The following is a 72,089-nucleotide window of genomic DNA, read 5'->3' as shown; positions in this document are numbered from 1 at the left end:
CTACTACTACTACTACTACTACTACTACTACTACTACTACTACTACTACTACTACTACTACTACTTCTTCGCTCGTTACATCGAAAATGGAAAATCAGATTTTTGTTAGGGCGAAGGTAGACTGGGAGTGAATGAGGAATTTGCAAAATATGACAAATTCGTTAGCGCGTTTTGGTTTCATTCTTTTCTTTAATATCTTTGTTTTCGATTACACCGATTGGCATTAATCAAGATATATTTACGTCATATGTACATGTTTGTTTTCGTCTGTATTTCAGATTAGTAATGATTCATGGTGTCGATATTATATTGGAATTATGAACGAGAATGATTTAATATCACTCGAAAACGTTATAAGAAGTTTGTATATGAGGTGTGGGTTATAAATATACAAGTTTGTCTTAAGTTTGATAGCTTTTTTTCCTGACCTTTTTGCTGTATGCACTAGGTAAGGCACGCGATCATTTCCATGACTTCCTTGGTCAATTGCTAGCTTGACTTCCTGCGTTCATAAAACATAAACGCAAGAAAAAAGCGATCAATATTTATCTTTACATTTTAACTAAATACTAAATACTTTTTATTTTATTAACGGAATAGAAAAAGGTACATATAATACATCTTTAAGTTAATGATAAATATTGTTTGGATTCTGTGCTTTTAATACTTAAATTATATTGTTATTGATGACTGCAATAAAGCCTTTTTGAAGAGTTAAAAAAATCAGCTTGGTTGATTTTAAATGACTTTAAAGTTTGCAAACGACCGTAACTTATGACCACTCAGGAATCTAGACAAAATACTGTATGAGTTTGAGGTGGGTTTTCTTGTGATTTTCCTTGCTAAACATTCATATTTGTTTAAACAAAACTTGCATTTCTTGCTGCCGTCTGTACAAACGAATCGTCTGTATTTCAAAATAAATTTAAATGTATAAGTTTCCGTAAGGTCTAAAGGGCTTTTAAATAAACGCTACTCTAAAGTGGAAATTGCCGGACATCATTCGACATCATTTAAGGAATTAAAGAGTAGCATTATATTATATGAAACACGCATAAAACATTCATTCTACCATGTGGTGATATATTTTGTTAAGAGAGTAAATAATCAAGTCACAAAAAAAACCTGCTTTTTGCAGACCTGCATTGTTTGTTTAGTTTAATATATTGCTGAACGGAAATAATTGCGCAACCTGACATTGATGAGCATTATGTCTGGCTGGCTCAGGAAGCAAAGGTAATAAAACCAGACAGATATAAGATAAAGAAGACATACATGGGGTAAGAGAAGGAACTTGTGATAATTAAAGCATTCATAAAGAACATAAAATCAATACATACACATGTATAACAAATATTAATTTTGACTGATCAATCTTTAACTACTTAAAAATATTAATTACTGATAACAAGATTGTAACCGTTTATTAAATAGCAGAAAGCACAGACATATTAAATAAGTGATGAATGCTAAAAGATTTGCTGTGGTCTACTTAAGTCTCATAACGTAGAAATACCGTGTTTTATTCTGATTTATTATAAATTTAGCTCGGTATCCTTGATATAAGAACCATTGTTAAACTTTACAACATTTTCTCATCCTATTTGGAACGTACGACGAACAACGAGTGGACACAACAGCTTACAACGAACGGTCACTACAGCTCATAGCTGCCGTCACAATAGCTAACAACAACCGGTGATCATAGCTTATATCACATTTTGTTGGAAAACGTGGTCTGAATAATGATTTACTGGGAAGAATAACAAACATAAGATTCACCTTTTCTGCAAAATTCATTGCATGCATTATTTACGAGCGTTAGTCATTTTGAAACGTTAAGTCAATTTGTTTTAACAAATTATGTTGTGTTTTAATACATAAAATGACGTTATTGTGATATATTTCCATCTATGCATTTTTGCAACTTCAAGGGATTTGTATTATAGCGCTACACACATTGTGTTGATACGATGATCTTATGTTGTGAATATTTAATATTTTAACACCGGAAGTGGAACTTCAAGTGATTAAATCCGGCAGAGAATCATAAAACATCGGTTCATTACATACTGTTTACAACTAAATCATACACATACTGTCAGTATAGGATAAAAACGCTCTTTAAAACATAAATAACAGTTAATTGCTTTTTACCATCATTTCCTTGTCTTTCTTATCATTTTATTTATCTGAGATTTTGATTGCAAGAACAAATAAAATAAAATATTTGTTGCGCGAAATGCCGCACAATCTTTGGGATTTAGAGCTAGATATACTTTTGCAGGAATATTGAACGTTAGCGCGACGGATGCTTTGTTATCACATATTGTTCATTTAAATTTTGTAAGGATTTGTAACAAACAAAAGTAATTTAGGTCAGCAGTAATGCGAATGACACATTTACAAAGTCTACAAAGTTAACAATGATTGTAAGAACGAGGATGGACATAGCTGTACTAAATCCATTTAAATCAATCTATTTCAAACATTGAATATCCAAATATCTATTTTTTCTATTTAAAGGAGTATTCAAATTAGTTAATTGTGAAATTTACCTGTCGCATTATTGAATGTTTCTTGTATCGTAAACTCATAGAAACATCTACAAATATGTGGTAAGTAAAGCATGTATCTTTGAAGTCGACGTAACATTTTGAAAGATTGCTTTTCCTTTGACCTGAATAATTCACGATCTGGGGGACGTTTCATCAAGACTCCTAGAAAAAGCAAGGATTTACAACACTGGAATACACAGTAGAAGGCCTCTCTTTTTCTAGATTTCTTAAAACGCTTCCATGGAGTCGTGAATACAGATGTTTCTAAACGAGTTTTATAATTTATTGATTACAGTCGTCAATTGTTTTCATAATATAATGAAGAATCAAATAAGTGCGCTCTCATAAACATGATGCATTTAGACGAAGATGTGGTCATTTACTTTCTTCCTCGAATTTAGGTATAATGCCATTAAGTCCTATCCTTTATCAAAATACAAAACCAATTGTGTGACATAGCTTACATTGTTGTTGTTTGTTATTGTTTTATTTAAAACAAAATCAATCAATCCTTTAGACCGAAGTGTTATATCAGGAGTAAACCGCACATGGTTTTTAAAAGTATATTCTAAATGAATTGTTAACAGTATCATTACGAGCATATGTCTGTTCTACTGTTGCCTGGATGATGTATGGTATTACAGAAGACAATATCATAAGAGGTAGTAAGTACTGGTTACGATAGACTCAATCGCAGCAATGTTTTGCACTAGTTAACTAATGATCTATTTACAACTATTATAGGCTAGAATTGCATATCCTTGCTCTTTGCATATTTTCTCTGGTGTTTTTAATAAAAAACAATACACTTTTGAAATGCAAACAAACCGTTGCTTTTGGATGATTCATGAACAATATCGACTTACTCTTGGAAAAAAAAAAACATTGCCTAAGGTTTTACGACAAGTTCCACCGTGCGTTTGTAAGAACCATTGTCTTACGTTGATTATTGAAACGTTCCACCAAAACGTTGGCGGTGTATTGATGAATAAAAACAGTCTGAAACTTGTGTTTCAGGTTACAATTAGAGAGTCAACGAGCGGATTACAACGCATTAAATACTCATATATGATACCAATTGATACATGCGAGTTTAGGAAACTGTTTTGGATTTGCATTGAAATACAAATGCTAATACGCTTTTGCATCTGTACACATACTATCAACGGGCGAACGACAGAGTAGGATCAATAATTGCAAAAAGATATTTATTGAAATAATACAATGAAAATGCAGGGACATGCCCTGTACTTGAATAAAAATCAACCCTGTTAAAGTGCACAAGGCAAATGCATAAACGGCAGTGAACTATAGACACAAACATATTAACATCACATAGGCAAATACTAACACCAACAACAAATTGCACCACATACACAAATAAAAACCATGAAAGTGAAAGTCACAAAAAAATAAAAATTGAACTTGCAAAAATGAAATATGTTGTCCCTTAACTGACTTATAATGCTTCTAGTGTTAAAATAAATATAATAACATCCACAAACGCATATTATTGACGAATATTTTATTTTTATTTTAGAGGCCCGATTTATAGGTTGTAATTTATTATTTATTTTGTTGTATTGCTCTTCGAATAATGCTGCAAGAATATTACTATCCCATTTCCAAATATAATGGAATTTAAATATTTTAGCTAAACCGGTATAATTGGTTTGATAAATGTTAAAAAGTACAATGCAATAGTTCAGTGGTCTTCATCCATTACACTAGACAGTGATATCTAAATTGGGTTGATCCACTTTATCACCTCGCAGACATTTCCGCTTACAAATGTATTTCGTGCTTAGAAATCTTTTTTAACTAGAAGTGTGATGTTTTCTGCCCTTCATTTCTCGTTTCATATGTGTTTTTTGTCTAATATGCAATTGCAGTTATCTACAAATGGCATGCGAAGTGTTTTTAAAACTTATTGCACTTTCTTTAATCACAGTAAGTTTGTTTTGTTTTTTAAGTGACAAATAGCTACACCGATTATATTACATACAGTCCTTTGTGCCTAATGCATTACGCATATGATTTGATGGACTAGAAAAATCATCACCAGCTGCATTAAATCGAATACATAAAAAATAACAATTAATAGCCAGATTTGCTCTGATTGACCCCCCCCCCCAACACACACACAAAAGTCCTTGTTTCAAAAGAGACGTGTATAAAATACAAATATATTTGATAACCTGATTCAAATTTAAACGTTCTGAACAATTCTTCGGAGGGTCATCAAACTGACTGAGCTTCCTCTCCTAATGTGCATTATAGAACACACGCATTAAAGTTGTTTTGTGGCAAAAGTAATAATTGTTCCAGGTAAAGCGCCTTTACAGACTATCATATATGCAAATATTTTTGTACTGGTCAAGGGAGGTATCTGAGTCTCTTAAACAACTCGTTATAAGGTTGTTAATAACCAGTGCTTCCCAAGTTGATCAGGGGAAGTAACTAACTAGTGCTTTCTAAGTTGATTAATGGACGTAACAGGCTATAGTATCTTGGTAAAGAGACGTAACTAACTATTGTTTGAAACTTGATCAAGGGACGTTGCTGACTTTTATTTGCAACTTGGTCAAGGGATATGACTGAGCATTGTTTGAAACACACAAGAACCCGGAGGAAACCAACTTGTCCTGTTTGGTAAACGCAGACCAAGCTCACACGCACCCAGACCGGGAATCGAACTCGGGTCACCTAGGTGAGAAGCTAGGGTGCTAGCAACTGCTGACAACCGGACAATACATCAGCCGCCTAAGCAAATGAGTTGTCTTCAGTGAAAAGAATAATAAAATGTATATAGGGTTTTAATTGAAAACTTCTTGGAAAAAGATATTGCATGATAGAGCTTTTGTATCTCGATTTGAAACGATTTACGATACTAAATGTTGCATTATATACTATCGCTAGAAATCTTGAGTAATGATTTCAAAGCCTGTGTCTTCAAGAAAACTTTAATTTAGTTTTCAATCAGTTTAAAAATATTGCTAAGCCCAATAAATTTCGCGACTTGACATCGGTTGAACATACGTCTTCGTCAATGAAATAAATGATAATAGCGAAGCATGCTTGAGGGGAAAGCGATAATGTTAGATATATATTAGTCAATACATTATTTACATTTCGATTGGAAACCCGTTATATGCGGCCAATTATTTCAGCAATCACAACATTCCACGAGGAACTACCATAATTCATTGTTTGATTCGACATTCATTTAAACGCGAATAGTTTATGTACATTCTTTCCGAACATTCGCAATGTCAAATGAGTAGGCGCATGCAATCAGGAGCATTCATCTTTCGTATATTTTATTGTTTCTGATAAGTACGTAATCACCAAAATAAATGGTAAAATGCGGCGCACTTCACAGAACCACTTATGTTAGCAAACGCTTACAAATAGCATTTTAACCAGCTAAGTGGAATACATTATTTTGTCTGCTGAACAAACCTCTATTAAAGCCATTCACCTGATTTAGGTCAATAACAGCTGACTGCTGCGAAGAAAATGTACGACTGATTTGCAAATACAAACATCCCATTGCACACAATATCATTTCGTCCAGAGGAAATTCAAAAATAATTGATGTTGAATTAAACATCAATCCAATTACTCACTGTCTGATATGGACATAACAGAAATATGGCTGATGTGAAGAAGACTTCTAAATTTGCAAAAAGGTCTCATAGGGCAAACTTCTTCCAGATTTTTAATTGAATGTCATTTATCAATTATGTAATAAACAATCAGAATAATTGGTTATGTTACGTAATACTTACGGCCCTCTGAGGATATTCGATAACTTTAATAGTGTCTGTGTAGGTGTAACTCCAATTGTTCTATTGCCAGAAAAGACGCTGATATTATTTAAATGTTTCCAGTTAACATAGTGTAAGGTATATTGGGTGCAGTTAAGTGTATCAAGAATGTGAAGGAGGATGAAGTCGGCCAACAACTTTGTCCAGTAATTATGAAACACTGTGAACTATGAATTGCAAATTGTTAGTCTGTAAAAAGTAACAGTAAATATAACACATTTCAATGAATAATGAACATATCTCTAACATTTTGGATTAAGCAGGCGATTGACATTTTACTTATAATAACTGGCTTAAAGAATCGCTACAGTAAAATATCGGGTCTGAAAGGACAAAACAGGAAAATGTGGTTAAAAGTATATACATTAATTTTCGTTTTCAGCAGACTCTGTGTTTCTTGTTTGTGATGTTTCGTTTTGTTTTCTATGTCGTTGACGATTACCATGTGTCATTAAAAGATGTTTCTGTTTCAACGTTTTGCTACTGAGCTTGTTTCTGTAGCTTTTCATATAAATGTTCGACATAATATTGAAGTTCTTTACAATATATATTTAGAAATGTCCGTTTCACAATTTTGTGACCGACCTGCACTAACAAAGTTTATTTTTCTCGCATTTCACGACTTTGTTTCGTTATAAATCAAGAAGTCATTGTCCAAAATTACCTTTGAGTCCACCAAATAATTCGTTTCAAACCCGATACAACTATTGTACAACATAAAAATGTGGCAGCATCCTAATAAACAAAGATAAAAAAAATGAGAAGGGCAATTACTTGGCATTCTGTTCTTTATAAACGTAATTATAAATCCAATATTTCTTTATAGTTCGTTATTTTTAATTATTAGCCATTATCAACTAAGTTACCGGGGACCGTTTGAATAAAATCTTTAGTAGATCTTATTCGGAAATTGATTTTTAACGTATTACGGTTTCGATATCATGATAATGATGATTTTAGGTAGCAAAACGTAATAACTGGCCTTACGCCGCTGTTGTCCATTTAAGGGACTTGTTCACGTTTTAAAGGTTCAAACACAGATTAAATAATTTCTTTTGAATTGTGAACAAAATGCTTGTAGCAAAAGAACATAAACAAAAGTTCAAATTCGCTCTTTTTTAGTTATTATTAGAAATGTGACAAAAAAGCTCTATTTTGCCGAAAAAGCTTTAGTAACGTTTAATAGAACATTGAATCATTTCAGAGTTGGATATATTAAATGTTGAAAAATAAGTTTCTGGCAGTTGCTGTTTGGTTTGTGTTCATAAAAGAAAGTACAACATTCAAATTTCAATAATTTTAAAAAGAAATGTTCAAACATAAAATCTATGAACGAGTCTCTCTAATGTGCCTATGTTATGTTTGTAATTCAATTTCGGTACGGAATCGGAAATTAAGGTGTTGTTTTATTGCATCGGGTGGCCCAGAACAACTTAAGCCAGATGTTTAAGTCGGATATAGTTGTTTGACCGCTTCTTTCTGAGAGACGTCTTTGCCTGGTGATGTCAATATTAGCGTTGCTTTGTAGCGTCTATGACAAATAACATGTTTTGATAACCGAGATCGGTATTTCAATTTTGTAGTGCAAATTTGAGACAGTTATGTGTCTGTAAAGGCATACGTCCGATCTGAAATGAGAAAATGAGCTTATAAATAAGTAACTCTCCTTAGTAACTGATATATTCTGTCAAATGGACGCGTTGGAGACATCTAATATAGCACGGTAAAAACATTGTTTTCCTAGGTTGTTGCCATAGGCGCCTTAAATTAAAATTAAATTAATTAAATAAAACACGTCCGAACGTTAATCTTTCTGTTCTTAAAAATTCCACAAATAATAATTGTGTTATTGGAAGATTAGAAACTGATGAATACCTTTAGTCGAAAACAGTCTTGCAAAGTCTAGCTATTTAGGCAAAGACAGACTAATTTCGCACTTGTTTAAGCAAACATATTCATAAATTTTATCATTCCGAAATTCATTAAAATATGTAATTGAAGGAAACATAATCACAAAGCATGTTATAGGGGCTGTACTCCGTATGATGAAAAAGCGAAAAAAAAGGAAACTGTCGAAAACTGACATAAACTTGGTATCGATGTATACAATGCATTGAAACTTACTAACTGAAGTACCACACAGTTTACAATTATTAATTTTTCGCAGGTTTTTCGTATTTTTCCATTAAAAAAGATTACTAGATATGTCTACCTAGCAGAATTAATTCCTTATGCGTGATTGGCTTGTCGATGTTATTACGTGATATTACCAAGTTAGGTATATAGCTTAAAAATTCCAACCGGTTAGAGTGAGCCTTCGTAGCAAAGTGGATACACCACTGGACGTAAATTTTGGCGACACCGGTTCGAACCTGGTCTCCGACTCAGTTTTTTTTTATTTCGGTATTTTTTTACAATTATGATATCAGAGAATAAAACATTTTAATAAAAAATAATCCTGAGATTCGTTACAGAAATAAACTTTATTTGGTGCCAATCTTGTGTACAGTCCCTTTAAAATGCAAACAATTAAGACGAGGTGGTTAATCAAGCTTTCTCCTTTAGATTGTAGTTTCACATTTAATTATGCAAAATGGAGATCACGCACTTGTCTTCTTTATTAACGTATTTTGCACTACCAGTTATTTCGTGCCATGAATTGCTTCGTAAATTGTAAGCTTAAAGGTTTTGTATTCATATTGTGTTTGTGATTGATTAAACTCTTAATTAGAAGTCTAATTCTTCAATATATCCCACTAAAATGAAGTAATGGCAGAACGAATACAAAAATGTTCAAGGTAATAGTTGTATTAATAATATTTTTCTATAAAAACATCTATGCTCGAATGTTAAAAATTGAATTACATGGAAATTATCCTTTCTAACACAATAATTCATAAAGAATCCAAAGTGGAACAGCAATTTGGCCAAACAGCTTTTATACTGTATTCCACATTAAATGCAAAATTCTTGTCTGGAAAATATAGTCAATTATCATTATATACCATGTTTAGATGAAAACAAATATTTGAGTCATTTATTGCATTAGTAGGATGTTCAAGATTCAAGAGATATACTTTAAAGAGTTGTTCCATCAATAGTTTTTAGTACTCTTTTTATTTGCAGCGTTTTTGGTTATCTTTTAATATTAGTTTTTATTAATTAATTGGTCAGTGAGACTGATTATTACCGCAAATATAATTTTACAGATACTTCTCGCCCTATTCCCTGTCAAAAGATTTCATTATTTTCATTATATATTTTTGTTAGTGTTGAAGGAAGCTTTAAATGGCGTTCCTTCATCTTTACACAATTCATCATATTTGTAATAGTAGATGAGAATGAAATAGGTTCAGACAAGTATAGAACAAAAAAGCTTTCAACAATGCGTTATATAATAAAAGAGGTACGATTACCTTTACAATTATTCAGACGAATGTATGGGTTCATAATTTATTGATAGATATCATGGTCATGATCGGGTGTTTTTTTCTGATATGGTGTCTAGTGTTCTTGTCTGGTATAAACTTGCTCTTTGTGAAATGTCATACGTTTAAGATTTGTAGTTCCACTCCCCTTTATGGAAAAAAACATTTCGGGAAACTGTATGATAAAATATATAGGATATAAGCTATATCATCAAAGCAATAAAAGCTGAATGACTGACGCTATAATAAACTCACAATGAACACCTTTCCTACCTTTCATTTCTAGTTCAGTAACAGCTACATTGTAACAACCATATTGGTACGGAAAAAAGAACATCTTATTTATATGTGTTAATAAAAACAAATTAGATATTATCAAATGTTACATGAACTTTGAAAAAAGCACACACTACTTTATAACAAGACATACATGTCCAGTACCGCAGTTTTGCTGACTGTTCTAAGGCAGTAGTTCCAACATGTATTTTATGATACATGGTCTAGCTAATTAGTGTTGTGACGTTGTAGCTCGTTAATGCTGTTAGTTCTATGAGTTTTGCTGAATCATGTATGTGGTTTTGCAACGTTGTGTTTACGTATTTTGTATTTATTTGACATTTTTCTATGTGCTATTAAACACGCCGAATCTTGGTTACTCTAGACGGGTTGTCTCTAGACTTTCCGTTTTCATTGTATGAGAGCAAACATATACACATTGTTTCGTTTTTGTGTGTGACTAAATATTTAAGAATATGACATATACGTATATGTCCATATGATTTAGAATAAAGACGCACTTTGAAATACTTTAAAATCATACGTTTTTCTGTCGAGTTGTCTAAAAACATTTCCATTGTAATGTCTCTATTGACCTTATAGTGTTTCAATTTTATTTATCTTTACATATGTAAGTTTATAGGCCGGTGGCCTTTAATAAATTAATAAATATAATTGACAAAGAGAACACCATTTATTCGAGTTTTCATCATCATACTTCCCCAATATTTAGATATCCAAGAACAAGAATAAAACATCTACTTTATTTTTAGGCTGTAACCGTATCTGCTACAAAAGCTATGTTTGTTTTATTGTATTGACTAAATGGGCCTCATTTAAATCACAAATAAATCTGCTTTATTTCATGTCAAACATTATCTAAAACAAACAGTATTGCTTTTGATCATTCGAACTAATAATATCTGTAGAAATGTAATTTGTTGTTTCTGTTCGACCTTTTCAACATTCTTATTTCCTGGTATTTCTAAGTTATAGCCGTAATTGTATCATAATTCTAGAAAAAACTTCAAATTGTAGCGTTTGTATTATATTTCCTTAAATAGATTGATTTTTTAATTGGAAGAAATGATACCATTACTAAAGAGTTTAGATTCTAATTAAAGTTTTGTGGAATTAACATAAAAAAGAATGCCAATAATTAAGAAAGAGTAGCAATGGCTAACAATTAGTCAGCAACCTGCTGAATATTCTCCTATTGGAAAGCTTTCTGATCATGCCCCACAAATTGACAACTGATACGGTTTTCCGTCAATGCACATATAACCAAACCGCTAAACAGGCATTTTGTTTGTCTAGTTTGGGATTAAGTGTCCAAGCTGACTCAACACCGTACCTGATTTGTTACAATTTATTTATACCCACGAAGATTTATCAGTATAGATGGGAAAATGAAATGTTTTACTTATGAACATCCGGAAATACATTAAAATATAATCCTGCCTCATTAGAGAAATAAGAGACGATACCTTTAAACGTTTAGATGTTTCTGACTTATCCATCTGTATATGACGCCATATACCAACATGCTACATTGAGAAACCTAACATGATTAAAATCTTAGATTTGATTAATACTAGTAATGAGAAAGATTTTTGTGGTGACTTCCATAAACTGTGGGCGTAAATGGTGTATTAATCTGTTTCCCCGTGATGTTTTGTGGTGTTTTATGTTGTTTCCACATTGTATATTTTTAATGAATTTAAAATTGATAACTGTTCTGCACAGTACATGTATATACATATATTCAAACAATTACAACACTTAAATAATCTTTTTCATTTAAAATTTTAAATTCTTTCTTTTCTTCATCCAAGAAACAAAATGATTTTGTATCAAGTAGCAACGAAACTTTCGCACTCGGATGCAAACGTATGCCCGTTTTCGAAAAAAACAATAATCAAATTTCACGATTTTATCTGCTGAAAATAGAAGCAATTTGGTGATATTCAGTCTATCGATTTAAAATGCAATAACGTATTTGTTACAATGAGTTACTTAACATATCAGTGTATTAGTTTGAATCCTTACTTTCACAAACTGATTCCTACCCATAAAAACCTCAGTCTCAGTTTGTTTGACACTATTACTTATTGATAAGAATGATAAGTGCATATAAACGCATTTTTAACCGTTTCAAGGGCGAATTCCTTATTGAAACTCCTAAATTGTACTCGAACAACAATAATTATATGATATATTTGTGATAGGGATGTAAACATCAGGCCCGATAGAACGCGCGTAATCCGGTATCGAGGCCAAGTCATGGACGTGTCGGAGTGTTTGAGTTGTTTTTTTCCGGACGTGAAACATGATTGCATCGTTTTTTATGCATACCCTATATTACCCATTTTGACAAATTGACAAAGACAAAGCCATTTTGAACATTTTAGCAAGGACTGCGGGCGACGTTGTTAACTGATTGCATTATACGTAAAATGTTCCCCTTAAAATTGCGTTCTTGTGAAATCTATGGCAATATTGGCAGTGAAAGGTTAAGTTGTTTAATTGTTATGTTCAATCAATGATTTGTGTTTTGTTTAAAGGTATACATTTTTATCTGATCCGAGAGTTAGCTTAAGTCCATGCAACAATAATTTCGATATATCTCGCATTAAAATCCCATGCCTGCTCTAGATCCGTAAGACTAATCTAAGCTACTTTCCGGGATGTTCGGCTATTTACAGAGAACCTGTCATTTCAGAATAATAACCTTTGAATCCTTCAAATCCGTTTTTGTAATGCCATTATTTCAGAGAAGAAAGAAACTACATCGTTATTAAAAATGGAAAAATGCGAAATTCTAAGAAGAAAATCTGGACGGAAAGGAATCTTGAATAAGAATTAATATACTTGAATTCAAACAGTAAACTTAGGAAGACACTAAGCATTTAATTTATATTTAGGTATTAAATAATGTAAGAATATAGATATAAGAAAATATGAGGCTAACGCCTCGAGTGACATAACATTTAAAAGCTTTCCAAATTTACGCCATTACCCTCAATGTACGCCTCGAGTGACAAAACATTTGATGCTTTCCAATATACGCCATTACCCTTAATGTACACTTCGAGCGACATTTCATTAAAAAGTTTTCCAACATACGCCATTTCTATCAATGTTCGCCTCGAGTGACATAAATTCCAATATACGCAATTACCCTGAATGTTACCTACTTTTTATTGTAAGCAAAAACATTTATTTTGAGAAAGATGAAGAGTAAAGTCAATGTCAATCATCTGCGAACATATATTTTTGAAATTATTGTCCGACCTTTCTAATTTCGTCTATAAGATGTGTCATGCTTTAATGATTCTATTTTGCACGAAAATATATCGAGTAATTCAAGTTAGTATCATGAAAAGTAATCCTTCAAACAATACTTTGGCAAGTTATTTTAACATCCGCGTTTGAGAGTTGTTCTGCTGTCCTATGTATGGTTCTACTCACGGTATCTAGTAGGTTGTTTTTAAGAATGGTGTTTAAGATTGTAACTCATTTTCGATGAAATATACTATTTTGGAACATAAACTGAATTGATTGAATGGTGCCTTTATTACACACACAACGACATTAGTCTATAAGTTAAAATTTAATTTATTGCCTTAGAAATAAATTTATTTATGATACTTTCAGGGAAAATAACGCATTAGGTAGTAAATTATTAGTACCGAGTTTACAATTTTGATAGTATTATTTAACCATCTCATCTTGCGGATAACACAATGCAATAATTTCACAGATAACTTATGCCAACCTGAATAACGCAGTATTTTCATAAGCTTTTTTATCCCACCCTACCTTACCCAATCTATAGGCCAGTGCGTTTTACTTAATATACCTAATAAGGTCCTTTCCATTTTTCGCTTAAACGCCATGCCTGTTTGTGTTGATATTCTTTTTCTATTATCTTTTTACTTTTTGCTATAATGTTATCTTACATTTGCTATACTGTTATCTAACCATTTGTCTTACATAATGCATTCTGTATTATTTGATATGTTTTATTGGAGGGCGTTTTATTTACCTCCAACTTTGTTTCGGCCATGTATATTGTTCGTTTGTAACGATATACGTCATTTAATGTGAATAAATGACATTTTTCAATTTCCATCCTGGTTTGTCAATTACTCGAAACAAATGAACTCAACTCATACTTTAAGAGAGTACTCATAAATCAAATTATCGGTTTGCTTCAGATATACAAGATAACTTCCATTGATGTCATATTTACCACTGGTCGACGTTTTGCGTCCATTATTACTGATTTACATCTGTAAGCGTATATTTATTCAGTCGTTTGGGAAATTAAGACTACACGAGATGTGACTAAATAAAATAAAATATGATTGTATTACACAATACTGGATATGTAGAGACGTCTTTACATAATATCTTAACGGCAAATTCATTTGCGGTATAAAAACACCTGGTTAAATATTGCAGACTAAGACAAACAAGCAACTTGGATGGTATTATGACTGTTTTAAAACGTTCATTGAAACACTTCTCTTGCATACCGGACGTGTGTTTCCGTTCATGCGACCAGTGCTGAGATCCCTTTTTACACCCCATGTAAGATGAGTCACGCGCAACAACGCGCCACTTCTTATTTCTTTTATTGTTTGATTTATCAAAAGTATGTTATGCAATTTCAATAAAGCGGCATGAAATATATAAGTATGCAATACTTTTAATTAAAATTGAATATAAATAATCGTAAAAACGCGATTTTAGAGCAGCTATTTGATGTCAATAGTGATTTTGAATTACTGCGCTTTATGACGTCAGTATACAACGTCGCATGCGCTTTTTGGTGAGGGTCCGATTTTTCGATCTGTATCGGTGAGATGATATACACTTATAATCTTGAGACAATATTAAAACAGATTTTATAATATAAACACCCATATCGAATGACTATAACAACTTTATCATCCTGATATTAATAACGTAGCATTGGTGAGCATAAATGGGCCTGAATGAAAACTCAATATTCAACGTTTGGCAAATGGTCACTGTAAAGACTTTATTTGTAAGACATGTGTCCAGCCTAACATGGTATATATATGCATTTACATGTTATCCAAAGTGAGCGCAATACTGAAATAAGCAATGACTTCATTATACCTTGCGTGCTAATATAAACGTAAAGTTTTATCTACACATAGGACTAGGCGAATGTAAATATTAAAAAAATGAACAGATAAATCGTATATTATAGAGACCTTATATGCTTCTAAAAAATAGAACGCAGTGTGTGTTGTTACCATAGGCCTAGTGTGATTCACATAAAATTTCTGAAATCTACCCTCCGATCTGTTTTCCTATATGTATTTACTTTTGATTTTAAAAGCGGCTGAAACTAGTTTGACCAATGCTAATATTATTTCAATATTTTACACTTACTTAATGAAATCACGCTATGGATATTTTGCCCGATTCAAGTTCTTTTACTTTGATTTTTTATTAAAATCAAAACAAACGCGGATGGCGATACATAATCCTATTAGACATAAGCTAGTTTTTGGCAATGTACTCGCACCTAAAGCTATCAACTGCAATATGTTTCTTTAAAAATATTAATCACTTGTGCGCGTACTTTTATAGATGCACACATAAACATTGCTTTGTTTTTTTAGTCCTTTAACATTATTCATTCATGCTCCGAATGGTGGTTAAGTATTTCTATGCCATAAATCAGTATTTTGTGTTGTACTTAAATATGCTTGAAAATGAAAATTATATTTCAAACATTGGTACTACTCTTTTTTATCGTTCAGATAAAACATCCACGATTGTCTTTGACTATTATTTGATATATAATACAATTTCAACATTATATTAACTATTATTGTTCAAAAAACTTTGCTACATGTTTTCTTTTTTTTAATTTGGCCTCATCTATGTCAAAAATGACTCGCTGCTTTAATTGATGTTCAATATTATTTTAAACAAACATAAGCCATTTGATTATTTTGAATAATAAGTATCTGTGGAAATGTGTTTGGTTGTATATGTCTTACCTTTTCACCATTTTTGTCCTGGTATTTCTAATGGTAAAAAACGCATTATAATAATACCAGTTAAACTGCAGCGTTAGCAAATTATATTTCTTCTAGGAGATGGATTTATAGCAATGGAATAAATGATACCTTTAGTAATGATTCTACACGTAAATAATAAACTCGTTACCTAAAACGGGACTTACAATGCAAGTTTTCATTAACTAGAGCCTAAATTAATTGCCACTTTTATATCAGGTTTAAGACAGTAACATTCATCATTTTGCAACTCTTCATAAAAAAGTGCACGCCAGGGGCACACTTTTACATATCAAGAAACTGTGCTTCCCTTTTTTATCTATGCATTGCGAGAATTGTTTTTGCCTATAGTCATTAATTATATGGTTTGATAAACTAGTTTTGCCAAGTTATTGCTGACTAGAAGTAAAAGAAAATACAAAAAAGCAATTGCGACAAGTTCCGAATATTAACACTCGTCTGTTGTTGAATTTTCCGTCTTCATCATTGAAGAATGTTTGAATTATCTTTAGCGCAATATTCGAAGAGCAACAAAGGGATCTAAATGTTCAACTACAAACAATAAACTCTTCAGTAAATATTTATAAGGTTACATTTTTGAACAAATACTTAAACTCTTTATTAACTTATTAACGCTTCGGTGTATAGGTCTGATTCGGGTTTCAATTAAAACATTTTAGTGGCAATCGTATATAAAATCAATACATACATATGTACAACAAACATGAATTTTGGGTAATTAACCGCTTACTACTTAATAAATAATGTATGTATGGAACATATTAGTTAGTGATCACAATATTTAACCGTGTATTTGTTAGCTAAAAACCCACACATATTCAATGACGGATGGGTCATAAAAAATACAGTGATAAATATTTCTCTCATTAGACACGGTATGCATCATCAGAAGCACGGGTTTCGATATTTATTCATCCTTTTCGGTGAGATAAACAATTTTATTAATTGTATTTGGGAGTAAGAGTGCATCTTTAAACACAGGAGTATACTATAGGGCTCCATTTCTTTACTAAGTATTTTGATAAAAGCTGTCATGTTAGAACGTAAATCACAAGTACTCCAAAAAAGAATACTTTGTATGATATGGCAGAATAAAGATATGTTATCTTTTTTCTGCTAATAAGATAGGATTATATTTACCAACAGACAATGATTTCGTAATTATCAAGGAAGTTTAATGTGTTCTGTGTGATAATCATACTGTCTGTAATGGATGCTTTAGTCTCAATAATTAAACTCCCAAGGGAAAGGTTATATCTAGAAGAACTTTACTACACTGCAATAGGCATGCGATTCATGTTAAAACGACACCCCAATCGCAGATATATCAGTTCCAAGGACACATTATCTTACTACACAATACAGTGTTACATCGACTTCAAACTCGTACAGATTGTCCCACTAGCAAGTCGTTCAATACATACCATTTGCTGACCGTAAATACAAACTGCCAATAATGCAATAGAGACACACAATCTTCTAAATATAACAGACATGCCTCAAGAAGTATAATTTAAATCAAAATATAGTTATTAAAAGGAAGATAGCTTAAAGTGTGACATAACTGAAGGTAACCTTTAGATAATTGCTTGTATGTTTCTTGTTAGTAATATGATAATATTAAATCACCAAAATAAGTTGTTGTTTGCAGACCTGTACATTTTTTAATAGTTTTATATATATAATTATATATATTAAGAAGTAATATGAAAAAGTTTTAGAGCTAAGAGCTACTGTTTAATTCAGCTTGTTTATCGTGATATTGTTAAACTTCACATCTGCATAAGCATTATTACACATTGGGCTACACAATTCATAATATCCAACCAGTAATTCCTTTATATTATTTGTTATGCAAGTTTGCATTATTGTATATTTGTACAAAAACACTTGAACTAGCCGCTTACTTACGCGACATTGCAAGTTTAATTGGTTAATTTTACATTCTCACTTAATTTTCTGAACATTTAAATTTGGGTTCTTTTTGCCTTAACAAGTCGACCTTTCGTGACCATTGTAGGCGAAGTTTGGCAAGCGAGCAACGGTCTAATAGGACGCTGGTGAATCGACGCACGTAGATAACTACGAACTAGTTTATTTCTAAATATAGCAACGCACACGTACTGTAAAATGCTGGCTTGATGTATGTGTTTTTTTATATATATTTCGAAGGATTTGAATTGAAAACACAATCTTTTTTTATGATATCATTAAACATATTTGACTATGTATTTGATAACAAAGAAACACGCATTGAAAAAAAATAGTAAAAATGCATTAATATTACTACGTTACTACGTTCGTCTGCAACAACTATCAAAACAAACATGGCCGACAAAATCCCGATTATAAGTTAACACGTTTGTTCTTGGCCGAATGGTTGATCCATTATCCGATCCGGCCTATGAATATCTTTCAACGATGTAATTAGGCGATCTCTTTGTCCAGGCAATGCAAACACACTGTTATGATTTACTTCCCATTGAGGCAACAGCAGTGGCCCTGGCAGTGGAAGCAATATCAGCATATTCGAAACCAAAACGGTTAACTGCACTCGCCGATATGAAATCGACAACATCGAGGGAAAATTTCAATAAACCTCCTCGAGACAAACACCATGTTGGATACAATATTTATGCAAAAAGCTACAGAAACAAGCTCAGTAGCAAAACGTTTAAACATTAACCGGGTTTATTGGCACTGGGTTAACGCCAAAGACATGGAACATAAAATCACCATCAAGAAACATAGAACAGCACAAAACTCCACAAACAGCACAATGCATACATATTATATATAAAAAATAGGTATGTTTATCAAGAACTGTTAGGTACCGCCTTGGAACGGTCAGTAAAATGTTAATTTACTGGGAGTTTAAACCAGTTAATGTGCACAAACCTCACTCTTAACCCAACAATCCTTAATAAAGATAAAACGCAAATAGTAAATCTTATCAAAGTATGCATTAACTTGAGGAAACTTATCAATAAAACAAATAATAATAAACGTATAGGTAAACCCCAAGTACGTCTACGATTAGAGATCCCAACTCTATCAGCAGACGGAGGGATATAATTCAGAGTACCTAATGCAAAGATACGATGCAGTCATTGTTTGAAACTATAAACATCCCACACAGTTGCAAACTTGTTTCAGGGTATAAATGTTACTATGAAACCATTATTTAAGATAAAGATAAAGAACATAATTCTTAAAAAAATCATTTAACAACTCTTTTCTTGCACAAAATATATTTAAGGATTGATTCTTATTTTTCTATCGCTAATGCCGTATGAACGCTTGCACTTATGGGTAAAATTGCAAACCCCCACCTGGTTTTTACATAGCATGAAGACCCAAATAATGTTACAAAAATCGTAATAAGGCAATTTAGTAAATCATACTCAAACAATTGCTTTACATAGAAAGCTGCTTTTATAAAAATAAATTACTTACTAGAAAATGGTGTTCAATCCCGAGTCCATAGTTTTTGTCAATACCACGTGTTTCTACGCACCATTATGTAAACCAATATATCTACGCAAAAGAACAAAGGGTAGACAATATTGACCAAATAAACTACTGCATATTAGTATATATACAATATTTGACAGAAAGAAATGGTGTTTCATTATCATTGCTGCTAGTGTAACCGGCATATTCAAAACATATAAACAATACTAGTTAATAATGTGCAACATGGTCAATAATGTTCTTCACAGAAGTCTGAAAAAGAACCGTATTTTTTATCAATTACCGAAATAAATATATACTATAAGCATGATTTGAACAAAATAATTTTAACGTTAACGCAATATAGTAAAGTATAATTAGATTCCCATCCGTATCTAGAGAAAACCGGGCGGTGGTTGCCTTATGTTTATACGCCGTGTCATAATTGATTGGACAGGGCCGGGCTATGGATGGAAAACGGGAAAAAACAACTTCTTCACCAGTAGTAATATGGTGACACAAGGAATTTTACAATGGCGAGTTAAGATTTTACACTGTCACTAATGACAATCTTGCTAAAAATATTTCTACTGCAAATCTTCTCTGAATCACAACAGTCACAAGGAATAAGTTATCCCAGCCCATCAAGCCCGTCAAGCCACTAAATAACATCGTATCACCCTGCCCAATATAAGAAGTGTTATCAATCGCTTTCTTAAGGATATCGACAGGATTATTGATATAATACATGACACAGACTTTACAAAATGTAATCGCAACTTTGACGGAAACCTAAAAAGAAGGACAGAATACGGAATTTTTCGTCCCATCCAGCACAAGAAAATCATCCAAATAAATGTGATGATTTCCAAAAAACATTGGATTACCTGAGATGGAACTAAAACTCTTCAAATATTCTGAAAGAGGCAGTTTGGTAACAAATAGCTATCTATTTTGTGATAAGATGCATGGACGTCCATTACCAGCTTAGGAAAAACAGCATCTAGTTCATTGAGGTTTCTGATGGTGAATTTGTGATTTCTTAACTCGAAACTAAGGAAATAAATCACCAAAGTGGCGCAAACAAGTCCGCTTTTTTAAAAAGATAATATATGCAACAGAAAAGGCTATTTGTCCTGTGAATATCCTGAAGTTGTTTATCAGCAAACACAATACCAATGCTAAAGAGCTCTTTAACTAAATGGGAAATAATGCACTTGCAATTTGACAATTGGTAAACAGTGAAGACCCTGGCGAAAAAGACATCTGATAGGGTTCAAGAACATAAGTCATTGCAGATCGCCATAACCGCACACTGTTCACGAGCAACAGCCAAACAAGCCATACCTAAGGCAGTAAACGAGGTGGTGAGGCACATCATGTTAATGAGAGGCCACATAAATGAAGCATCCATCCGGTCATACAACCGTTGATGTAGCACATTAAGACAAAATCAATCAACAACACCCTGGCGGCACTTACCGAGGGAGCATCTAACATCATGCTTGCCTTACCATTCACTTGCTCACATGTGGTTCAACACACAAATGAACAAAATATCAGTCATGCAGTTTTCTTTTCAGAGCTGCCACTTATAGTAACTGCACCACTAACGTATGTATCTACAATATCTGATCTATGATTAACACTTGTTTTTTTGTTGTTACAAAATAGGTGTTTGCCTTATTAGTTGTAAAATTAAGATGAACGGTTTTCTTGATGATTTGTTATCTTTGAATTTAATACATTAATTAAAACATAATAATAAACTGTAAAAACGTGTTAAAGTAATAACTATTAAAGTGATTATAAAAAAAAAAATATGTACGGTTTACAAATGTTATGCATTATACGACAGTTATATTGTGCAACATTTGCACTTAAATTAATGGAATTTTAAACGATTGGTCATTTATTGTGTTATTTCTTCCTACATGTTAAGACTATTGTTATTGTTAATCGTCGCATAAAAGCATCTAAACTTATCAATCTGAGAATAGGACAAAGCGTCGCCTATTTCGTTGTTAGTGCCTGCTTCATTCCTCCGGCCTTGCCACTGCTATTCACTGAGTCTGAAAATACAAAAACGAAACCACGACCTGTCTCCATTGCGATCAGAGAACAATTGTGCATCCTCATTCGACAACCAAAAACGGTCGTGACACACCGACACAACGTTAAATCTCTCGACATACAAGAGCCACATAGCCAGATCTATTCGAACATAATAAAACGGCTTGTAGAAAGCGCAGATTGCGTAATTGAGACGTTTGCAACAGTGTTGCGTGGTCAGAATCGCCCTGCAAATAAGACACTCGCTGACAAAAATATACCAACAAACGCTTTGGACAAAAAATGCACACAAATACCTCGAGGGACTGTACTATAATAAATTCTTTATAATGACACAGGGTTTAGTCAATATAAAACGATTTATAATCAATCACTGTTTATTTACTTTTACTCAGCTAATGACTGAACAGCTTTATCAGGAAATCATGCACATCTCTTTTTTTTAAAGGGTAACGTTTCGGTCAAAGTTAAATATCAGCCGCCTAGTAACAATTTATTCAAATTTATGTAGCCATTGGTTTGAATGAAGGAATTATTAAATTGAAAGTGATGCAACAAATGACAGGAGTTCGTAAGTAACAAGATTGTAACTATCTGTGACCACCTTATAATTGCGCAAAAAAGGTTGTGTTTTTTAATACGTCCAACCACCCCCCACAATAATGATCGATATTTTATACGTACCTGACCACTATCACCCTGGAAAATGGACTACGAATAGTAACTAGCATGGAAATCCAGAATATCAAATATGATTGTTGTTTGCAAGATGGCTGAAAGGTAAAACAATATGCAATACATATCTGATAACGAGGAATTTCGAGGGATGTATAGACAACAAGGTCCTGAAATATTAATTGATATAAGTACCAAAGTAGCATTGAATATATTTTGGATTGCAATCAGGGTTTGTCAACGCTCCAGGGACATGGTAACCAACGTGGTGAGAAGATACAATGACGTTACAGTCATTTTTCTATATATCATTACTCCAATAAACATATCTGTCCCATCTTTGGAGTTGGACGCATCATATAACAAAGAAAATAATATTATCCGTCTAATAAATCGCCACGAATCATACTATAATGTTGTTGTTTTTTATTTACGTAAGTATCGTTTCTCTAATGTTCAAAGGGTTTGGAATATATTTTATCGCAATATAAAACCGTATTCATTTGTCAACTGTCATCTAAAACACGAAACAAACACTTAAGTATTTTTCATATTTCTAAAGTTAAGCACTTTCATTATAAATGAAACAATAATTATTGACTTGTACTACACATTTTAATAGCTACTTTTGTTGAAAAATCAAATGATTAAAATCCGTATTGTGTGAGTACCTAAATCGGAACACTTTCAGCACTTTTTTAAATATTTTTACATTGACTGGCACCATAACTGCAAAATTTTCAATCAGCATGAAAAGTACTTTATTAACAGCACATTCAAGGACTGCCATTTTTGTCCCCGGAGTGTGAAAACATGGAACAGTTTTAATTTGTTATGTATTTTCATGTTTCCTTTTAAAATTATTGCCACATGTTTTGTTGAATTAAACTAATTACTTATTTTATTTCTAGCTTTTTTTGTCGTTTTTGTCAGTTAAATTTGACGATTTAAGTAAAAAAAAACACAGACTGTACCAGTATGCTGTAATTGTGGCAAGCATGAAGTCATTACCCCATGTACCATGTATTGACATTTAAACATGAACAACTTTGAATGATAGCAGCATTTTAAATACTTACCGGAGAATCGTGTTATTTAGAATGTTTATCTAAGGCAAGCGTCTATATTGATTAAAATTGTAAATAAACAGATCACAATCGGAAAAACGCTTTTATAACGGGTGTTCCATATTTAGGTACTGTTCCAATTTAGGTACTCACCCAGTATCATGTACGTTTCAACTCATAATTGTTAAATGCACTTACAAATTAACTTTATTCTTTGTTTTAATTTAATGATTTCCACACAATAAATGGTAGCCGGAAAATCCCAAATAACAATCTGTGTTTTTCTTTTTATTCTTGTTCACACTGTTGCCTTAAGCGCATGTTCAAATCTACTTTCGCCATACTACGCGAAAGAAATATGACTCTCAAATTAACTTTATTCATTTTATTTAAATTAATGATTTTCATACATTATATGGTAGCCGTGAAGTTTTAAATAACAATCTGTTTTTTTTTGTGTGTGTGTGTTTTTTCACACTGTTGCCATAAGCGCATGTTCAAATCTACTTTCGCAATACTACGCGAAAGAAATAAGACTCTCCTATTCTTATATGAATGACTTTGTGTAGACAATTACTGTTATCTTTATTTTTAAAAACTTTTTTAGGGTATGAAATTAAAGAAATACTGCCACTTCTCGGGCCCGCGTAACGATACATCGCACCCAGCCTTCGGTCTCTTGCAAAATGGACTTTTATCAAGCAAATTGACGTGTTCAGACTAATATCAACCGAATAATGTACTAACAACATGCACAGAAACCATATATATATTGGAAGAACCCTCTATCCCGATGCAAATGTTCCTAAGGCCTAGTATGAGTTCTGACGAAATAATACGAAAGAAAACCCTCTCAAATATGGTAGGAAAGCAAACTTTAGTTAATTTAATTATATTGGGGCGAAAATTAACCTTAAATTGGTGTTGTAAAAAGTATTCTAGGAAAAATAAATAAGTCATATGGACAATTATTGTTAATAATTGTTAATATTAACTGATGATTTTTTATTGTACGAGTATTTCAGATTAAACGCAATATGGTAATACTCTTAGAAAGATTGTCGTCACATATTTGCATGAAACAAAAATTACTGCAAAATGGATTGGCAATCCTTTTATCATAACACCAAGTAAATTAATCATCATGCTTTTTTCCCTGATGAATAATTATAAATCAATTATGCCTTCTTTAATTAGATGACCTTTTTTTCGTTGCAGTCGGTATGTAATTGAATGACTTTTATTGTAATCGTAATGCTTTCAAGAGAAATGCCAATAATTAGTCTGTCTGACTTTGTTGGATTAGATAGCAAAATACGAAGGGGCGTTTCTCTTGGAATTTTAGATTTCATGGAACAGAACAGAATAGAACATTATTGATTAGAAGGCAAATACACATGTGGCCGAATAGTGTACAATATGGCGACAAATGCATATATTCAATTTGAACAACTTTCTACAAAGTCTCTCTCTATGTATTAGATGAACAACAAAATGAACAAGGTATGTATTGAGAGTTAAACAAGGGGGTGTTGTGTTTTTATTAAACGTTTATATAATAATAAACAACAGTTTAAAACATTACATTAAAATTATTTTTATAAAACTGTGATGTACATTTTAGAACTTTTGTTATTAAAAACTCTCGTGCATCCAAATCATGTTGGAAATATATACACGAGTGCAGAAATTCTTATTCTATTTGTTAATCATATTTTACAATATCTTTAATTAAGGGTAATACTACTTTAAAAAACACTGAAATATAGTCAAGATTTTAAAAACATTAACAACCTTGGCTGTCAACAATGGCAAAACCTCAAAGTGAAAATTTCGTGGTTTTTTTTCATGTTATATAACATAGACACATTTGATGATCTCGAATGGCCAAACAATGAACAACTTCGAATTAAACAATGACTAGTTATAGCAAGTCCTCAGTAATGTTATTTGCAATAGCCTTTTTTTGGTGAGCATTGTCTTTAAGCAAGCAGTTTTACAGCGCTGTCTTTTGATTCAATGTAAGGAATGCCTGTCATTAACTAAGAACAGGTAATGTGAATTGACGAATATTTAATACGAGTAGCTATTTTCATAACTGTAACTGTGAAATTTTCATGTACGAGAATATATACAAATTGCTTTCATCTGTCAATCTATTGCTTATAAGAAGTTAATAGAATGAAACCCGATATTGGCTGAGAAAGTTTTGACTATTTCTTGTAGGTCAAAGACAAGGAAGTTTAATTTCTGCGTAATTATCAATAATTTCATTTCCCCTCGGTTTCTCACCAAGATAGTCTAATTCGCAACTTTTACACCGCATAACACTATACGTACCATTTTGTAACCTAGTGGAGTAATATTTTTTACAGATAAAAAAGTAGATCTGACCATACCTGATTTCGATTTGCGGTTCAGCCTTACAATCTGAAAACAAGACCACGGAGCCATCGCTTTTTTCTCAGAGGTTATGGACATGTGGTTGCATTAGGAAAGATATGCTTTGTTGGACAGTAGGAATGGTTGTCAAACGGATCCAAAGCTACGATAAGAGCAGCAACGGCAACCGACATAAGGCGGACATTTGTGTTCTCATCATTTGGTTGACGTTTATACCATGACGTTTGAGATGTTGCAAATAATTACATACGTGCCAGGCATAACTTAACAACTACTTTAATGATATGTCAGCTGAGCAAGTAAAACGGCTTGCAGCATGTCTGTCGTGGAATTGGCGATACGGTGAATATGGTAATGTTTCCGTCGCATCTACAGACCATTGGTCACGTTTCAATCATGGATTTTAGTCGGAACTTCATTAATCTTAAATTAAAATGTTCTCCTTGAAAATACACGTTCTTTAAAACAGTTTAAAGTGTTAGGATGTCAGTCACCTTGACACCCAACATTAATTGATCAAGATATGTCAATGTATATATGATCAGTTTTGATCGTTACAAGGCGGTACCTAACAATCCTTGATAAACATACCTAGTTTGTTGTATATAGTATGTATGCACTGTGCTGTTTGTGGAGTTTTGTGATGTTCTTTCATGTTTCTTGTTTGTGATTGTTTTATTGTGTGTTCTATGTCTTTGGCGCTGACCCAGTGCCATTAAAACGGGTTTATGTTTAAACGTTTGCTACTGAGCTTGTTTTAGTAGTTTTTCACATAAGTATTGTTTTGTACTAAGTGTACCTTTTGTTCAGTGTATGTCTGGACTCAGCCTTTTGCCTTGTCTTCTGCTGACTACAGGGCTTCTCTATGTAATATCTATTGTACTATTTGTTCCCGGAAGATCCATTGACTAATAATAATGTAGGGATAATGTAGGTATGTATTTGCACGTTTAAACACAGTTGAATTAAACAAAAAGCTGGTCACAAATTTCGTTAAACGCCGTACATTACTTGACATTGAGAAACCGTCTTGAGACTTGATTGATTTATAAAATTTCCTTATAAGAATTATTTTGTCTGATACAATTATTGCCGTGAGTGTTTATATACAATGCAAAATACCATTTATGTTTAAGCATGAGTTAACAGTGAACGTAGTGAGCTTTGCGCGGGTAAATGCCAGGTTTAAGACTTAATTTCGCACTACGTCAAGCTAAAAGAAACGAAATATTCATTCAAATGCCCCCCTTTTCGAATGACTTATTTACATTGAGGCACACGACATAAATCTGGCTAAGAGAATTATTAACTAGATTTACTTTGTTTGTGATTAAAATCTGAAATGCATTCTCTAGTCCACTGGTGGAAACCGTTGATATATCTGTATCTTATTCCAAAGGCGACTTTAATTGAGATATTTTCTAGCATATACGTTGAGTATTAATCTTCAAATTTATCCCGATATATGTTGCTTATATACATAATGAATTTGTACTAACATATTATTTTCGAAGGTTGTGAACATATACTAGCGTTTCCATTTTGTCTTCCATGTAATCGGGCGTATTTTCAGCTTTCAGAAAGTCAATGAAATACATTTTCAAAAACATATGGTTTGTGTGTGCTTAAAAGATAATAAAAGATACTGATCTGAGTAAAGAAATTAATCTAAAATTAGGATACGTCAAATTTTCAAGATGTATAAACCTTCAGATGCATTTGAAGCTTTATTTATGGTTGTCTTTGGTGAAAACTGCTATTAAGGGAAATTGAATAAAGAATATACGATTTTCAATACTTGAAATTGTGCATGTTGCTCTTTGTCGGTATTTACCGTCAACGATGTGAGGGACGGACAAACAGACAGAGCGGCGAATATGAATGGATTTGTGTATTGAACGAAATGTAAACTTAAGACAAAACAAGATAAACAATCTGATTTCATTGCGAAAAATGGGAAGGTATGTGTTTTTATTTTAGCAAACCCTGAAAAACGTTGCTGTTTTGTCTGTGTTCTGGTGCAAAAAATAGGGAAATAGGAAAAGAACATTGTTTGTATCTTGATGTCGCGAGCATCGCGAATTATTCGGAATTCTAATGTTCTTGTCATATTGTATCAGTTTAAATATTAAAAACTATACTAATACGTTTTTTGACTCCTGATCTTGACTACTGATCTTGACTCCTGATTTTGACTCCTGGTTTACTCCTGATATTTTCCCTTTTTTACAGTATTCCGTGCTTCACGATTTGTCATTGTCTGCTACAGTATTGATAAATGAGACATGGTAATAAGTTTGGTTCAGTTTAATTTAGGCTTCTTTTCGGAAATCATAATATTTAGAAAGGGACTATTAGTTTAATTTTGATATTTAGAATTTATAATAATTATTCTTGAATGTATTTAAATAATGTTAATCATATGCTGAATATTATCAGTTAGTTCTTCATTTCTGTAAAAGTAAGGATTCCCAATGTGGCAAAATCTTTAGTCTATTAAAATTAAAGTCAAATAGCTCAAAGCATTATCGACGATAATAAATAGAATAAAATGAAAATAAACTCCGCCACACTTGACTTGAGTTTTAAATGGATATATATTTGGCGAAAATACACTGATTTCTTAAAAATGTAAAACATGTACTCGGGAATTGTATATTTGATAAAGGTTTTTCGAAGTATAAAACTGTGTTTTAAGATATTTCAGTGTAAAAGACACTTATCATATATACAGCGATCGGGACTCAAATGATGCAACAACGAGACCAGCGTCATTTTCAAATATTGGTTTTTGCAGCTCCGTCAGGTGACTTCCTGACTGCTCGTGTTATTCTGTGTTGGAAATCCGTCCAACGTGCTTCAGTATTTTTCTTCAGTGGCATTTCAGCAAACCTCTGAATATATAAGGATAAGGAATCCTAGTAAATGACATCAGACTCGGGTAAAATTAAATAGACAGAGCTTAAGGAGTGTTGCCAAGGAGTGTCTTCATATATGTAGACAAACTTATTTATATGAAATTATTTTAGTCTGATGATAACTGCTGGATATACAGGTCGGACATAAGAAGTGTAAGTTTTGTCCAATTTGTCATGCGTAAAATATTAATTTAAGCAATGAATGACAATGGCGGTGATTAAATATCCAAGGAAACTATACTTAATTGACGAACTATAATTTTCGGATAATTTTAACAACAAGTGTTATGATTACGTTGCATGGTGTTTCTATCAGTCAAGGTATAATTGTTTTAAGGGTATATTTAATTATATCATTGTTTTTATATTCACTATAATTTCGGAAATTGATAGTTAGTAATAAGAAACAAAACACGAACACAAAAATAATATGTACTTTTATGTGCTTATGCGTTTCGTTCAGAATTAAATTAACTAGGCGCCAATTATAATTTACCCTAGCAAGTTTTTTTTTTAATGTTCAACATACGCTCAGATGAGGTTACATACCGTCATCCACATGAATTAACATCTTGTCATTTCAGAATGACTGTCTAATTAGTTTGTTGCGAAAGTCATTGTTAAAGTCGAGTTAAGTCCAGTTTTCTTTCTTGCACTCATTACAATGCAAACATAGATAAATGTGGTAATACCAAGATAAATATCACATAGAGGGGAACTAGAGAATCCATAAATATATAGATTTGATGGCAACTTTTTTACAATATATTTAATAAATAGTAATTTGGTATTGTTATCAATTTGTTTTACTGTTTCCACATACATAAATAAATGGAGATTAAATAATAAAAATAGTACAGCTAAAATAAAATGGCACAAGTTCGACTTATTTAAACAGGAGTGTTACACAACTATATATATTTTCAATAAAACTGCTCTAACATAGAGAATTGATTTAAAATCTGTATTTTCTTCTGGGTATTCATATTTTTTTTAGTTTGAAAACATATCGCTATCTGTAAAAGTATGGTTATTAAATATATATTCCGTACTTCATCAAAAATAATTTTACACTCGAAAACATATTGAAATCATCCTTTAAATTTTCGCAATTGTTAAAATTATTTTATTTATGGGAGTTCTTTTTAATCTACAAGTTTTCGTTGGTTGTCTATATGAATTTAACATCAAAAAGTAAGGGTTTTTGTCGGTTGATTTAGAATGTATGGCTCAATGTCGAATTTCGTTATTGATATTCTGTAAAACGTTATAAGACTTATTCATCATTTATAAAAAATGTATTTTAACTTTTGCTTAACCTAAGCCTTCAGCGATAAAATATATTTTATTTGAATGTTTAAAACCTGAATTAAAAACGCATTGTCTAAATAATATTTTAGGTGTAGGATTTTTTCGTTCATTTTTCTCGCTAAACATTGATTTAATTGTTATTAATTACATGTTTGTGATTCTGCTTGTTTAAATTATACATTACATTTTAATGTGTAGAGAGTTTGCTCCCGTTTTGTGGTGATGTGCTCATTATCAACATCCAAACAAAACATATTTGGCAAAAATTTTAAAAAGATTTTAAAACTTTAGACTTATTCAAACAGGTCAATGTTCTAAGCAATACTTTTAATAATTTTCTTTTTCTGCAATTAAAGTTTAACCTATAACGTTGAATAGTGTGCAAAAATATTTGATAAATAAGAGACTTTCCGATGTCGATTTCAATTCTCGCCAAAATTGCTATCTCTTCTAAGCGATTTAACTAGTATTCATGATCTTATGTACGTTTTATTTTTTGTTTTTTTAACAAACATATTGTTATTGAATCCTCAAACCTTGGACGTGTAAAGAAATTATAAAGAAGTTATGTTATTTTATTCTTTATCATTATTCATAAAAACTACTTTTCGACCAACCGTCCTTTACCAAATCCCCTGGGTCGTTGGACAATAAGCTGATTAAATAATAGTTTAGTCTGGCCTGAATGGGAAATCTCTGTTGTTTATTACAAGCGCAATAATTTCGGTCAAAATCCCGGATGATTTTTAAATAATATGTTTGTGTTTACGTACGTTTTCCAAAAATGTGGAACAGAAGATGACCTTTTAGTTTTTATCTCTTCATTTTATTGTTTATTTGGCTTTTTCGTTGTTAAACAATTAATTCGTGTATTATTTATGTTATGGTGTTTCTTTCGAATACACTTTTTGTCTTATACAACTGATAATGTGTTGCATAAATACGCTGAGAGTGTAACAAGCCATTATCAAAGAAGACCTCTACTGCTTTTAAGTGAACACACTAATCCATTACATCTCCCTCTGGAATCACTTAAGATGAATTAATACTTATATTATTGTCAAGAATTTCGACATCAGAGACATGTTAAGTTCATCTGTTAAGCTAGAAGAAATACGAGATTACCTTCGTGATTTGTATAAAGTAGTGTTCTGCATTTGCATGAATTTTTTCACTACCAAAATATAAATCCTTTAGATTCCAAATTCAATAACAGTTATCCATACACTTTCTTAACATTTGAACATAATTGTTCACTTTTTGTTGGAACTCATTAAATATTATATAAGTATTGAAACTAAATATAGATACAAACCTGGCCTTGCCAATAGGCTTCTAAGCTTAGTCTGGCAGTATAAAGCATTGTGCTCTTTCGTATAAATATTGCATACAATATAAGGCGCGTGACAACGAGCCAAGGCCGGAGAATGTAATTACTTAAGGTTACTCTGTTTGACAGAATCGTTCAGTTCCTTTGATGATTAACCTAATTCTATTATAATGTTCTCATTTCAGATCTTGCCAGTCACAGAACTTTCTCGTTTCTTGCAATCCTGCATCCGCGATTGACACATGTTTCTTGTGATCAGCATATAATAAATCAACTAGACCACTGTAATTGCCGGAACACGTTATCTTTGCTCATAATTTACTTCCTTACAAATATAACTGTCCGGAACATCTTTGGAAGTAACCAAATACAGATGTTTTAGGAGATAAATAAAACAAAAAGTTCTTGCTTACTTATAGTACAATAGGTCCTAATCATATCTAGCATTTACCGAAGGGGGATACTTTTATTGGAGTAATAACCACTCTGGAGTACATGTAGGAGAATATATTCACGCTGAAAAAAAGGATTTCCACTTGCTCGTTGTGAAAGAAGAACACTCCTAGATACAAAATGGATGATAATTGTTCAAATGTGTTAATGTCTGTGCATCGACCAATGTCAGTGATTGCAGCTGAAATATTAGACCACAGTGACCATAACCTTAGCCATAGGGAAAATTACACAATGGGAATACAGCAATCTGTTTCCTTCAGCTTGTATATAACTAGACTTATTGTCCAGTCATATCTAGTGCCTATAGTTGTTTCGAGTGGAATTATTGGCAACATATTCAATATTATCGTGCTAATCAACCCGAAGATGAGGACGTCAACAAACGTGTATCTTATGTCGCTTGCAGTGTGCGATTCCCTGTACCTTTTGTTTTGTTTGACACTGGCATTCTTACACTGTTCAAACACTGATCTTTCAAAAGAGGCTTTCATGTACATACCTAATGCCAAAGTGCTCTCTGATCTTTTCAGTAACACGGCCGTATGGCTTACGGTTTGTTTTACCCTAGAGCGTTTCATCGCCGTTCGATTACCAATGCGCGGCAAAGCGTGGTGTACAGTCAGCAAGGCCAAAGTTGCAATTTTAGTAACGTTCGTTGTTAGTGCAGGGAACACATTACCGGAGTTCTTTGAAACAAAAATTGTTAAAATCGCTCGAAACGGTTCCGCACACTATCAATGCGAATCCACGGAGTTTGCTGAAACATACAGCTATCATATTGGCTATTACTGGTGGTTTGTTGCGATATTCACTTTCGCGCCTCTAGTTCTGCTGGCTGTGTTTAATAGCCTTCTTATAAAATCTGTCTGGCAGGCTAACCGGAAACGTCAGCTTCTGTCACAGACAAGAATTACCGGAGAGGCTAATAAACCGAATAAAGAACAACAGAGGGTCACGCTTATGCTCATTTCCGTGGTGCTTATTTTTCTTGTCTGTCAAGCTCCTCAAGCTATTTTACTAATTTACTGGTCTTACGTTCAAGCTAATAACTTACCATATCAAGGTGACATGGTCAAAATTGCGGGTAATGTTTGTAACCTTTTAGTACAAATCAATGCTTCCGTTAACTTTTTCTTGTATTCGTACTTTAGTAGCAAATTTAGGAAGACATTCAAAGACGTAATATGCATATGTAGGCACTCGGATAGACAGCGTTGCGTACACCGACCACTTCACAACACGTTTCGAGGGAAATCTGCTTCTAGACACTCCATGACGTCATCATCACTTATGTCATCATCGTCATTTAGGTCACACCGACGTGAAGTACATTCATCTAGGACGAAACCTTCGGAGACAAGATGGAGTCATTATAAAAGTGCAGTTTTGTAATTGTTTGCTAACAATAACAGAACAGATTACTGTTACATATTGTACAGCCAATGTGAGCTTTAGTTTTGTTATCTTATTTCAACTAACAGATATACCAAACGTTTTAGAGCATTTTTTTGTTGAGACTCTACCATAGATATATATTTTATGTTCAGTCTCCTGGACAACATTGAAGTTATTTTCATTGTCAGTACAAAGAATAAAAATAAATTTAAAATGTCTTTCATTTTTCCGCTTTCACCGTTGTGTACCCTACATGAGATGGCGATCAAAATAATAATAATAATATTGAACTCTTTCTCCGAAATAAGATGTACCACATATGATACAATTGTTTTAATTTACCGAAAATGTTGAATAAGTATCGAAAACAATGGTTCTTGTAAAGGATACTGTGTTTAATTTGAAAGAAAGGTGCAGAAAACAAGGTATTCTACCTTATGAGACGATAGTTTATCACTGTAAAACTTTTAGAACCCACAAGTTATTTATTATTTGTGCGTTATTAGCTATTTAATATGCGGTTACAATTTTCTGATCAGTATTTAATATTTTCCATAAATGCATTATTTTGTATTTTGTTATAGTACCGAACATGGTTGCCTCCATTTAAATACAAGAACGTCTAACATCATCGTGTTTTTTTACTGTCAATATAATATCTTAAATACAGGAAGGCAAGGGCCAAGCAAAGATTAACTAGGCAACACATCTTTAAATATTGCAGACCGACTCTTTAAGTTAAAATACCAATGGAGGTTTTTGTCTGTTTGCTTTATATGTGTGTGTGAAATGAACCGAAAAACATACTGGAAATAAAGTACGACTATGATAAGGAATCATAACGATGCCCTCCCATTGTCATTCCGTTTATACAGATGATTTATGCCCGTATTGTATCCCACTACCAAAGTTCGCTTTGAATTTGTTACCATTCACTCAAAGTATCCTCAAGTTACCAGTGAAGTGACCCTTAAGTGATTGCTTCGTATTCATCACAAAATTGAATCGCTCACGATTGTCGTCTACAAGGTACGCATACAACTAATCAACGCAATTTATTTGTTGAAATATTGAAATAACATTACTTTAACAAAGAAAGTTGCGTTGAGTTTTGGAACCATATATTTTATTCATGTTTCTGTCTGCAATATCAATGTTATCATTTGGATAATTTCAAGACTTAATTCTCCGACGACAATATATGTAAGTCTATGGGAGTTCCGTTAATCATATCACTGTTTGGTAGTCCTTCATATTTATGCGTTCGCGTGTAACTATATTATGCAATATATGACCGTCATTTTGGCAGACCCTCGTCCACCAGTATTCAAAATATCTGAGAACCAATGTAAATAGCAGTATTAATTGCGTCTGTATATTGATATGTCTCTCTCTCTATCTGCCTCCCTGTATAGCTATATATCTTACATTTGTGGTGTTTGTGTTTACTGACCAGTATCATTAGTAAAACAATTATCTCCTAAATCAGATTTAAATTAGCCAAATATTTCAGAAACAATAAGCTGGACTTCTTGACAATAAATAATGAATTTGAACAATTATACCGGACACTATAGATTAGCCTTTATAATTCTAATTTTGAATACATTTGTCCAACATCACTGACTAAACTTCATATTCCAAGGATTGAAACATCTAAACCGAGCATAACAGACTATACTAATTTACATTTAAAAAAAAACATATAAGAGCATGTATTGTTATTTGCAGCATATATACAGATCATTTGAAAAAAAGATATATTATATTTAAACTATGGCAGATAGAAGTCAAACTACATGCTGTTAGGCGAAAATAAAACAATATCCAATATGAAAAGAATAAAATCGTTGTTAAAAACTTAAAACAAATCACAAAATGTCATAAACTTTATAACAGGTTGGTGGGCGGGACCCGACATATTGCGATACTGTTTTAACTACGCTTCCCTCTACCTTATATATCCCTGCACGAACACCCCGTGCATTCCCGCAAATAATATTACGCTGACTAGACATGTAATTAAAGCAGACAACAAATCGTCTGTTCACTAGTATCGTGAGTAAAATACATTTGATTTACAATCAAAGTTGTCAAATATTCCAGACAACATAACCTAGACTTCCTCAAAACAATTATACTTGACACCACAAGCTTGACTTAATATATTTTTATTGCAACACATATAGCAGACAAATCAGGCAAAACTCTATATTTCGAATATTCAAACAACCTAAGCGAGCACAACAGAGTATACTACTTCTCGTTCAAAAACAACAAAACGTATACAAATCTCAGAAAGTCTCATTTAATTAACATATACTTAAGAAATGTAATAATACGATGCTTATCAATATTCAGCATTCCCTATCTTAAATGTTAACGTTGCTACAAATGATTAGAGACACATTAAAATATGCAGCATTTGCATTTAAGCATCATTGACAAAAAACAAGTCTGCAATACACCACTACACTTACAGCAATACATCACTGCGTCTATTAATGAGATGTATGTAATAACCAGCGCATTTAACACATACTTACAATACACCAATGCATCCAGCATACGCGTAATTTGCTTCTTGGGAGTACACACTCGATCCAACATAATTAGCAGCACACACTGTATCTAGAACTTGCTTGCAGTACCCATTGCATCCAACACTAACTTATTGCACCAACTGCACTTAATACATACAACAATAGCACTAGCACATAATTGCAGCACTAACTTCATCAAACATATACTTGCAACACCATCCGCACCCAGTACATTCATGCTGCAACAGTTGCATCAAAACATAACTACAGCACCAACTGCACCCAATTACTACTTTCAATATCAACTGCAGTAACACATACTTGTAGCACCAACTGCATCCAACACATACTGTGCATCTAATCAGGATCGTAGTTGAAGTTGTTGACTGGGCGTGTTCCAGGAATTTCCAATGTATAATCTGTAAAAATAGCATGATATAATTAGCTGTTTGTCGTTTTCAGCAAACGTTGCCAAAACAAATATTGTAAATATTGAAAGAAAGCGTTGTGCAGTATTTGTTTCAGTTAAAGCAGATGGAAAATGACCATTTTAAAAATCAAACAGCGATTCTCGACTATTATTTCTCAGAACTTAGTACAGTCAAGACATCTTCCTACGGATGGATATCGAAGTTAGGAATTTTAAACATACTGTAATGGTCCATATTTATGCATAAAGCTGCAGAAACAAGCTCAGTAGCAAAAAGTTTAAACATAAACCCGGTTTAATGGCACTGGGTAAACGCCAAAGACATAGAACATAAAATCACAAACAAGAAACATAGAAGAACAGCACAAAACTCCACAAACAGCACAGTGCAACCAGTTTGTGTGCACAACCTCACTCAGGTAACAGTTTAAATAAACACTCTTATGAAATAATGTAAATAAATACAGAAAGAAGTAAAAATCAATAGAACAGTAGAAACAATTATTACGTAATATGTACATGAAACGACATGGACAAGTTTAGTTACCAAACGATATATCTTTTTAAGCTGTGAACTGTTATTTTTCAATGACGATACTTAAATAGCTGGTAATAGTTGGTCATACTTTCTAGCTTGTCTTTGTAGATCCAATACTACTGCATGACAGCAAAGATGAATATAAGGGTTTCTGCCATAGAACGGCCAAACAATGACAAAGTGTTTAGATGATTGGATTGTTATAGCTTCTCCGCTTTTTTTGCTAAACACATTTAAATCACTGACAATCGATATACATTTGAAGCCGAAGGAGAGTTGTTGCTTTTACTTGTTAGAATACCTGTTGATCTAGGTCAATCTCAGTAATACATTTATAACGCATTTAAGAGGCATTCTCGGCTTATGCGAGCTACAATATCATTCAAGATTGGAATGAAAACAAATATACACAGATATCCAGTTAAATAAGTACATACAAATAACATATAACAAACACGTTTGCTTGCATTGTTTAAAGGTTATTTTCAAATCGGCTTCATCATACATGGTTAAAATATTACGAAAATTGTTACCATGATATGATTACCCAAAGCATGTATATGTACCAAATTGAGAAACCTAAATGTTCACCGACTACAGTACAATTTACAGAACCAATTTCACTTTTTATCTGTATAACCTTTGCTGGATCTTAAAACAATGAAGACTTATTATACTCCTGATTACAAAAACATATCTTTATGAGGCTTTACGTACGTATCAAATAATTTGTCTGATCACGAGTAAATTAGTTATTGTGCTTTAATTACGAGTCTAGCATATTGTGTAAGAGTTCAAACATATCAGGGAAGCACGCTAACATCTGAATCCGAATTATTACCTCAAATCAGTTGAAATTGCTAGATCACGTTCCTGATTTGTATCCATACAAAAATGTCAATCTCAGTTCAACGAAATGAAAGGTCGTTATCTCAACTACTAGTCAGACACAACGGGTGACAGAAAAGGTTCCAAGGACAGCTTGATTGAAATTAAATTAATCTGAATAGTGAAATACTACACCAGCGTAGGTAGTCTGATAAACTGAAAACAAGAAACATTTTATGACGTTTTTTTGTTATTATATTTTTCACGTGTATTTGCCTATAATGACAGGATTCGACGGAAATTAAGAAATGTACGTGTGAGTTTGATGTTTGAGTTATGATAAATGCAAATATGATAACCAATTGTTCACTCGAAACATCTTATGTCACCATTTTTGTTTTGGTGTAATGTGTGTAACATTTTTTAGAGTTTTGAGACTTTAATTGTTGTTGTTGTTTTTTTATGAATATGATGATTTTGATTTAGTATAATTTAAAATTGATAAGAATGTTGTCTTAAGGAAGTAAGCCATTATGCTTGTTAAGCTTAAATACATTCGAAGAATTGAGGCCCAACAAAGCACAACATACAACACACAATTGTGAAAACGAACATATAAAATTACCAGACAGTTGTCACTGTCATGTTCTTGTATAGCTCTCGAGAGCTAAATGTTTATGACTTGCTTTTTCGGGGCCATCTTCAGTTCAACAAGATTGAAATTTGAATACAAATTCGGCATGTTCATTGTTTTCTATACCGGTTCTCTGAAGCTTTATTTCTGTTTGTGATATCTCACATAGCATATTTACACATAAACAAATTTTTTCTGCAGAAAAAAAGGTTTCAATTATGTTGAACATGAAACATATAACTTAATTAATACATAAGTTTAAAAACAATAGTGCACTAACGCCATGCGGAGTAACAAATTACCTCATTTTCCTGAAAACCATTATATAACCTCCTATAGAAGACAATAAAATAAATACTTTTCAATGGTATTTATTTTGGAAGTCTCAGAGAAACACTTGGGAAACAGATGAACACTTACTGTATGAAGTTGAAAAATGAGCAAAGTATGTCTAGATAACAACATCCTTGACCAAAAATGGAGCTTACAGACGTGGTCGACTGGCCGAGGAAAAACTGAGATAAAACCCTCCTTCTGGGTAAAAACTCAGAAGCCTCTGCCCGTTTGTCATCCCGATTTACAGGATTTTTCTTGTACGACTAGATGTCGGGCCTCATCAGCCAGAAGCTCCTTAACAATGATGTATATCATTTACATGACTCATGTTTAAGTACTATATCAAGTTGAACTAGCCTATATTACATCGTTATGTTCTTTTTAGACAAGTGAAAACAAATAGATCATTCATATGATGAAATTGTATAATAACAGAAAACTTTCACAATAAACATTTGCTTATAAAATATAACAATCAATTGAATCGATGTAAACGTATTGGTTCCCCAACGCTGAATGTTTTTACATTCATATGTGTACGAAATACTCGTGCGTATGAATCACTCGTGCTTATTAAACGCCACCTGGCGTTAATTCAATTATAAACAAGGGAACATAAATTTCTTCTAATTCGTTTTTCTCAAACGTAGAAAATTATATTTCTCACACGTAACAGAGTCTTTACATTACTTAGTCGTACTTCTTTATCAAATACAAGTTTGACTTATGCTCTGAAGCGGACTTTTCAGAGAAGAGTTTCAAATTATAGATTTTCCCATATAAAATAACGTCAAAGGCATAATCTCGAATTTCGACTGATTTTTTTGTAATCAGGTGTGAGCGTGCGTCCCGGATTTGTCAGATTGTTATTCTCGTATAATATGCCATCTACGCATTAAAACTTATGTTGAAAACTACAGAAACAAGCTCAGTAGCAAAAAGTTTAAACATTAACCCGGTTTAATGGCACTGGGTAAACGCCAAAGAAATAGAACACAAAAACGAACAAATACAAACAAGAAACGTGGAAGAACATCACAAAAATCCACAGACAGCACAGTGCATACATACTATATATAAACAACTAGGTATGTTTATCAAGAGGTGTTAGGAAACGCCTTGGAGCTGTCAGTAAAATGTATATTTACTAGGGGTTTAAACCAGTTCATGTGCACAACCCTCACTCTTATTACAAACAATCCTAAATAAAGAAAAAAGTAAAAGGTAAATCTTATCAAAGTATACATTAACTTGAGGAAACTTGATAATAAAACAAATAATAATAAACTGATAGGTAAACCCCAAGTACCAATACTTGTGTAAAAATACTACAGAAACAAGCTCAGTAGCAAATAGTTTAAACATAAACCCGGTTTAATAACACTGGGTAAACGCAACACAAAATAATTTAGTTATGATCAAAGTAAATATCAAAAGGTAATGCATTCATGTGTATATAAGTATATAAATATTTTGCAAGAAAAAAACGAAAAGGACAATTACTCAACGAAACATTATAATGACCGTTGTATGGCAATAACCTCAATACTCATGTTTGCTGTTATACAGTTTTACAAAGCAAACGGCAGCTACACGCCTGCAAGTGTGATCAAAATTCTGTTTGTTAAAAGCACAATGATCAATATAAAAAAAACAAAAAAACATTTCGCTACAAGACAACAAATATAACTATCAAACTATCAATCGAACCTGTGCAGGTTACTTTCAATATGAGTAACACAACAACAACTCACCACTTCTTACTTCGTTAACAGTAAAGAGTATAGAAAGGAACTAAGGCCATTGTAATATTGCGCGATTTATAAACGAAGTGTTCCTTTAAAATGAATAACACTGACATGTTTAATAGAGCAACTAGTGGATGTCAAATTAACAACGTCGCATGCAGTATTTTGTAAAAAAGTAAAATCACTTCCTCTACGACACTTTTACTCTTGTTTTTTTCCATAATTCAAGGTATGCAAGAAAACAAATGTTAAAATGCATTTCCGATCTGGATCGAAATATGCGATCCTCTGGCAAGCTTCGTTACCAGCTGAAGTTTACGTCGCATTATATCCTTTTTTCGATCCGAACTGAAATTTAACGTACGGAATTTAACTATAAGTTCCGGGCGGAGATTTTTTTTAGGCGTAGTTTGAATAATATAATGTTTAGTGTTAGAGGCGGAACCCGGCCGGTTCCCGGCAGGGTTTTTGGGGCGAAATATGTAAATGAGGTGGGACGGAATTCAAATTCCAGGCGGAATTTCAGGTTACGGGCGGATTTTTAGATTTAGCTTGATTTTTAGTTACGGGCGGAATTACAGATTACGGGCGGAAATTCAGAATGAGACGGAATTTCGGTCGTGGGCGGAATTTCAGATTACGTGCGGAATCTCAGATTCAGACGGAATTACAGTATAACATACCAAAGCTTACTCAATTTATTCTGCATTTCAAATATAAATTCCCAGAATAATAAAAGTTAAATTATCATATTGGATATAAAATATCATTTCAGTCATTAGTACACTTCACAGTAGAATGAGTACTTCCTTATTGTTCATCAATCCAGTATTTGTCAACTGTTATCGCGCATACGTGTTCCTTTTAGTGGTGGCCGGATTTAAATCTACTTCAGGGGATGTCATGGCAGCACTTTCCGTCAGACCACAAACTCTGAAAATAAGACATTGTATTTTTTATTAACCGAAAGTATAAACTTTCTTATCATAAGAGAAGCGAATGCTTTTTTTTCTTCTCAAAAACAACAACAACACACTTATAAAAGTGATATAGACGAGTGCTATATTGCTTAACTCTGTGAATGGATACCTAAGTCTTCGGTTGATACTTTTGCACAATGATTTGTACAAGGGTGACCATGAGCCTTTACTCTGTTTTATGTTTATTTTTATTTTAGACAGTCTACTTGTAATACAGTATCTACCTTCGTGTATTGCCAGTGGCCAAGCATATACTTTCTTGCCTCACCAGGGCGAGGTTTCTCAATACCAGTTCCCCATGGAGTTCGCCAGTTTGGTAATGGTGAACACCTTGTCAATGAGGTCATACATCAAGTTGTCTACTTTTGCCCCCTTTCGGATAGCAGTGGTACATGTTTCGTTCTTTAAACCCCACTGTTAGGTAATAGCCTCACCTGTAAATAAGTTGAAACTTGGGAAAGTTTTCTTATACTGTATATTGTAAATAAAGTTTTAATGATTTCCTTTTATTGAAATTGTTTATTTCAGGTTTATTTGATAGTATTGTATAATTTACACTCCTGAATTGAAACATGATCTATGGATAACCCTGTGACACATGCGAACAATTACAGAAATTAAAGTCATACGTTGCATGCCATTTAAGTTGCATGCCATAGTACAAGGCTGGTTGAATTGTTTCTTGCAGCAAACACATTTAAAACGAAAGCTTTAAATGCGGGGTTCATTTTTTTCTGATTTATATTGTTAATTACACATATTGTTAGTGACTGGAATTTCATTTAGCTAGCAAACGACTCATGAAATAACCGTTTGATTAACATTCTGATATTTGTATGAACAAAATAAGTAGAGAACATGATTATGTTTCGGAAGGCCAGAATACGTGACGACCGACGGTTTAGCAATATTGAAATGTATTCTCACCTTGCCTGGGGTTACTGGAGTGGAGATGGTTGGCATGCCAGGAGTTTTCTTGCGAAGTTGACTTTCTAAGATGCTCCGATAACTGTAAAAGTTGTTTGATTAATTGTTACTATCACCTTATAATAATTAAATGATGACTTATTTTAGCTGTTTACACAATCCATATTATTTTAATATAATTGCTCTCATTTTTACCCTTATTTTATCATGAATTACATCTTTATAATTATATAGTACATTAATTAATTAAACACTTTAAAGGTTTAATCGAGAAAGCCATTTCCTTTGCTGTTAAATTTGTTGATGGAGATGCAGTCGAATTTTGCGTGTGAAAGTGGCTGCTGAAATATCAAGAACACATGTATATGCAGTTATTTCTGTTTAATAAATTTATTAATTTAAAGATTGTTTTTAAAATTAAGACTGAAACCGTTATTCCAGCATAATACAGAACTTAATTGATATTTTGTTGTTTAAATGAACATATTAAAATGAATATATGTGAACTCGGTAGATTCCGGCAAGCTTCATTATGATAACATCGACAGCATTTGTAATTACTCGGAAACCTTCGGGGAAAGCCGAGGGTTTGAAAATGCTGATGTATTTTATTCGTTGCACATATGAACTTCTTTGTGAAGTTTAATGATTGTGAGAATGCTTTTCGGGTGAAAATTATGTAAAAAGGCAAACATAAGGTATCATGGTTGTAATAAACATGGTATTGATACCCTACCAAATATCTTGTAAAGCATTAACTAAGTATTCTTCATCGCATCGAACTATTACTCGATGTAAATCAAACAAAATAGTTGTAAAAATGAGAACAGACAAACACAATTTAAAAACCAGTACTGGTAAAACGAGAAATAGAAAAGTTACCTCCATCTATTACGTCCACGTACCCCTTTGACTTGTTGCGTTTGATTATCCGCCAGTCTCACACAGCATATGCATTTTATTTCGCGATTCAAAATTTGTAAGACTCCCCTAGTCCGCGTCAATCTTATCAATCACGGCTAATGTTCCATCTGTTTGTCAATACACACAACCATACGTTTTAACTATAACGTTACTCACGCAAGTTCAAATGTTTTCTTGGTAAAATTCTAGTTATCCGTTGTTAATGTCGGATCCAAAGCACGGTACTTGTATGTCTATCAGTAATTGTTTCTGTGTGGGCATCTTGTGAAACACATGACCGGAATAAATAAAGGTTAAGGTTCACAAAGGGAAATCCGACCAGATTTTTGCAAGATAAGGCGAGTATTTTTAAACAGCTGGATCGTGTACCCCATTGATAGCCCATGAGGCTTATCAGTGAGTCAAATATTGTAGCACAGTATTGTACATGATGACCCCGAATCGAGTGGAAGTCAATTATTATAGCCGACTGGGCTAAGTTTAGTTCACTTGCTATAAGTGATTGATGTTAAAATATCCCAATTAATGTCATAAGTAACATTTTAAATGGACTTTAAAGTTCATAAAAGCTGAGTGTAAATTTATATCATGGGGTCATGTTTTTTTTTCCTTTATGTGTTTGACTTCCCTTTATAGTTTTATTTTTATTTTTGTTGCATCTTTAATATTACAAGGAGTACGCGGTGTTAAGATGAAAGCATGGAAGATGTTTATCTTTTAACTCGCTATGTGAAATGTAAATGATAAAGGGAAAAAAACAATTGAATAATTTTCATGACTTTCGAATTATTTTGGATTTTTTGGCTGAAAATATAAGGCTAAGTTCGAAATTACGCGCCACTAAAATGTTTTAGTAGGATATTCCGTCCCAAAGGTATCGTAGAAAAAACGAAGTACGAAATTCCGTGTCACACAAATGTTGAAGTATATAAATACGCCCATAATTTGTTTACGCCTGGAACTTTCAATAGTTTTACGCCCAGAATCCACAAGAAACTTGTAGGGATATGGGGCGGAATAATGATTCCGTCCATACTCCAGGCGGAATTCACCGATTCCGTGCCAATTCCGCCTCAATTCCGCCCGGAATCCGCCCCTTTATTTCGTACGGGTACATGTCAGATATTTCTGGTGAAAACACAAGAAATGCACAAGACAAACAATGTCGATTTATTAGTTCCACATCATCATAAATCTGTCCCAGTTTAAGTTCCAATTATGGCAAACAAAGGTTTGTTGAACTCATAATTCATACCGTATAAATTATTAACGTGTAGCCAAAAGAAAATGTATGCATTTCTCATCCTAATGCAAGATGGTTAGGATTTCGAACAAGTTGTGGTAATAAATTAGCACGACTTTGCGCAAAATGAATTGGTAATCTTAAATTACCACAAAAGATAAGTTAATTAAGTTTTGTGTCACCCAATTCATTAACATTTAATTGACAAAAGACTTTGCTTATCAAATCAAATTACGCTTTTTCCCTGTGCAGTGTACGTTATTAAATTTCAATCCACTAATTGAGTGTCAATAAATTGTGTTGAAATTTCTCTAGATGCTTAATTATTAGCGTATTTACCTAAGTTTTAATATGATTGGATTCAACAAGAATGTTTTGTAAAGATAAAAGTGCTGTTCGTAACTGTCAAGGGAATACGAGATCCAGAATAAACAGGACTGTCCCTATATTTCCTTTATTTTACTTAAGATTTTTTTAAAAATATTCTGAATACACTCTTTTATCTACGGCAAAGATATTTATGAAATTGGTTTTATTGCAGATCTATGTTATTCCATATTATTAATCACTATAGCAACCAATTGACGTAATACCGGGGACGCTGTCGTTAACAACTTATCGCATAAAATGTGCAAGTCATTTTCTTCATAATATTGAGAGATATTTTTGCGCCAAATTGCACGATTAACGTAAGACGTATTTTACGTCATCTTACAAATTTTTAACGACATTATTTCCGTTTAAAAACAACAGCAATTCAAGCGTTACTACCTGTTTAAAACTATGGCGTCAAAAATCCGCTAGAATCTCGCGCTGTGATTAGATTTTGCTGTCAGCTTGGTTATTCGCCGACGAAAACCTATGAAATGATACAGAAGACGTCTGCAGGACTGAAGATATCTCGGACTCAAGTTTTTGATTGGCATCGGCGATTTCGTGACGGCTGATCGTCTGTGGAAGATGAAAAGGGGCGTGGTCGTAAGAGTTCCGTAGACGCAACGTTAGTGACATCTGTAAAGGACGTCATCTACAGAGATAAGCGGAAGTTTTTACAACTTTACCGACGGGAAGGGGATGATTTCTTGAACCACATTATCACCAGTGACGAGACCTGGATTTACCTGTTTGATCCTGAGACTAAGGAGCAGTCTCGTCAGTGGAAGACTCCGGGATCACCGACACCTAAGAAGGCCAAATTTACCAGAACAACAGGCAAGCAAATGTACATTTTCTTTGCCGACCGCCATGGGATGATTCTACAACACGCAGTTCCGATTAGACAGACGGTTAATGCTGCTTACTATGAAAAGTTTCGTTGAAAATTAAGAATATAAAACATATTTCTTTAATAATGGTATGGTCATTATTTAAAACAAATCATAACACAATATTTTAATAATATAATTATAGGCACTCAATATGAAAGTAGTCAAATAAATAGTAGATTTTAAAATTATTCTTGACATTGATGTTTTCTGTATTTAGGTTCTGCGTATAGATTTGCCACGTGCGTTGATGAAGAGTGGCCCGACGTTACCATGGATAATATAGTGTTACACTAGGACAACGCCCCCGCTCATACGGCAGAATCCACCAGGTTGGAGATAATTATACTTGCTTGCGATTTAGTGGAACACCCTCCTTATTCTCCGGACTTAGCTCCGATGGATTTTCTTGTATTCCCAGTGGTTAAGGCTGCCTTAAAGGGTACCAGATTTGATACTTCTGTTGAACTGTCACATGCATAACATCGTGTTGTTTCGGATTTAGATACTCAGTGATATAAAGACATGTTTGACCAATGGATCTCAAGGCATCAAAAATGCATTTCCGTCAAGGGAGATTATATTGAAAATGATTAATGAAACCACCTGTTACACGACGCCGGACGACGTCATTTGTGAACGTTGGCTGTCCCCGCATGTTGCTGGTATACATTATGTTTATTAACGTAATATGAATATTTATTGTGATATTGTTTTGAACTTTTCAGATATAATCCAGTAAATATTGTTTATACAACTGTACGAATTTCTTTACCCTCGCACTTATACTAAAAAAGGAATTAACTCAGTCCCGTTAATTTTGGATCACCCCTCGCATATTGTAAGTACGTATCATTAAAATATATGTTTTCCTTTATAATTAATTTTATTTTCATTAACAATATACCAATACAGGTGAGCTTTACAAAGTGGTATAGGTGTCCACGTCTCTACTAAATCGATCCTCACCAGGGATACCATCTCAATGTCTCTTAAAATGAACACCGGTACTGATTTCAATCCAGAACACGAACTCAAACGTGAATCTGTAAGCTCTCAGCTTCCGTCAAACTGGAGCTTAAATAAATAAGTATAGACTTACAAAGTAAGTAAGTTTCAATGCACTTGACATCTAAACTAGCTAGTGTTGTACTACCAAATGGCAATCACTATCTCAAGTCAGTTCTCGTCCTTAGATCATGTAGATTCACGGAAATAGGTGTTTCTGTTTCCTAAACCTTTGTCGAGTTTCACAACTTCTTAAATGTTTCGTTCTGTGTATAAATATGACTTTGTCAAACGTTCATGTTGAGGTTTGAAAGAAAACATTTGGCGGTACTAACAATTTACACTAAATGCAGCAAGACTCTTACAAAGAGACTGGTTTATGACAAAACGTTTGCTATTTTCTTCGCACAAAACATAAATTAAGACACATTAACATACTACGCTTACAATAGAAAACATTTTATTTCCGTCTCAATAAAAAAATGATATGAAAGACCAAATGAATGTTTGCAAGTTCTGTCTGCAAACTCCCACCAACGAGCATTACTACCTTTTTGTGTTGTGTTCTGATATTTAAATGTTTGTATCTCTTTAAAAAAATGTACTCTGTGGATTTGAGTTATTCAATTCAATTCTAGGCATCTGTTATTATAACCATTACATGTATGTAGGACCGACTTGTTCTATACAACATTCTAAGCAGCCCTGCGTTGCGAAAACATTTTCGATGTGGTTTACAGTGAGCAGCAGTTTAACACACCTTTCGGAAGCGACAGGTTTCCTTTACTGAACTCAGGGCTGAAATGTGTTTACCATCAACTTATCTTACGCTGAAATGGCTTTTGATATTAAAGGAAGTAATTGTCACATTCTTTGGATTTAACTTGTCATAGTCGTGAATGTTGCTTTAATCACTTTAGTATTACACATATATGGGTTAGCAAGGCGTCCAAAATCAGCCAATGAACGTAAACACTGATGACCTTCACCATTTTTTTCCAGTCTTAACATTTTCGTATGCCTAACCGTCCTTTGTAGACACCCAATTTGAAAAGAAATCCTCAGCTTTTATTTCAATCAAATCATCTTTTTTTTTAATATTTGAACTTATTCACTTTCCAAATCATTCATTATATGTTCCATACTTTCCGACAGTTTTTCTCTGCTTTTATTTTAATCAAAACTTCTTTAAGAAGGTGCATTATATAGCAATTATATCAGAACATAAATACAGTTTGTTATCTTTTCAATGAGTATTTAAATAACCTGTTAAAGGGACTCGCTCATGTCTGTAAAATGAACTCTTTTTATGACAGAGTGTGGCAAATCGTTAGGATTGTTGAAACTGAGATAATGACGACTGTAAGCCTTCAACAAATATATTGTCTTTGAAGTCAACGAATTTTAATAAGGTTAGCAACGCTTTTCAACAACAGGTTTAACGGTTCCTCAGTGTACGTAAGAGTCCTTGTGGGCGAACAATTTTGTCGTTAGTATTCTATTTTCTTCTTAACTGTACCGGTTTGGGTTTGCCCCCCCCCCCTAATAACAATGTTTTTCCCTAATTTAATTGTATTTATTCTGCAATTTCGGTATCAAAGAGTAAACTTATTAAAATTTTAGTATTTTCAGATGAATAACCATTAAAATAAATGGCCCCAATACATAAGAAAGATCCAATAAGTACCTCCAGAGATACAGTGTACATATCATGTATACTAACATCATATGTGTATAAAAAAATAAATAAAAAAAACAAAAAAAAAACATCATATGTGTGCAAGGGTGGATATTTATGTTATTCCATCGCACAGGAATGTTTTCACGTATTGTTTTTACCAAAGAAAACCCCGAATGACTGCATTACTTTAGGTATGGATGTGCAAAAGCCCTGTTTGAAGTAACAATGTTGTGTCATTTATAACAATATTGTCACGAGAGGCTTTAACAAGGGATTTTTATGCATTAGTAAACCAAATCTCAATGTGGGCATCTTGCATTTACCTTAGTCGCACTGCTCGGGATTTTAATGCATTATTAAACCAAATCTCAATGTGGGCATCTTGAATTTACCTTAGTCGCACTGTTCGGGATTTTAATGCATTATTAAACCAAATCTCAATGTGGGCATCTTGAATTTACCTTAGTCGCACTGTTCGGGATTTTAATGCATTATTAAACCAAATCTCAATGTGGGCATCTTGAATTCACCTTAGTCGCACTGCTCCGTTTTTTTGGAAAAGATAATAGTAAGAATCGATTTTGTTCAGATGAAAAATGTGTAAAATAACCTTCAAGTTCTAAGTTTATATGTGACATTTTACCAAAGGGATGTATAAGCCGTGGGTAAAAGCTCAACTAACCTGAATTAGGTTAAATAATAGAAATTAACATTTGATTAGCTTTTACAAAATAATGTGAGTTTTGAGGGTAAACTTTTCACCATTGCTTGCAAATGAAACATGCTTAACAACGCATTGACATATATTTATCAATTATTTTACATATATTTGTAATTATTCAAAAGGCCCTATCACCGATATACATGCACAATATTTAAAAGCCTTGTTAACAATGACGCCAAACATCACTGGCAGATTCCTAATGTAATTAAATTTTAAGATTTCTACACATGCATATTTCTTAATATTCTTTTGCAAAAAAAACTGAAGTAAAATAAAATTAATGTACTTTATTTTGACAAACTTGTTAAGCCCGAAATACAAACTAAAAGGAGAATAACACATTTTTTGATAATCAAACTCACTTTTTCTTTACAAATGCGTACTACCGATAGTAAGCGTTTCAATAAATTCAGAGCCTTAAACTTTCAATGGAAGATTCATGTGAAATTTCATAAGAGTTTCTGGGCTATGGTTAAAATCATCGCTACATACGACGTCGATTTACCGACACCCTTGATGCACTAAACAAGGACATTGGAAAATTACAATCTTAATTCTGTAAACAACAGGCACATGAATAATAAAAATATATTTCTTATTGCATCCTTCACAAGAATAGTTATGTCTTAAAACGTGATACCGTCTTTTAGTTAATTTCATTATTGCTATAAACTCGGTGTAGATTGAGCCTTTGCGTGTCACTTTATTGTCGTAATATGTTTCAAACTTATTCGTGATGAATAAAAGCAGTACTTAGTCTGTCATGCCCCTGATGCTTACCCGTTCTGCACTATGGGTATAATATTAAATAGAATGTTCAAGGTTGGTTAGAATATCTAAATTTACAAATATGGTGATGAAAATTAAATTAGGTCACTAATGAGAAATATATCAAATAAGTTTTATGCGTCGTATTATCTTACAGCGAAAAATCGGTCATCAAAACGAAATGTATTGTTCTGACGTATATTTACATATCCATAAAAAATACATATTCACGAATTCGTTTTTGAAACAGACTAATGTATGTGTTTCCCAATTAACGCCAAATAAATAAAACCGTTATTCATGTCGTGAGTGTAAAACATTTGAAGCCGAAGGAGGGTTATTGCTTTTACTTGTTAAAAAACCTGTTGATCTAGGTCAATCTCATGAATACATTTATAACGCATTTAAGAGGCATTCTCGGCTTATGCGAGCTACGATATCATTCAAGATTGGAATGAAAACAAATATACACATTTATCCACTTAAATAAGTACTTACAAATAACTTATAACAAACACGTTTGCTTGCATTGTTTAAAGGTAATTTTCAAATCGGCTTTATCATACATGGTCAAAATATTACGAAAGTTGTTACCATGATATAACGACCGTTATATGTACCCAGTGAAAATACCTAAATGTTCACCGACTACAGTACAGTTTACAGAACTAATTTCACCTTGATCTGTATGACATTTGCATGTTTTTAAAACAATAAAGACTTATTATACTCGTGATTACAAAGCAAATATCTTTATAAGGCTTTAAGTGTGTACGCAGCAAATAATTCATCTGGTCACGACTACATTAATTATTGTGCTTTAATTACGAGGCTAGCATATTGTTCAAGAATTCCAAATTAACATGGAAGCACGCTAACATCTGAATCCGAATAATTACCTTAAATCAGTTGAAATTGCTAGATCACGTTCTTTATTTGTATTCATACAAACATGACAATCTCAGTTCAACGAAATGAAAGGTCGTTTTCCTAACTACTAATCAGACACGACGGGTGACAGAAAATAGTATCACATGATTGAAAAGGAAATAAATCGGAATAGTAAAAGACTACACCAACGTAGGTCGTCTAATGAACTGAAAACAAGAAACGCATTTATCACGTTTTTTGTTATAATTTTGACGTGTATATGCCTATAAGGACATGGGTCGACGGAAATTAAGAAATGTAAGTCTGAGTTTATTGTGATTAACAATCATTTAATATTTGATTTAATTGTAACTAGAATGCATATATGATTACTATTTGTTGACTCGAAACATCTTAAGTCACCATTCTTGTTTGATATAATGTGTGCTACATTTTTTCAGAGATTAATGACTTGTTTTTGTTTTTTTATGATAATCACAATACATATTGTTTTAATATTATATATTTACATTAACACTTCATTCATTAACGATCGTTGTTGTTCATCAATTTCACATTATATCTGTATAAAGTGCAATGGCATTTCCCATCGAAATCGCGTGCGTTTGTTCGATACTTCTGTCCTGTCATTGGGTTCAATAATACTAATGGGCGGGGCATATTTACTACGTAACTATTTTTGTCAATGAAATCGTAGTAAAATTATTGACAACATGCAAAACTGTAATCTGCAGTAAAGCAGTTAAAATAAAATAGGCAACGATAAGTTGATTAATTTTATTGTAGATGATTTCATAATGGATGGAACAGTTGAATAAATATTAAATTACAATGATGAAGACTTATTTCGGAATTGACATTTGGTAAAAAAAAAAGCATCTGACAAAACATGAAATCGAGGAAATGAAACAATAATATATTGTAGTGCACCCAGCAACGTCCAAAAAAAGCTCAGTTCAACACAAAGTCTTATCGCGTCCTCTGGCTCTCCTTCCGCGAAAGTTCACGTTACCCCACCCACCGCCACTGTCGTTTCCACAGAGACGTTTCATTCTTATTGAATGTTTACTTCCAAAGAAATGACAATGCACTTGCTGATTTGTCCAACACCGTATTCCAACGTGATTCATACACCAAATGATTCTTCAAAATAACGCACAACAAGTGAATTAACTGGAATTTCTTTCCAATTTGAAAACTCGTGACTTAACAAAGGCTAGTATCGGGTATTATTGCGAGATATAATGAGAACTTTGTAGGTGGCGATATTTTTGTTGTTTTATTGTTATTGTTAATTTTTCATAACTCAAGTTGTATTTTTCTAGTTATTATACAATTATAATACATATTTATAATATACTTGACCTTGAAAATATAGAAAATAAACATATAAATAAGGAAATATTTTATCTGTGCATTCATTGTCGTATAGAATTAGGTTACGATAGTTATTCTAATTTACCCACCATTGAGAACAACGAGAGAAAGAAAAAAGAGACAATGCACTTGAATAATCAATTAATTTTAGCAGAAATGTAGATTTAAATAAATGTAAATATAAGAATTAAAATTCGACATGTTGCATTTTATTGGGGTATGGTATGCAATGGCGCAGTTCAAAATTTCGGTCCCTTGTAACAGGATCACTATTCTTATTCTTGTCTTTTTTTGTGTTACATTTGTTAGAGTTTTGGGACTTATATCTTATGGTTATTACAATCAAATGATTTTTATTATATAGAAACAAAACTAATAAAATATTTTTTTAGGCGTGTTAAGTTAAAAAACATTTAGGGAATTGTTGACTGACTGTTAGCAATTTCCGCCTTTTATTAGGTATTGAAGTTCAAGGATTTATTATTTCTGACTAGAAAACATGAAAATCTTATTTGAAATTTAAAGCTGCACTTTCACAGATTGAACTTTTTGACAACTTTTTATTTTATTTTTTGTCTTGGAACCAGGCAATTTTTGCGAAAATGCATGGAAACCAGTAATATAAGACTGCTGACAAAAAAATAGATCGCAGATTTTTGTATTTAAGTTAGGAAATTGATATTTTATGCATTTTTCTTAAACCGTTAGTAACAATATTACAATTGACAAGGTAGAAGCTGAGTAACACCTTGAACTGGTATGTCTGTTGCATAAAACCGTATGATGTAAATATATCAAGAAATACTATAGGGAGATTCTAAGCCTGTTTAAAGCTGTAACTATTTAGATCCAAAAATGCATTTGCTGTATTTATATATCAATATTTAATGCATTTGGAATAAGAAAGATAAATAAACAAGTATTAATATGTAGTTAGCAGTCAATCTGCGTGCTCGAGTCATATTTTTACTTTACTTTCATGAAATTATGTTGTAAAAAGGTTTTAAAAATACTGCCGTACATAAAGAAGGGTACTCTAAAAACACAATAAGACCGACATAAATATGCGATATAAACCCTTTCGACATTAAGCGGAGTGGCAATGGAACAATGTTATTTAGTTTAGTCATGTATGGATTTCTAGTGAAATAGTGCTTTAGTAGTATTTTAAAACACTATCACGTTCAGTGCATTGCAATGTTATTATGTAATGTTAACAGAATAATTATCGCATAATAACTCAAACGCCATTGATAACAATATAGCATAATCACTGCATATTACCAGTCTAATTGTGCTATCTTACTATCGTACTTCTAAATCATTCGTTATTAAATTAAGTCCTTTGATACTAAATATCCTGGAAGAAAATTGAAATATTGTACGTACATTATTCAGTGCATACATATAATGCATTCTGCATTTATTATTTGTGATAGCATGTATAGCAAATAATATAGATACAACTGCGATAAAATTATACTGGTTTATGGTTGACTAGTTGTGTATATGTAAGCCATTTCATTATATGATTCTTCTGTGAACACGGGTTACATTGCCCATTTCAAATATGTCTTGTGTGTTATATATATCTTCCACGTATAAACTTTGATCTTCTTTACTAACAAACTATTATACCTGAATAAACAACAGTAAGAAGTTGTACTTCTAAGTAAAAATACAACGTCTTGCAATCTTCTTGACAACAACTTTATTCCAAGCTGAAACAAAATTAATTCTGTTCATCTGGAGCAATAAACGTCATTGAAGGATATATGCAATATAATGACAGAATAATCTTGTCGTTTAATAAAAGCTTCATGAAATGTATCTCCCCTTAGAACTTAACACTTTTTCTTTGTTAATTAGGATGAAGTTCCTTCCTCTTTCGTGAAATATTGGCATCCGCATTGCCATATATTATTCTGCAGATTCAACGGTAATTGGGTCGTAATCCGGGATAAAAATCCTCGGAATATTCGGAAGAATGTAAAACGTTCGTGAAATTTGATTTCTAGATATTCCGGGCAATTTAGTTACTCTTCTAATGATTCTGTGGTAAGGCAGTGCGTTTGATCTAAAATTTTATTTCAGCTCAATGCTACTTTTCCGATATGCACTGCTCAAACAATCATAAGTCACCAAAATCAATCATCAATACCCATCTGTTTCTTCACTTGTTAATTCTTATATACAAATAATCAAATGTATCAATGCGTTTAACTAACACAGTTCCTTTTCCAAATTACAATAAATAATAGCAATTAATTGCCATTAATGAGTATTTTTTCTCGGAATTGCAATAGTCAGAAATAAAATTTGAGACAGCAGTCCGGTTTAATTTAATAATAATAATTTACCAAAATTATAATTCATTAATAAAATTCCGGCTAATGAGAGTTAAAAATCAAATTTTCTCCCGAAATTTAGATAATATGTAATTGCAATTTCTAACAAGCGAAGAATCAGATTATGCATTATCCCGTTTGCCTTTAACAACGAACACAGAAATTTGTTCGATTGCAATTTCATTCATTTCAGGAACAATTCAAGAATTATCAATTCAATACATGAATCATTTATATTGTGTGTTCACCAAATATCAATTTATTAAAAAACAACAACTGAGAAGCCAAAGAAATATTTGTAGACGCTCAAATTATCTTTACATGTTGTCCTATACTTCTTTGAATTTGAAATCAAAACTAAATGTACATGCATCTGATCAGCTGTTCATATCGATAGATTGCGCCTGAACTAAGGTTTAATTTTCCAAGTATATAATTATCTGATACAAAACATTACCAAATAACTTTTAATTTAATAACAAGTTAATGGGGCAACAGGACTTCAGAAGAAGCTGTGTTAAAAAAATAAGATGGAATATTAGAATATTGTACACGCATAATAAGTCGTACGAAATATCAAAGATTAAAGAATTCATTTAATGTACACTCATAAAAAAAGATAAAAGTATTAGCTAAAACAATAAATTCTAAAGAAATGAGTGTAAAAGTTCTTTCTTTAATGAAATAATTTTTTAAATACTCATAATTTAATTTAGGTTAAGAGTCACACATCAACGCCTTCAATTTTTTTGTTTTCGTTCCATACCGGAAGGCAGCTACAAGTGTCAATACTCCATGAAGTAAATTTGATAATTTCACCATTGCTTTTGTTTTTGATAACTATGGCGAAAATAATTTAAGATTATCATCTCTTGGATTCACCTGAAAGAGAGAAAAAATGAATTATAATAAAATTAAACACTTTAAATGATGAATAGCCACAAAATCTGATCTTAGCTTACATATTTATGATACTCTGTAAATATTTTATTATAGCTTGAAAAATATCAATGTCTTAATAATAAAATGTACATTCTCTATGACAATGTTAAACTGTTAAATGTTGATACATTTCGGATTACAATTAAAGTCATTACTCACAAAGATATTCAGTAGATATTAATGGATGGAGTAGATCCAAGTATCCTTCCTGCGTTTTCCATTTGAATCTTTGCATGACAAACGAAAATAACATCAAAAACTTGACAAAAAGAACAATTCATAAATTCGAAGCACATGTAAATTTAACGGAAGTAAAAATATTCAAGATAAGGGAAGTAACCCGTGAATGGTGCTACGCTACACCATATTTATTGCACCACTGCATTGATGTATTGTTGATACAATATATATTTATATCTGATACATTTCTTTGAAACACGTCCTTTGTTGAAACACTGATTGGTTATATTGGTACGTTTAATTGTAAGTGTTGTCCCGATCCCTGGTAGCACATATTTTCGGGGAAAATATATGGGTCTTCATTGAAGTTTCAAAAATATAAAAAAATAACAAGTGGAATTCAACCTACACCTACTCATATGTATACGTCATTAAAGCGGGGTTGAGGGACAATTGTCGATCGTCAGTAGTTCGGCTGACATACAATAGTCCTTACCTTTGTACAAAAACTGAACAAAATATCACAAAGTATCTCACCGGACAGATCCAAAGTATTTGCTTTGCCAAATTATATTATGTGACTCTGTGGACTAAGCGTTAGGGGTCTCTTCAGATTAATATTCACATTATCCAATGAACTCGCTCATTAAATGTATTTATTTGTTATTTTATGTTTTTAATCTAAACCAAGATGTTACGAACAAAGAAAACAGGGGTCAGAATATTTCAAGTCCAAAACGTGATCAGCTCGGATATATTTGATTATTGATAAAGATCAGTGCCATTAACTGAATAAACTATATATACTAGACACGAACACAGTGTGTTACCAATCATTAATACACTAATAAGCATTGAACTGGGATCCAGGAATGATCATTGAACTAATCGTGATCGCTCTAACATTATAGATGGTTGCACCTTAGTTGGCCTTTGAGCTTTTACAAACGATGTGTGCCAACTAGATACATTACTTACGTTTGTCTACTGTAACCTAGTGTATCCATCTTTTTGCTGAATATTCATATATTTTAAACAACACTTGCATTTCTTGCAGCCGCCTGTACAAACGAATCGTCTGTATTTCAAAATGATTTTAAATTTAAAAGTTTCCGTCTAGTCTAAAAGGGGCTTTTAAATAAACGCTACTCTCAAGAGGAAATTGCCGGACAGAACGATTATATTCAGATTCGACATCACTTACGGAATGTAAAAGTAGCATTATTTAATATGAAACACGCATAAAACAATCCTTCTCCCGTTTGTTGTGAAATATTTTGCTAAGATAAATAGTCAAGTTACTAAAAAAGCCTGCATTTTGAAGACCTGCATTGTTTGTTCAGTTTAATATATTGCTGAACGGAAATAAATGCGCGACAAGACATTGATGGAAATGATGTCTGGCTGGCTCAGGGAGGAAATGATATAAAACTAGACAGATGTAAGATAAAGAAGACATACATGGGGTAAAAGAAGGAAAGTTTGATAATTGAAGCATTAATGAAGAACATTTATAAAAACGGTTATTGAAACATGCTGAGAGCTACATCAGGGATTTTGGAATAGTGGGCAGAAACAAACATACTTTTCATAGATGTTTTATAAATATTGAGCAATGACAGGATATGATAGGGACCGTGCACTTTAGCATGATTTCACAGTAGGGTGAAAGCTAAAGGCACGTCAAAAGTAAGGTTTGCTGGTTTGCAAACATGGAAACCAGAATATTAAAACATCAGACTGCGCATAAGTTAGCATTTCATTCGACCTCATTCGTAGTCTTAGTAATTTATTTTTAAACGTCTATTAATGTTAAGGGAGAAATTTGCTTGAATAATATATTAATAACCCCTGTGCCAGACTTCATTATATAACCAAATGTTTTGAAATTATTTCAAATGAGCCGATGCAAGAAAGTGTTTTAACCGGTTGGGAATAAAAACATTTTTAAAGTGACATTCTTATTTAAAATCAAAACATACACATGTATAACAGACACCAATTTTGACTGATAAATCTTTAACTGATTACTAAATAATGCATTAATGGAACATATTAATTACTGATAACAAGAGTGTAACTATGTATTTAATAGCAGAAAGCGCAAAAATATTAAATGACTGATGATTGCTAAAATACTTACTGTGGTCAACTATAGTCTATAAAGGTAGAAATACCGTGTTTTATGCTCATGTCTTTCAAATTTAACTCGGTATCCTTCATATAAGAACCATTGTTAAACTTTACAACATTTATTCTTCCTTTTTGGAACGTACGACGAACAACGAGCGGTCGCAATAGCGGTCATAGCGACCTTATAGTTTGCGTAATGGTACATCAGACAATCATTTTAGAAGAAACACTTTAAGATTGTAAAATACATGACCAATTTTACTAAATATATGATTAATTGCGTAGAGGTTAAAACAAGCTGTTCGATTTTATAATGACGTGTGTAACGATTGACAGGTTTAACGATTTAAATACTAGCTGTTATGAGATGTTTCCTTAGAACAAATATTTAGACGTATAAAAGTGGTTTAAGAGCGAGAGAGGTTTGATAGCCAAAAAGCAACCCAAGCAAGCAAATTGACGATAGAATTGTTGAAAAACGTAATCTAAATAATGATAAACTGGAAAAAATAACGAATATAAGATTCGCCTTTTCTGTCACATTAATTGTATAGAGTGTGTACAAGTGACTGTCATTTTGGAACGTAAAGTCATTTTGCTTTAACAAATAAGTTCTTTTTTTCGTTCAATCAAAACCATAAAATGACATTTCTAAAGAAATACTTATTATCTTGCTACAATATGACATAATATTGATATATTTCCATATAAAATGAGTACTCTTGCAACTATATGGGATTTGTATTGTAGCGCTACATACATTGTGTTTATAAGCTATCTTATGCTGTGAATATATAACATTTAAACACCGAAAATTGAACTGCAAGTGATTAAAACTGGTAGGGAATCATAAACCATCGGATCATTATACACGGTAAGCAAAAAAATCATACAGTATATGATATAAAACGCCAATTAAAAAAACAAAACAGTTATATGTTTTTTGACAATCATTTCCATGGATTTCGAATCATTTCATTTTTCTGAAGATTTGATTGTAAATTAAATATAAAATAGTCCTATTTATATGCGCGAAATGCAGCACAATCTTCGGGAATTAGAGCTAGAGCTACTTTTGCTTGAGTGTTTAACGTTAGCGCGACGTGAGCTTCATTATTACATAATGTTAAGTTTAATTTGGTACTTAATATTTAGTAAATGTAACAAACAAAAGTAATTCAGGTCAACAGTAATCCGAATAATAAATTTACAAGGTCTACGAAATTTACAATGTTTGTTAGAACGAAGTTAAACATAGCTGTGAAAAATCCATTTAAATCAAACTATTTTAAACAATTGCTATGCAAATACTTAGTCTTTCTATAAAGGGGTATTCGGATTAGTTTGATGTGCAATTTACATGTCGCATTATTGGCTGCTTATCGTACTTCCTGGAAACATTGTGAAATATGTTTTCTAAGATTGCTTTAAAGTTAAGATGAACTATCTGCAAACGGGGGTCGTTTCATCAAAAAGCCTAGACAAAGCAAAGATTTACAACAGTCGGAAGACACTGCTGAAAGCATTTCTTAGTAGGATTCTTAATAAAGCGCTTCCCTGGAGTGTTAAATTCAGATGTTTCTAAACGAATTTTATCACTAATATGGTGAAGTCGTTATCATTTTATCTAAATATAATAAAGATTCAAATAGGTAAGCGGTCTCAGAAACCTAATACATGAAGACGAAAATGGGGTCATTTATTATCTACTTCTTATTAATTTTTGTTATTGAAATGCTCTTATAGACTTATGTGTTGTATAAAGGGTAAACCGCGTTTATATATTCCAAATAAATTGCTAACAGCTTCATTACGAGTACATTATGAGAGTTACTTAGTACTGGTCAAGATTGACTCAAGCGTGCAATTTCTTTCGCTAGTTAACTAATGGTGTTAAAATGTCATAAAGTATTTTTACTAGTACAAGAATATACATGTCTTTGTACGTCATCTTAAACATAATTCATCCGAAACTTATGTTTAACTGCCCTCTCACAGATATACCGTTTTTACAACTTTTTTTTTATTTTTTGTCTTGGAAAGAGCAAATTTTTGCGTAAATATCTGCAAACGAATTATAAAAGGTTGAAACATACATTATTTCCCAATGGTCGCAACAGGTGTCTGCGTCTTTTTGCCATCTAGTTAAATTGATGTTACTGACTATCGCTGTCCCAATATATCAAGGGACGTAACTAACTATTGCTGTCTCAGTTGATCAAGAATCGTAACAGACTATTGGTGCTCCAGTTGATCAAGTGTCATCACTGACTACTGCTGTTCCAGATGATCAAGGGACGTCTCTGACTACTGCTGTCTCAGTTGATCAAGGGACGTCACTGACTACTGCTGTCTCAGTTGATCAAGGGACGTCACTGACTACTGCTGTCTCAGTTGATCAATGGACGACACTGACTATTGCTGTCTCAGTTGATCGAAGGGACGTCACTGACTATTGCTGTCCCAGTTGATCAAGAGAAGTAACATACTATTGATATTCCAGTTGATCAATAGCGTAATTGACTATTGCTGTCCCAGTTGATCAAGGAGCGTAACTGACTATTGCTGTCCCAGTTGATCAAGGGGCGCAACAGGCTATTGCTGTCCCAGTTGATCGAGCGACGTAACTGACTATTGATGTCCCAGTTGATTGAGAGACGTAACTGACTATTGATGTCCCAGTTGATCGAGAGACGTAACGTACTATTGATATTCCAGTTGATCAAGAGACGTAACTGACTATTGATATCCCAGTTCATCGAAAGACGTAACTAACTATTGCTGTCCCAGTTGACCGAGAGACATAACTGACTATTGATGTCCCAGTTGATCGAGAGACGTAAGAGACTATTGCTGTCCCAGTTGGTCGAGAGACGTAACTGACTATTGCTGTCCCAGTTGATCAAGAGACGAAACTGACTTTTGCTGTCCCAGTTGATCAAGAGACGTAACTGACTATTGCTGTCCCAGTTGATCGAGAGATGTAACTGACTATTGCTGTCTCAGTTGATCACGAGACGTAACTGACTATTGATGTCCCAGTTGATCAAGAGACGTCACTGACTAATGCTATCCCAGTTGATCAATAGACGTAACTGACTATTGTTGTCCCAGTTGATCGAGAGACGTAACTGACTATTGCTGTCCCAGTTAATCAAGAGACGTAACTGACTATTGCTGTCCCAGTTGATCGACAGACGTAACTGACAATTGCTTTCCCAAGTGATAAAGAGACGTAACTGGCTATTGCTGTCCAAGTTGATCGAAAGACGTAACTGACTATTGCTGTCCCAGTTGATCGAGAGACGTAACTGACTATTGATGTCCCAGTTAATCGAGAGACGTAATTGATTATTGATGCCCCAGTTAATCGAGAGACATAACTGACTACTGATGTCCCAGTTGATCGAGAGACGTAACTGACTATTGATGTCCCAGTTGATCGAGAGACGTAACTGACTATTGCTGTCCCAGTTGATCGAGAGACGTAACTGACTATTGCTGTCCCAGTTGATCGAGAGACGTAACTAACTATTGATGTTTCAGTTGATAAAGAGACGTAACTGACTATTGATGTCCCAGTTGATCGAGAGACGTAACTGACTATTGCTGTCCCAGTTGATCGAGAGACGTAACTGACTATTGCTGTCTCAGTTGATCGAGAGACGTAACTGACTATTGCTGTCCAAGTTGTTAAAGAGACGTAACTGACTTTTGCTGTCCCAGTTGATCGAGAGACGTAACTGGCAATTGCTGTCCCAGTTGATCGAGATACGTAACTGACTATTGCTGTCCCAGTTGATCAAGGGACGTAACTGACTACAGCTGTCCCAGTTGATAAAGAGACGTAACTGACTATTGATGTCCCAGTTAATAAAGAGACGTAACTGACTATTGATGTCCCAGTTGATCGAGGGACGTAACTGACTATTGATGTCCCAGTTGATCGAGGAACGTAACTAACTACTGATGTCCCAGTTGATCAATGGACGTAGCTGACTTTTATATTTTCACTTGATCAACACGTGCAACTTAATACTATGTTTTGTTTGACTTCACATCAATAACAAATAACTAATCCATCGTGGGAAGAAACAAAATGCAAGTACGCGGTGCACGAGTTTAACGCATTAACAGCATTTTTAAACAGTGTATAGTCAATAATTGAAACCATACGTTCAGGGAACGTACCTACTCATACACCGGCGTTGATGGTAGGGTTGATATAAGCAAACGAAATGTAAATTATCGACACATGCTTGTGTTTCAATGTCTGGCCAATAGGGTGTTCTCTACTCATCAAAAAATGTTTCAAGTTGAATATTCAACTTTAAACCTTGTATACAACGTATCAAATATTATATCTTAGTTGAAACTTATTCATTTTACAACGACGGTGTAACAAGTTACAACAATATTATATTAATCACTCTTGTTGGCACGTTCTTACGCGAGAGTGTGGTCTGATGTTGTAGGGGACACTGGAGTACCCGGAGGAAACCTTGTCTGGCTTGGTGACCACAAAACAAATTCACATGCGCCCAGGCCGAAAATCGAACCCGGTGGGCCTCATTGACATGCGATCGCGCTAACCACTGCGGACAACAGGACAATATTCAGCTGCCTTAACAAATGAGCTGTCTGTTATTTTTAAAATGAATTTGAATGTATATATAGCGTTTTAATTTAACGCATCTTGGAAAAAGAAAATTGCATGACAGAGCGTTTATATCCCGATTTGACATAATTTACGAAACTAAATGTGGCAATATACACAATCGCAAACAACTTTAGTTTTTAATCAATTTAGACTATTGCAAAGCCCGATAAATTTCTCGACTTGACATCGATTGAAACTACGTCTGGCAGGTATTTTTACAACTTCATCAATGAAATAAATGAGAGTTGTAAAATAGCGAAGCATGCGTTGGGGCTTAAGCCATAATGGTTGATATATTAGAGAATATATTCACTACAGTTCCATTGCAAACCGGTTGTATGCGGCCAATTTATTCACCAAGCACAACATTCCACGAGAAACTACCATATTTCATTGTTCGATTCGACATTCGTTTAAACTCACATCGTTTATGTAGATTCTTTTCCGAACATTCGCAATGTTAAATGAGTAGGCGCATGTAATCAGGAGCATTCATCTTTTATATATATTTTAATGTTTCTGATAAGTAAATATTTAACAAACTAAATGGTTAAATGCGACGCACTTTGCAGAACCACTTATGTTAGGAAACGCACACAAATAGCGTTTAAACCAGCTAAAGGGAATACATTATTTCGTCTGCTGACCAAACCTCTATTTAAGTTAAACATTCATCGGATTAAAGTCAATAACAGCTGACTGCTGATGTACTCAAGAAAATGTACGGCTGATTTGAAAATACAAACATCCCGTTGCACAAAATATCATATCGACAACAAAAATTAAAAAAAAAATTCTTATTAAATTAAACATCAATCCCATTACTTACTGTCTGATAAAAGTTAACAGCAATATGTTCGATGTGAACAATATAGACTTTTAAGTTTGTGATAAGTCCCAGAGGGCAAATTTTCTTCCAGATAATAAATTGCATGTCATTTATAAATGATGTAATAAACTATCCGAACAAATAGTTATGTTTTGTATTACTTACGGCGTTCTGAGGATATTTGATAGCATCAAAAGTGTCTGTTTAGGTGTAATTCCAAGTGTAATATTGCCGAAAAAGACGCTGTAATTATTTAAATGTTTCAAGTTATAGTGTAAGGTATTTAGGTACAGTTGAGTGTGTTATAAATGTGAAAGAACATGACTCACAACTATTTCTAGTAATTAAGAAACACTATAAAACTATAAATTGTAATTTGTTATTCTGGAAAAGTGACTGTACATATTACAGATTTAAATCAATAAAACACCCATCATTAACAATCTGTTATAAGCAAGCGATTGACATTTTACATAAAAAACTAGTTATAGAATTCGCTACAGTAAATATTGGATCTGAATGGTCAAAACAGTACAATGTTGTTAACGTTTATGCTGGTATAGACCATTCTGACCCATATCATGTCATTTTGTTTCTTAATCGTGTCAAAAAACAAACAAACCGGAAATGCAAATGTTACTTCGTCTGATTCCGACCATGTCAACTTTCGTTTTCATTGTTTTATTGTTACCTTAAAGTACGCTAATACAAAACATTGTCGTGACAATACTATGACTTTTTCTTTATTTAATGCTTTATCAGCAAACTTTGTCACGGGCATTCGTTAACATGTGTAATTAAGAGTCTGCTTACATATCTTGTCAATCAGGGGTACCAATGTTATTACCATTGTATCTTATTATTATTAAGATGTAAGCCAAACACTTATTACTTAGTCGTACAGGTATGTTTTTCAAAAAGTATATCCTATGCATAATTTTGTTGGGAGGAGCTACCTTTTATTTCAATATGGGTGTTCCTGTATAAATAAGCTTTTAAACGAAGCGTGATTTGTAGCCGCTACGACAAAGGCGTCGTTTACGTGTTTGCTATGAAAGAAAATTGGAATTCAATATGTATGCGAAAAGCTACAGAAACAAGCTCAGTAGCAAAACGTTAAACATAAACCCAGTTTAATGGCACTGGGTAAACGCCAAAGACATAGAACATAAAACAAAAATTCACAAACAAGAAACATAGAAGAACAGCACAAAACTCCGCAAAAAGCACATTGCATACATACTATATATAAAACAACTAGGTATGTTTATCAAGGATGTTAAGTACCGCCTTGGAACGGTCAGTAAAATGTAAATTTACTGGGGGTTTGAACCAGTGTAAGTGCACAAACCTCACTCTTATCCCAACAATCCTAAGTAAAGAAAAAACGCAAAAGGTAAATCTTATCAAAGTATGCATTAACTTGAGGAAACTTAACAATAAAACAAATAACAATAAACCCATAGGCAAACCCCAAGCACTTCTACTCAAGTCAAATTTATTGCAGGACGAAACAAGCTCAATCTCCAATGTGAATTCAAATAGATGATTTATTTTGAAGCGCTTGCTATTTCTGACTAATTTTAACCATATCTCTTTTTTATTAATCTATATGATAATGCTAGCTATCTGAACATTCTTAACTATATATTGATAAAGACTTGACCAACATGATAGGTTAGGTGTTTTGAGAAAGCTGGTACTTGAACATAACATTTTGAAGTACTCACGAATATATTTAGAAATCCGTTTTACAATTTTGTGACCGAATTGTACTCAATAAGTAAAGTTTCTCGCATTTTACGACTTTATTTGATTATAAATCAAGAAAAGTTATTAGTAAAGAATTACCTTTGAATATGCGAAATAATTAGTTTCATATCCGATGCAATTATTGTACGATATAAGACGGCGGCAGCATCCTAATTCACAAAGATAAATCTTTTTTTTTATGAGAGGGAAAATTTCCTGGCATTCTGTTTTTAAAACTTCATTCTAAATCCCATATTACTTTACAGTTCTTTATTTTAATTTATTATAATTATGTCACCAATCATCTAAGTTATCGGGTCAGACATAGACTTTATTTTATTTCGTTTGTAATGTGAACAAAATGCTGGAAGCAATGATAAAACATCTACACAAGTTCAATTTGTTTCGCTGCAAATTGTAAGTAACGGTATAAGAAAAACTAAATTATTTTAGAGTTCGATTTTCTAAAGCTGTTAAAATGAGTTTCTGGCAGTTGTTGTTTGGTTTGTGTTCATGCAAGTAAGTAAAATACCTAAATATGAATATTTTAAAACGAATTTTTCCAGTTTAAACTATATGATCGAGTCCCTTTATTGTGCCTATGTAGTGTTATTTATTAATGTTTGGTACAAAATCACAAAATTTAGTTGTTGTTAAATAACATCGGGTGGTTACAAACAAAGCCAGATGTTTAAGACGGATATTTGTTAGAGTAGCTCGTTTTAAAAGTCGTCTTTGTCCGGTAATGTCAATATTCACTAATTATATCATGCCAAAATGCATTTATTTCTTTTAATTGTTAATAACTTTGAAATGATTCAATCAGTGAAAATATTCACATAGTATGTTAACATGAAGCAACTAAGACATGCTAATAAATCGAGCTTACTCCTTTAGATGGTTGTTTCACATTTAATTGTTTAAAATGGAAATAACGCATTTGTTTTATTTGTTTATGTATTTAGCACTACCAGCTATGGCGTGCCGAAAATTGCTTGGTAAATCGTAAGATTAATATCTTTTTTATATTTTGTTGTGATTGATTATGCCCTTAAATAGAAATCTAATACATAAAACTGAAATTAAGTAACAACAGGACGAATACATACACATTTAAAGTAATAGTTGCGTTAGTAACATTTTTCCGTAAACCGTTTATTCTCGAATTTAAATGTTAAATACATGGAAATTATAAATATATATGAACTCAATAATTCATAAAGTATCAAAAGTTTCCGAAATGGAACAGGAAATTGGCCATATAGCTTGTATACTTTCTTCCTCATTAAATGCAAAATATAGTCTGGAAAACAGTCGTTAATCCTTTCGTTGAAACAAAGCATGTCAACTTCTGGCTGAAAACAATCATTGGGGTCATTGATTGCGTTTGTAGGAGGATCAAGATTCAAGATATGTGTATTATATTATGAGTTGTTACATTTTTTAATTAAATATTCAATACTCTTTTGCATTCTTTTTTTCAGCTTGTTTGATGTGGGATTTTTTCATAATTAGTTTATAAATGAATTGGTCGGATTGATTATTACTTCGAATATTGCTTTTACAGATACTTCTCGCCCTATTCCTTGTCAAAAACATTTACTTTATTCTTCTGATAGTCGTATAGTGTTCTTGTTTGGTATTAATTTGCTCTATGTGAAATAACATACGTTTTAGATGTGTTGTTTCAAGGCCCTTTAAAGCAAAAACAGTACGGAAAGCTATATGATTAAATCTATAAGATTTAAGATGTATTATAGAAACAATCAAGGCTGAATGATTGACGCTATATGATAAAAGTAATATGCCAAAATATCATTCAAGCTATATAAATATCTGATTAAACCAATAACATAGATGACACATCTCCGTGTACATTTGAATACACTATTTCTAAAACTATGCAGTTTATAAACACACAATAAACACTTTTTTTAACATGTAGCTTTATTGTTCGTATAGTTACTCTGTAACATATATAATGGTACGAAAAGAAAGAACAAAATATCTGTATTATATGTTTTACCTAAAACGCAACAAATGTTATCAAATGTTAAATGGATTTAAAAAGCACAAAATAAAATCAAACATACATGTTCATTTTTTTTGCAGTTTTGCTAACTGTACCAAGGCAGTAGTTCAAACAGGCCCCAATATCACGAACATACTTCAGTCAAATCTCGAACTCAGTCTCCACTCATTTCACCATATAAAAGCATAATATTCTTCAAAATCTTGCATGTTTTATACTTTTTTCTCATAGAATGTGTTGATAAAAAAGATTGTCAATATTTTAAAGAAAACTAATTCTAGAGCAAAAAAAATTACTTGAGTATTTTATAAAGAATACAAAATTGTACTCTTTTGGCTGTAAAAAATAATTACCTTGGAATTCGATCAAAGGATTTTATCAGCATATTCTATAATATAATGCGCTTATAAAACTGTAAAAAACATATATGATTTTTCATAAATTTTATTGCTATGTGATAAAATGTGTTGAGACTGAGTTTAAGATTTTACTTAAGTATTTTCGTGATATTGGGGCCAGGCGTTTGATGATACATGGTATGTCTTATTTGTTTTGTGACGTTGTAGCTCGTTGTTACTGTTAGTTCAAGAAATGTTGCTGTATAATGTATGTTGCCTTGCAGAATGGTGTTCCTCTTAGTTTGTGTTTGTTTGACATTGAGCTATGTGCCATTAAACACGCATGGTTTACGTTACTCTAGAGGGCTTGCGTCTTGGGTTTCCGTTTTAATTGCATGAGAGCAAACATAAACATATTGTTATATTATTTTTTGTGTGACTAAATATTTTAGAATATTACTTTAATGCTTTAATATATACACGCACATTAAAATCATTTCAATCAGAAATCTGTTAGTTGATATTTCTAATAATATTGTCATTGTCATGTCGTTATTGACCTTTTAGTATTCCAATTTTATTTATCTTTACATATGTAAGGTTAAGGGTCGATGGCCTTTAATAAATTAATAAATTTAATTGAAAAAGAGTATACCATTTTTTCGAGTTTTCATCATCATACTTCTCCAGTACTATTATTTCGTTGATAACAATAGTCAACGTCAACAAGCAAAGACGTACATATTTCGTATTGTCGTCTATATACATTCTCATTTGTCACAGACTTGACAATAATGACTCAAACCTCTGTTTAAAAGGCTTCACAACTAGTGCAAAACTATAAATAGATCGGTTTTAGATGTGAATGGACAATTTATTTTTTGGCTGTAACCGTATTTGCTACACAAATTTTGTTTTATTGTATTGACTAAATTGGCCTCATTAAAAAAAACAAATGAAGCTTCTTCATTTCATGTTAAACATTATCTTAAACAAAACATAATCCCTTTAATCATTTGAACTAATACTATCTGTAAAAATGTAATTTGTTGTCTCTGTTCCATCAGTTTATCATTTTTTTATTTCCTGGTTTACTAATTTATAGCCGTAATAGCATTATAATTCTAGGAAACCTTCAAATTGTAGCGTTTCCTTAAAGATATTGATTTATTACAATGGAAGACTAAAGAGTTTAAATTTAAAGTAAAAGCTTTGTGCAATGAATATAAAAATGAATGCAGATATCTAAGAAAGAGTGACAATGGCTAACAATCATTCAGCAACCTGTTTATATAATTCTATTTTAAATGTCTCTAATCTTACCCCACAAATTGCTTCACACTATATAAATAACCCCGGACGAATGTGTATTCTTTAAATGATATATACAAGTTTGATTAATCAACTCCAATATATTCCCCGTGGTTCAGACTTTGCCATGTCTATAGATAAGTTTTTAACCCGCTAGAGAAAATGCCCTTTAATTCGGGTCGAAATCATATCGCCTTAGGGCAGGATCGACGGAGGTGAATAAACCCGATCGGAATAAACTATATTTTGTAAGACGCTAATTAAGGCGGTTTTTCATAATATACATATTGCAAAACAGCTAAATGGACGTTTTCTAACTGTGGTTTCAGAGAAACATACCTTATTTGTTACAATTTATATCCACGAAGGTTTTTCGGTATGGATGGGAAAATGTTGTGCTTTTTTGCTTGTCCTGACAATGCTTTCAGACATTCAATAAAGGAGCCTCCAGACGTAAAAACAATTATTATATGAAAGGCGAGCAATTATAGACTGTGACCCGGGTCAACACACAATAAAAAACACGTGTTGTACCGCACCTGTAAAACAGATAACGAATATATTTAAGGTGAAGGCTAAAGAAATAAACATCATTTTTTTCTGGACAAGAAATCCTTCGCCCATTCAAAAATACAGCAATGAAACGTGCAATACTCAAATAAGTATTGTATTTCCATTGAGATATATTTGATAAACTCTATAGCGAGAATGTAAATACCTACAATATTGGCGACTTAAAACTGCCACTTGTTCCACATGATAATTATTTTGTGGATGGAACAACAATGACTAGTCTGTCAATGTTAGTGTACGGTTCCGATCTTGAAAGAAATGTTAACAATTTTTTGTGACAACTCACATATTGAATTTCAAACTATGTCCAAAATATGTTTTTACTGCTAGGCTTTTTCGAGAAGAAATATGTTTGATTAAAATGGGCAATAAAATTGTTAATGTAAAGAATTAAACATAATTTTCACGCGTCATTTTACTGTTAGAAAGAAACAGAAACAGTCTATCGATTGATATGCAATAAAGTGTTATCGCGAACTAATCCCTACCCATAAGAACATCAGTCTCAGTTTGTTTGACACTGTTACCTTTAAATAGTAATGATAAGTGCAACAATATAAACGCATCCATAACCGTTTCAAGGGCGATTCTTTATTCAAAAGTCATTAATTATTGTACACGACAAACAATGTATATACGATATCTTTCTGATCGACATATAAACATCCGACCAAGGAGCACGCGCATAATCCGTTAATGATGCTTGCCAAGTTATGGACCAAGCAGCATGACGGAGGGTTGGAGTTTTTTATCCGGACTGCAAACATGATTGAAAAATGATTGCAAAGTTTCTATGCATACCTTAAATTATCCATCTGTTTACAAATTGACAAAGGCAAAGCCTTTTTGAACATTTCAACAAAGAGCGCGTGCGAGGTTGTAAACTGAATGATATGATGCGTAAAATGTTTCCGCGTAACATTGCATTCTTATAGAGTTTAATGGCAATATTGGCAGAGACAGGATAAGTTGTTTTATAGTAATTTTCAATCAATGAATTATGTTTTCCAAAAGGATATACATAACGTTTTTCTATCTGATCCGATAGTTTGCGTCAACACTAAATCCTCACACAAGTTATTGGATATATCTATAATTCAAATTCCATGCCTGCTCTATATCCGTAAGACTAGTTTAAGTTTCTTTCCGGGATTTACGGTAATTAGCAGAGAACCTGTCATTTTTAAATAACTTCTTTTGAATCCTCGAAAGAAGTTGTTGTAATGGGAATGCCAATATTTTAAAGAAGACGAAAGAAATAACATCCTAATTAAAAATGACAAAGTGCTAAATTCTAAGAAGATAATTCACAAATCCTGGACGGAAAGAAATCGTTAATAAGAATGAATATACTTTAATTCAAACAGTAACCATAGTAATACACCAAACAATCGATTTATATTTAGGTATTATATAATGAAGGAATATAACAATGAGAAATATGAGGTCACATTACACTCAAAAGCTTTCGAATATTATCGTATTATTACTGTTTTTAATGCTCCTCCAGGACAAGTTTCAAACATGTTAAAATTTTTATTATTTGAACATCCTATACTGACTATAACAAATATGTAATACAGATGAATATAGAGTAGCATTAATGAGCATAAACGTGCCTTAAAAAGAACCATTGTTCAACTTTTGGGAAGGAGTCACTGTAATAACTTTCTTTGTAAGAAAAGCATTAAATCCTAACATGGTATCTAAAAAATGCTAGTAAGTATGATCAGATAAATTGTATATAAATCAGACCATGCATGTTTCTTAAAAAGCCAAGCAATGAGTGTTGTTACCACTAGGCTGTTGTGATTCACATAACAAATCTGAAATCTACCCATCGATTTTTTTTCCTCTGTGTCTTAACTTTTGATTAAAAAGAGAGACTGAAACTAGTTCGAACTATGTTAGTATTTTTACAATGTTTTACATTTACTGAAAAGGAGTTTTCCAGAAATCTGTAATAAGTTGTAATAACTTTAAGTGTCGTCGTTTATTGTTAAGCATGTCGCGAAAATTAGACAGGTACGTGACAGGAATCGTGTTATTCCAAACGCTATACACACACTACTTCGAGGGTGTTTTTCTACATGGATTTTGTTATCAATACAGTACTTTTGCTCTAAGAAAATCTTAAAATCAAAACGCACAACTTGCAATTATACATGAAATAGGTTTTGTGTTTGCAATGCATACGTACCCAAAATTATCATCTTGAATTTATTTCGTGAACAATAGTATTCAAACCTATGTGGATACCATTTTAGGCTGCACAGATAAACCTTGCTTTGTTATTTTAGTCCTTCATTGAAAACCTTATTCATTCGTGATCCAAGTTGTGCTTAAGCTGGCATAAGCCCAAACTCATCACTATGTTTGGTACCTAAATATGCATGAACAGGAAAATAATATTTCAAACATTGGAAGTCCTCTTCTTTATCGTTTAGATAAAACTGCCATGATCTTTTAAGACTATACCTTATGTGTTACATAAAACATCGTAAACCTATATTTTGTTTCATTGTTTTGACTAAATTGGCCGCATCTATATCACAAGCGACTCGCTGCAAGTAACATGTTCAACACTATCTTAAAAAAAACATTTTCGTGTTAATAGTCGTTAACTATAAGTATATATGAAAATGTTATGGGTTGTCTCTGTTTCACCTTTTCATCATTTTTATTTCCTGGTATTTCAAACGGATAAGACCGTAATGAAATTATAATACTAGTATACCTTCAAACTGCAGCGTTTGCAAAAATGTTATATTTCCATAAAGAGTTGGATTGATCACAATATATGAAATGGAAATGATTCCAATAGCAGTTAATTTAAATTTAAAATTGAAGTTCATACATTTTGTAGAGTGTATACAAATATGAATGC

General features: G+C 32.7%; 1 protein-coding gene across 1 annotated transcript; it reads left to right on the top strand.

The window, feature by feature from the left end:
• The first annotated feature begins 32,128 nt into the window (after positions 1-32,128).
• Positions 32,129-45,952, top strand: LOC128204574 (FMRFamide receptor-like). Its single transcript, XM_052905981.1, has 3 exons — positions 32,129-33,043; positions 45,410-45,602; positions 45,876-45,952. The coding sequence occupies exons 1-3, from the start codon at positions 32,231-32,233 to the stop codon at positions 45,950-45,952; spliced, it is 1,083 nt and encodes a 360-aa protein (XP_052761941.1). The 5' UTR covers positions 32,129-32,230.
• Positions 45,953-72,089: the final 26,137 nt, after the last annotated feature.

This window comes from Mya arenaria, chromosome 10 (genome assembly GCF_026914265.1).
Source record: "Mya arenaria isolate MELC-2E11 chromosome 10, ASM2691426v1".
NCBI classification, from domain to species: Eukaryota; Metazoa; Mollusca; class Bivalvia; order Myida; family Myidae; genus Mya; species Mya arenaria.
Note: the sequence above shows the minus strand (reverse complement) of the source record. Positions and strands in the feature narration are given on the sequence as shown.

Bases quoted from the DNA above. Each gene is read 5' to 3' on its own strand.
- LOC128204574 (XM_052905981.1), top strand. From the start codon at position 32,231: ATGAGGACGTCAACAAACGTGTATCTTATGTCGCTTGCAGTGTGCGAT. The intron at 33,044-45,409 runs GTAATATGCATA...ACATCTGTAAAG, and splicing joins TTAGGAAGACATTCAAAGAC to GACGTCATCTACAGAGATAA. The intron at 45,603-45,875 runs GCAAGCAAATGT...TTCTGTATTTAG, and splicing joins CAAATTTACCAGAACAACAG to GTTCTGCGTATAGATTTGCC.